A 72,089-nucleotide genomic window follows, 5' to 3' on the forward strand; every position below is an offset into this window, starting at 1 on the left:
GTGGAAATCGACCCAAAAACTCTTCTCACATGCTCAGCCTGCATTGCCAACTGAGCCACAACAGGTTTCCAATTAAATATTTTATCTCTCCTTTCCTTTTTTCTAATAATAATAATAGTAATAATAATAATAATAAATAATGAGAAGGAAGCCTCTTTCATTTTTTTTAAAGCATCAATAACTAATTATTGAGTTTAAAAATTTTTAGTTGTTGAGCAACTTGATGAACATACATTTAAAATATAACCGTAAGGTATGAAATTTTATTTTTTTAAAAAAAAAGGTTTGTAGTTATTGGTTGATGTTGAAATAGATCAACTTAGTACATGAATTTTTGAGATAGAGAAGAAACAAAGAATTATACATTGTCGAGTTGAAAAAAACTAGAGTGGTAACAACTTGACTATTACCTTTTAGTCTACATGTTTGGACATATGTTGAAAATGTTATTTATTTATTAAGGTACGAAAATTTTGAATTTTGGAAATCATTTTTTTCCAATTAAATTTTAATAGAAGAAATGGAATGAATTTTTTCATTCATAAAAATTCAGAATGAAATGGAATAAATCTTTAAATTCTAATAGAAATAAGCTTATTTCATTACATTTCAACCGATTTATACCTTTACCTCTATTTTTATTTTCATTTGCATTCAGAGCTTAATTTTTTTTTTTCCCCTTTTGAATAGATATAAAATGGCCTAATGATAAAAAAAAAGCCTCAGTTTTGACATTTTTATTAATTTTAGCAAGTTCTTTTAATTTTATCAATAATTACCGCGTATTTAGTTTTTTTTATCAATTCCAGCTTTCGTTTGTCTTCCGTCAATTTCATGCTAACGTGACAGTTATCTCTGACAAGTGTGCCCTACAACATCCAATATTAGCGCAAAGTCATATATCCATGTATACTAAAAATAAAAGCCTAAATTTTAACATTTTTATCAAATCAAACCAGTTCTTTTAATTTTATCAATTAATACCATTTAATAATTAATCTCTATCAAATGATTTTATTATATTGATATTTATTCAATTAAATAGTTCATTAATTAACTATGTATATTAAGTGTATAATGAGATTAATAAATTAGAATTTAATTTCACTAAAGAGTCTTTTGAGTTAGGAAAGACCTATCTCATAACTGAAGACATTATTACAGAACTAATATTTAAACTTACTAACTCAATTAGAGATTTTAGGAGTTGATATTTTAAAATTGACATTAAAAAAAAGTAATATTTAATTACAATCACTACTATCACAATTAAACTATAAAATAAAAAATATATATTTCAGTATTAAAATTTAATAAAAAGACTAATATTTATATTAGTAAGGATTAATATTTAAATTTATGCTCATATTTAAATTTAAATTTATTATTTAACATATTAAATCATGAGTATAAATAATAAATACAGTCAGCGTGTTTTCCACGTTATTAAAAACTAGTAATAATAAATGAGAATAAAGCCTCTTTCATTATTTTTAAGTAGCAATAAGTAATTCTCGCGTTTAAAAAAAAATCAAATTATTTAAATAACTAAATCAAATAACCACGATATTATTTCGACTCATTAAGACTTAAATAAATTTTAAAAAAAAAAACCAAATAAAGTAATTATAATGCACAGGCCTATTTCTCCTCTTTGAATGAATTAGGTCAATCCACCCCATTCCACCCACATATATAGTTAAGCCAATGTCACAACTAAATTAAGAGGTGGTTTAGTCCATTTATTTTGGAGAAGCTATATTTATATCATTTCTACTATTATTAATGGAATTGTTCTTAAATTAAAAAAGGAAAAAAAAAAAGAAAAAAGAAAAAGAACGATGGTTCTATATATGATGAGATTACAACAAATTCTCAAACCTAAACTGAATTTAAAAAGATTAATTTTGGATTTAATAATAAATTTAAATTTTGACTTGTGTGCAATATTGATAATTCATTTTAATTTATAAAATTATGCAAATTTAGTATCATATATTATATGAAATTATGAAAATGATTTATACTTGCGCATCCATTAATATTTTATTTTGTAATTAGAACTTTCTTTGCAAGTAAATTTATATTGGAAACTATTAGAGTAAGGCGAAAACTACAAATTACTCAAAGAGTTAAATCTGTTACATGGATGATAAAGATATTTATTTTATCTCATAACTCAAACTAGCACTCTACAGAAACTTCTAATATAATAGTTGATCCAAAATTTTCAATTTGGATGCTAAAGCTAAAACTAAAATTAAACATACATCTTCCCTTCTTTATTTTTCCCCTCAGTTCTTTAGAGGAACATTCATGACAGGCTTTTTCATGCTCCAAGCATTAAGATTTTCCACTGTAATAGTCTGTGATCCATTGTTGAACACAAACAAATGAGCCTTGTCTCTGATAGCAATTGTAGGATAAACCCTAGATGTTATCACTGTTTTACCTCCAGCTCCAAAACTTTCTACCACTGAATGATCAATTAAACTCCTAACTGAAAGCTTCTTGTTCGATAAATCCACATCAACAAATCCAGCAAAAGATGGCTTGTACAATGCAGGCCCCAAGGAAGAGCTGTTCAAAAGATGGCTTGTCACTTAATGCTCTTTTTTTAGATGATAAATGCAAAGAAGACTAAAATTTAAAGAACAAACCTTCTTGCATCAGAGCAAAGGAGAACAACATGTTTTTTTGGTGCTTTGAATACTCTGAAGGAGACAGGAGTAAATTCTTCAAGATGTTCAGATGCTAATGTCAAGAGCCCAAATGGGCCCAATTCCCCTTGACTTTTGGATCCCTTTTGAGCACAAACTTCTTGTGCAGGAATGTTAGCCCATTTAGGGTCAAAAGTTTCAACTTTGTCAAGGCTTGAAAATGAGAAGGTAACATCTACATCAGCCTGTTAATAAATCAACGATTAAAAAATTATTTATAGTTTCAATTTGTTATAATTATTTATCTGGTTATTTCTCAAAATTGTAATAATAATAATGATAATAAGAAGAAAGAAGAAAAGAAGGAAAACAAAAAGCTAAAAAAAAAAAAAAAAAAAACCTGGGCAGCAGTGATGCCTCTGATTTCAAAATATTTTCCTCTTTCCAGTTTTTTATTGGTCCATTGAACCTTATGTCCTCTCAATTTCTCCAATTCTTCAACAGGCCATTGTACCACTTGTTTGCCACTAGCATCTAGCCAAATCTTCCGTGGAATAGTCTAAATTAGACCAATGCAAAATAAAATAAATTTAGTAACCAAATTTTTTTAAAAAAAATCCCAATTTAAAAAATAAAAATCATTAACCAGTATTTACCTGAATGCCAGCCCATCCTTTGCGTGTATCATCCTTAGGCGTATCAGACTCATTAGCCCAACCCCATAAAATCCTCCTATCCTTGCTTGGGTCAAAGAAAGTCTTCGAGGCATAAAAATTCCCATAATCAAATCTAAGCCCAGCCCAACCATCAACTGAACCTTTATCAGGAATATATCTTTCCTTATTCTTCTTATGATAAGTACCAACCGTATAGTATTCGTATCTTTTCGAGTCTAAGCTAACTTTAAATACATGTTTCACATGTTCTCCAGCAACTGAAGCGTCCAACCCGTTTTGACTGGATCTTGAAACGGGAAATAAATCCGGGCACTCCCACATACCCGTTTCGGCAACCGAATGAAGTGGGTGTTTGGCCTGTATCCACGTCTTAAAATCCTTACTCCTATACAAATATACCATGCCTCTATGCTTTCTTCTACTCCCAACCACGATTCTCCAATGCCCATCAGCGAACCAAGCCGTGGTAGGGTCTCGGAAGGCGCTGGCGTTCACGCCCTTGCCCGGATTCACCACCGGATTGTCATCGGGCTTGATCCACTCACGGAGATATGGGTCGGATAAATTTTTGGGTATTGCATAGTTTTGAATTTCACGTTCGTGTGGGTCGATTCCAGTGTAAAGGATTATGGGTTTATTACCCGGTAGGATTGTGGCGGATCCGGACCAACATCCTTTTTTATCAAACCATTTTGAAGGGTAAATTGCAGGCTCAAGGGATTCCCAATTGACCAAATCTTTTGAAACAGAATGTGCCCAAACGATATTGCCCCAAACAGCACCTTTGGGATTATACTGATAGAAGAGATGATATATCCCATTATAGTACATAGGCCCTGTGATCAGATTATCCATTTAACTTGTAAGATTAAATAAAATTGAAACACTATAATCAAATGGGTTTTCCATTTTCATGGTGAAAAGAAAAAAAAAAGACTCACCGTTTGGATCTATTGTAGTTTAAATTTGTCCCGCAAATTTGAGCAACCAAGAAAGGATCACATGCACCACCAAAAGGAAAATCAAAATTAGTGATTCTTTTTCAATTTTATATATTGAACATCAAAACATATTAGGCATTTTGCCATAAATTTAATGTGGGATGTTAATAGGGCAGTGTTGCACTATCAGAACTTGAGCTAGGTTAAGATCCAATTTGTCTAATTTATATTTTTATATTTCTAATTATTAGAATTCTCAATAAAGAATAAAAATATATAATAGCAAAGTCCCTAATTGTTGAGACTATGTTTGGACAGCAAGGAAATATGAAAAGAATTGAAGAAAATAATATTTTTCTTTGTTTGGGGACTGGAAAGAAAATAAGAAGGAACCAGAATAACCTTATTTTCTTTTTCAAATTTTCCCTTTAGATCGAAGAAAAAATTAAAAAAACATAAACAACGAATAACCTTATTTTTTCTTCTTATTTTTCTTTCCTAAATAATCTAAACGTAGAAGAGACTTAATTAGAGTGCTCCATTTGCACGTGCAAACAAGCATTGAGAATTGAAATTAGATAAAATAATAATTTCTAATCATGGTGGGGCGGCATTCAAGATCCTTCTTTGGTTCTTGATTTCTTGAAAAGAAAAAAGTGGATTTCTTGGAAAATTTTTTTTGTTTAAAAAAAAAAAATAAAGTAGAGATCTGGCAGATGTGAAGCACAAAAAGTAATAAAAAGAATCATGAGATCTACTTCAAGAAATGCCTAAACATAACCTTTTCTTTTTCCTTCTCCAAGTATTATTTCATGAAAGTGCGACAGAGGACAACAATCTAGTGGCTCTTTAAAGACAAAAATATTCAAAAATGAATTAGAGGAACTACCAGAACCAAATGCTGACTAGGATATCACCCTCAAGGAGTTTAAGCATGCAAGCTTCAAGTACTCTAGCCAACAGAATGTCATCAATATGGATCACCACAAAATGCCCAAACCCTCTAAAAACATGTGACCTTGTAGAACTTTATTGCCCTTAACAGGCTGATAAGGATCATTTTTACCCTTAACTATTATTTTGTAGGGCTATAAATTATACACCGATATCATGACATTGACAACAAGTACTCTACGTGAAAGGGGTAGAGTAATAGATACTTTCTTTGAACTAAAAAGAATAGTTATTAAATCCTGCCTCACTTAACGGCTAATCTGGCTAATCTGAAAAACCGATGAATTGATTTTAAATTAGATTGATTTTGATTTTGAACCATTTAAGGAAGAGAACCCTATTGAATCGGCTGACACATAGATCTAAACCGATTATACTTATCTAATAACAATGAAAATGATTGTGCACTATTATTTTTTATTTCCAAAATACATGCAAGTTTCCATGAAAGAAAAATTATAATTAACTTTTTTCACCCCTTATTAATTTTTCAATTTAAAAAGATATATTTGTTAATATGTAAGGAAGTACAAGAAAAATATAATGTATAAATATTACTGGGATTGAGACCTTTTATTTCTAAAAACATTAGAAATAAACTGAGTATGATAATAGATACTTATTTCAATCTGAATAAATACTTATCATTCACATAGATATGCGTACATAAACACAATAAAAAAAATACATATTAATATGAACATATGTCTAAAATTAAAATATTAGTGCTTGACTTTGAAATTCAAGAATTAATAGTTCTTCACTTGAAAATTCAATAATTGGGCATTATACTCTCAAAGCATTAAAGCCAAATCAGAAAATGGTCTATAATACTTTTTGTCTCCAAAGAAGATGGGTTAAGTGCATTTCTTTCACATAAAAGTTATAAATTTCTTGTTCCCACCAATTTTTAATTGAGAAAAAGAAAGACAAAACAAAAAGTTCATATGCATGCTCTTTCTTGCTTCTTGTTCCTGTTAAATCTTAGCAACTTTACATTAATTACTTAGGGAACCTGCAAAACCTTATTAATACTTATTAAAGGAAAAAAAAATAATTTAAGAATTGTCCTTTTCTCTTCAAATTTTTTTTTTTAAAAAAAAAAAAGCCCAAAAGAAATTTTCTTTTTATCCTTTTCAAAAAGAAATATGTGATAACAACAAGTATGAAAATAAATGCAAATAAAACAAATCCATAATTTCATCCAATTGATCAATGAGAGCAAATAAACTTCAAAGGTTTCTACTTCTAAAGGGACCCATGGGTTTGGAACATCAAGACACTGCCTGCCATTGTCTCAGGGAATAAGAATTATATATACATATATGACTTTGAAAAGTTTATAAAAAATTGAGAATTTGTCATTACTTGTGACTTAAAAAGTTTATATCCACTTGGCATTTCCCTGTTTAATATTACTTGTGACGCTGATGTGTTTTGGATCTGTAAGGTCTTTTCTTTTTCTATGATAAATATTAAATGTGATTGTATTTCATTGACTTAATTTCACCACCGTTACTCAATTTATCACCATCACACATTTAATCTTTCAGGATCCATGGGTGTAATTCAAACGTTCCACTCCCCAGAAGCAAAAAAATAAATTATAAAAAAAAAAAAAACTGTAATCACAAGAAGATAAAGCTAGTCAGATTGAACTCAAAAGCAATGGAACAGTGAAGGTGGCTATTAGTGAATAAGTTTCACTAAAAGATATTAAAACATCACGAATATATTATTAAGATTCTTGTAAAATTTAAAAAGGAAAATAAAGCCCCTTTCAATGCAATTTATAAAATTAAAACAAACAAACAAACAAACATACAAACACAATTACAGCTAATAGAGTTGCAAACGAAAGGTCAAGACAACAAGAGAAAATGGGTTAGAGTGAAGGAGAAGAAGAAGATACCGTTGATCCAATGCTTAGGAGGCTGAAAGTGGTAGCCAGTTCTATGGGTTTTACTGATCTTAACAGGAAAAAGGCTTTGATACTCTGGATAAATCTTATGAGATCCCTCTACGCCATTGTTGCTTAACACAATAAAAAGAAAAGCCAAGACTGCAATAAACTTCGAAGCAGTCATGACAAAGAAATGTAACCAGAAAGAAAGGATGAAGAAGAAAGAAACCCTTCTTGCTTTGTTTTTCTAAACTCGTTCCTGGAATAGGAATGAGATTGAGGAGGTATAGAGGATCTATATATAAGCATAAAGAAAGATACTGCTTGATATTTTCTTAATTAAAAAAAAAAAAAAGATAAGTCTTTTGGTTTGGTTAATTAAGTGCATAACGATTAATTTGGGAAGTTTTGAAAACTTCTTATCCATTTCAAAAAAAATCCTTATCTGTTTTAATTTTATCTTATTACTTTGTATTATATTATCTCTGCAGAATAATTTGATTACCTATTTTCAAACGAAACAAATTTGTGTCTAATAGTATTAGGATGCAAACGATACATATACATTGTTTTCTCTTTTCTTTTCTTTTCTTTTCTTTTCTTTTCTTTTATAATGGTTGTTAACATTTTTTTTTTTTAACAATTACTGGAGAAAATTAATTGCCTGCTTGGCTACACACCGAGCGTCCCAAATCAATAATTAATTGTCATTATCGGATTTTTATTACTATTTTATCCATTTTTTTCTTAGTAAAATTATAGACTGAAATCTTAGCTTATCCCATGTGTTTTAATTAGACTGGCTAATCTATTGGTAGGTAGTTGTCTCTTATTATTAAATGTGACAACTCAGATGCCAATCAGATGGTCTTTTTACCTATTGTAAAAGACGTAGACACCGCAAATGTTCTATCAATTTGGTGAATGTTATTTAAAAGGTTTTTACTTTTCATCATCCTAAATTGTTATGTTGCTTCCTTTATCAGAAGTGCACAATGTTTAAAATTTACTATTTCTCCTGCCGCTTTCTCAATAAATATATTAGTCAAATTACTATATTACCATTAATTAAATCTTGATATAAACAAAAAATATCAACCTTTAATCTTTCACTTATATATTAGCAAATTGACTTGATTAGTGAATAAATAATTATAGTTTAATTGATTTCAGTAATAATTTAACATGGATCATTTAATGTTAATAGAATACTAATACAAGGATATACTAGAAAAAATAAATAAGTTAGTTTAATTATATAGACAAATTATGTTAATTTGTATACAAGTCAACTAAGACAAAAATTATATGACAGAAGAAGTAGTAATTTTTTTAAAATAGAGGGATAAAAGTATTAATATAAAATATAATTTAGGACCTAAGTATAGTTTACCTTTTTTCTTCCTTTGAAAACTTATTCATAGCCAAATCAGGTAACATTGTGATAATAATGCGTTGGCGAACACATAATTTAATCCTTAGATTCAAATAAAAAAATTTATGGTATTTTAAATTTTAAAGTCGATCTTGTGACACTTTAAAAGAAAACATTTCTACCATGATTATGGGGTGCAAATAATCTATTAACAATATGAATCAACTTAGTTAAACACTTTTGTTCGGAATGCTTAGTGAATTTAGCAAGTTTCTTTTTTAGAAAAATTAATTAATTTCGTAATTTTTGTGTAAAAACCTTACGCAACTTATATTTTGAGCTAGAGAGAGTATATCAAAAGAAAATTATAAAGGGATTAAATAAATAAAAATAAAAATAATAAAAATGTAATAAACTCTTTCTTGAATTTTAAAATGACATTTAAAAAATTTTAAAACAAACAGTTTTAAGAGACTATTATTTTTCAATATTCCTACTAGCTAAGAATTAATTATTTAGAGAACTACTACCTCGAATCTATAATATTTGTCACGTTTGCAATTTCACGTCTCTTAAAAAAAATTAATAAATTTGTCTAAGTTATAATAAATTATTGAGTAAATTGACTATATTATCCTTAATTTAATGTTAATTTTTTAAGAAAAATGTTAAATTGAAATAATAATTATTGGTATATACAAAGGATAAATATAGAAAAAATATTTATTATTCCTTGAAACTATAAATGTAACAAGTATTTTAGAATAAATTATTTTCTCAAGTGCGAAAAGTATTAGTGAAACTTACGTGGTAATAAGATGATAATTTAATTAACTACAACTATTTTTAGCCAAAACTAGAAATGTTGAATGATTTTTTTTTTTTTTTTATATTCTTGTATAATAATTTTGAAAGACACTTGTAATGAGACAAATCGAGTAATAATAATACCTCTAACTGAATTAATAAGCAGTCAGATTCTTTGGAAACAGAAAACAATCATTATAAGTTTTTCTCATTTATTTATCATATTAATTATATGTGGCCTTCTGCTTTACCAGATTCTTCCAAGTAGTTGACAGAAGGTATAAATATTAGGCAGTGGCATTTAGGTTACCAACCGCCCTTGTACTTGCAAAGATAGTATTTCGGTCCGTGTTACAAAATATAAATTCTTTAAGATTTTTATATAAAAATTAAAAATCAAAGAAAATAATTAATTCTTCTAAAATATATTAATAAAAACATAAATAATATGATCAAATTATCTTTTATAATTTGAACCAATAGTTACTTGTGAAAGTATTTATTATATTTAATATAAACAAAAGTAATATTGAAAAAATATTATTTATTACTTCTTAAAATACATAATATTTTGAGACAGGGGAAGTATTAATAAAATAAATAAATCCCAAATCACTAAAAGAGTGATTTTTAGTGCTTATTCGAAGGAGTAATTTTTGATGCACATACCCAATTTTCCTGGTAGTTGATAATTGTTTTGGGAAAAGACAAATATGTGAAAATGGAATGTATGTTTGGTACACATGAATAGTGCATATTCATATCAGAATTGAAAGGTGATTATATAAGGCAACATTATGTTCCCATCACACATTTTGGTGTCTTTGATTATATTATATATAGAGTGATAAATGTGGGCTTAGACTTAAGGTTAGAAATGTATATTTACATTTACCGTAGATATTTTGAAAAAAGTGTCAAATATGAGTTTGTGGGGAAGATATGATAAATGAAAGTTTAATAATATTGTTCTTTTTTTGTTTGATGGCAGAGAAATGTAATGTTAAATATAAATATTACGAAAATACCATTGTCATAGAAGATTTATAAATATAATTGTGGATAATTTTGAAAATTAAATTTTTTAACCACACTTACACCTCAATTCAGAGTGTTAAATACTTGGGGTGTTTAGACGGGTTTTCAATCCCTCAATTAACCTTCAAAAACCCGTACTCTCTCTCAAACTCTCTTCCCCAGCGACTAAACAACCCCTTTCTACATTATTTTACTCTCCAAACTTATCAAATAACTTTCATCCAAACAATCTACTAACTATTTGTTTCATTTATCAATAATTACAATCCAATAAAAAAATTCATATCTAACAATACTAAAAATCAAAATTTGAAGTCCCTCGTATTCTTATGAGGTCAACTTTTATATTGATTGATATCATTTAGGTTAGCTGTTTAAACTAGCTTATAGCAGTTGTTAATAGTGAGTAGCTTGTGGCTGATAGCAATTAATTGATGAATGTTAGTGTTTAGTAAAATTTTGTGAGTATTGCCTTGAGTGGTCGCCATATGTTGTTATTAAAATATAAAATGACAATTAAATATATACTTGTTTTTTATATATAATGGTAAATAGAGTATATTTTCAAATTTTAAGCTAAATATATTGTTTTTTTTATCTTAATGTGTTATATAAATAAAAAAATATTAATTGAATTTTGTAGTATAATATTTAATTAAAAAAATACTTGTTATTTTTAAATTACTATAATAAAATTAATGATAAAAAATATTAATTTGAAAATTATAATTTTATTAGTAAAAAATATTTTTGTATGGTTAATAGAGTTCAAATATCATATAAATATATACGGAGATACTTCTATCAGCTATCAACTGTTGATTAAAATTTTTACCGACATAATTGTTGGTATGAATCAGCTTAACCAAATGCTCTCTAAATAACTAATTTTGTTGAGACTGTACCTTTGGGAAATCATGTTCTAAATAAGTATATTTTAAATGAAGTTGCTTTAGAACTCTCTCCTTGTCTTTTCTCATGATGGTACAACATAAATTTTTTTATCAATTAGACAAGTTAAGGAAAGAGTTACCTTCTGTTGAGTAGTCTGCAGTATTATTTCGATCCATTGAACCTTCGAATAAAGAAGAAATAATTATAAAATATTTGTTCTATAATTTGATCATTGTCATTTTTCAATGGCTAAATATTATTTCAATGTTATCTTCAATTGTGAACACAAAAAACTTAGCTAAATAGCTTTTACAATTTTTTTTTTAAAAAAAAGCCCATTTGGAAGAAAACACATACCTCTTAACAACTAATCACTAATGAATAGTTTTTGCAGCCCTCCCAATAGAAAATACTACAGTGGACTAAATTAGGTGAAACGTTGTACTTGAATCCAAAAATATTAGTAATAACATGGATTTCCAATAGGTTAGGAACTTTACTTAGGATAATAAAAACAAATTTAAAAAGTACTCAATGAAATAGTGAGTGTGATCCTTCATAAAAGGGTAAATGTGATAAGGCCCAGGTGGAAGGTTGGATTCCTTATCATGTATTTTAAAATTTGGGTTTTGGTTTGTTTTTGGCTAACTGTGAATTATGTTGATGCAAAAGCTTCCATAATAATATAACTTTTCAATAGTGTTATTTAGGTGGCTGAGATTGAGAAAGGAGAAGGCATGCGTTAGGTTACTCGCAGCTCCATTAATGGTCGAGTTTAAAGTAGGTCGGTTTTTCAGATTATACTATTACTTTGGAGTTTAGTTTCTTTTCTTTTTTTTTTTAGTCCGCTTTTGTTGCCCACAAATAATCTATTTGAAAATATCTTTATAATCATCGTGGTGAGATTTTATTGTGTTTTTTCTGCTTTTGTGGACTTGTTTTGGTTGTTGAGGAGTTCTTATATTTATTTGTGATTTTTTTTTTATAATTCGAAATATAAAATGAATTGTTAATTACTTTTATTTCGACAACATAGATCTTGAAATTCAAATAATCAATTTGGTGCATAGTCGTGTTCATTTCTTTATTAATTTTGGTATTTTAAGCTCTTCTTCTGCAAGTTTTTTTAGGATAATTCAAATTAGAAATTTCATTAAATGGAATCTATATATAGATATGGGATACAGATTTATACGTTTCTATATTTTTGAATAGAAAGTTTGTAAGTTGCTTATACAAAAATAATAAAAAAAACACAATCTTGATTTAAAGTTTCTGATCGAGTTGACATAGCATAATATTTATGTCATAAATAATCACTTGCTCTACTTGGTGGCTATTCATGGCCAGTGTTCGACTCTATGATCTTTCTATAAGTCCAATCTGATTACTTTTAAATTTCTTCCTTCTATTAAAGATGAAATCTGCACTTCTTTTTGTATAAAAAACGCTAGACAAAATCACTATAATGGTGATAACAATAACTCAAAGCTAAATCTGAGAATAAAATTTTAATATATGGACAACAATAAATCCTAATATTTGGGTGACGATAACTCAGATCTGCTGAGGATTAGTTGCAAAAAACAAATAAAAAAGAAAAATGGGTGACCGCCGGCGAGAACTCATCAGTGGCTGCCCGTGGAAGAAGAAAATAGAGCTTTTAGGTTTTAGGTTATGAGAGAGAAAGCACTACCACAATTAACTCTTCTGCAAATTTCAAGTGTAGTAAGTTTTCAAAAACAAAGTTTTAACTTCAACATTTTCTTTTTTCATCTTATTAAAAAAAACCAATTTTTATTAAAAAATAACATTTTCTACTAATATATCTCTAAACAAAATATTTCAATTGTCTATCAAGTGGTGGTCCAGTTAGTTTTCTTACTTATGTGAGAGGTTGGAGGTCTCGAGTTCGAGTTTTCTCAATTATAATTATATCTCTGTTGTGTAGCATGTAATGTTATTTTTGTCTATAAAAGCGTCCAATAAATTAAAAACAATATATTAATCTCTTAGATATCAATATAAACTTACGTTATATGCATTTTTCTACAAAAAAAAATCATTATATCAATCCATTAAATCACCACAACTGGTCACGATAACTATTGCAAGTTATCATTTTTAATAATAATTTTTTTAAAATGTCAATTAGATGCGGTCTAGTTAGCCTTTTCATTTGCGTGGAGGGCGAAATATCTCAAGTTGAAGTCCTTTCAATATAAGAGATTTCACCATTTTGATGAGTTAAGGGGAACGTTACATCTTTATTGTGTAGTTTGCAATATTCTTTTGGCCCAATAAATTAAAAATATTTCTATAATTCTAAATGCTTTTATATTATGTATAAATTACAATAAATTTTCATTTTTTAATTAATTTTCAATATTGCTATAAAATAATTGAAAATAAATTGTTGGAAAAGTATTTTCAAAAGATGATGTTTTCTTTGAAAATATTTTTCAAAATAAACTATTTTCTTAAAATAAACAAAGTTTATTTGATGCGCATAAAAAATCATATGGTCTAGCCATGTCCATAGATCATCAACAAAGGTAAACCATGTTTTGTACTATCCCAATGTTTAAAAGGATTCAATGTCCAAAACTCAAACTTGAAACTTCTGATTAAGAGAAAAAAATATTTATAATTCCATCTCATCCGTTAGGAGTTATTTTCCCTTCTCTTTACTTCATAAATAATTTGTAATTATAATTCTTGTTTGCTTATGACAAGTTATTTTATTCATAATTTATTTTATATTTGTAACCTATAATTACCCGTTAAACTCAACATTATAAATGAAGTTATATATTATGAATTTTTTTCTAATAAAGTTGTCTATATTTTCTTTATCCTGTGGTATATAGCACGAGTATTTCTCTCGTTGACTTTTGTGATCGAGAGGACTTTAACCAAGACTTTTCATTCCCGTGGTATATATTTTAATCTGCGTTAATTGTTTACTGTGCAACTGATTGCATTACTATTTTTTTTTTTTTTTGATAAATTCATTACAAATCATTTTCATTAGTTATTTTTTTCCGTTAAATGTTGGTTAAGAGTATTTGAATGTTGCAACCAATCATTTGCATAATCTCAAAATAGGTTTATTGAATGCTAATCCATATATTAGGCAGGCAAATGACTTTAAAATAATTAATAAATTATGTTACTAATTGAAAGTCCAAGAGTCGTTTGATACCATTTGAATATTGTTATCATATACTACCAATTAAGACTTATATTGATTTAAAATGTTTGCTATATAAATATTTTAACTTATAAAATTATGCAAGTTTCGTACATTCTATATTAAAATTATTTTAATTTATACTCATCTAAAATTTGATTTGTAATTATAACTTTCTTTGCAAGTATTTTTCTGTTGGCAATTATTAGAGTTAAGGTGAAAACTTCAAATTACTCAAAGACTTAAATCTATCATCAAGATTTATTTATTCTCTCAACTCAAACATGCACCTTGCTTTTTTTATTCTTCTCCTCCTCAGTTTCATGCTTCAAGCATTATTTCTACTCTAAGTCCAACAATAAATCAATGAACTTTTAATATAGAAAGATAAAGGAAAATTTCAAAAATTCTTCAAAAAAAGAAAAGAAAAATAGAATATTAATCAAAAAGAGATGGCCACATTTTAAGTTGAGCCATATTAGACCATTCAATTTATAAAATTATATTTATTTAACACTTTCTTTTATAAAATTGCATCAATTAAATAAAATTTTCATATTTTTTTAATTATTAGATATTGTATTCAGTGATTGGAAGACTATATATATTTCAAATTAAACCTAGATAAAAGCTTTCACATTTAACTATCTTATAAATATTTAATAACTATAAATTTAAAAGTTATAGTGTTTAATAGATGCAATTTTATAGGTTAAAGTATTTAAAAAATATAATTTGCAAGTTCAATGCATAAGTTGCGAGGGTGCTACTAGATTTATTTTTATTTATAAAGTTAATATGTCGATTTATACATCAATCATCATTTCTTTTTATTCCAATTGTAATCTATATATATATATATATATATATATATATATATATATATATATATATATATTTAATATTCTAAATATGTTAACCATAGAAATTTATTATAAATTAATAAAATAGAAATGAATTCCACAGGTTATCTATAATATTAATATAAAAGTGGGAACGGATGGGAGAATATTGAGATCGCTAAAAATGCTTCTACTACGTTTTTCAAAATATAATTGAGGATTTTAATTCAATTGGTTGAAAAAAAAGATAATTTAATTTTGATTGGTCATATATTTCTATGTAAATCTAAAATTATATTGGATAAAATAAAAAATTATATTACGTACTATATAAGGTATATATTAAATATGGTAAGAATATAATATTTTTTATGATTTTAATTTTATTGGTTAAACAATAAAGGTAACTTAATTTAGATTGGTATAGTAATTTTCTATCTAAATCTTAATTCTATTAGATAAAATAAGAAATTACATTATATACTAAATATGGTAAATATTAAATATGGTAAGGATATAATATCTTTACATATTTTAATTTGTTGGTTGAAAAAATAAAGGTAATTCAATTTTGATTGGTTATATTATATCATATAAGGTACATATTAAATATGGTAAGAATATAACATATTAATTATTATTTTAATAAATTTTAATTTAATTTGTTATAATTATTTCTTACAAGTAACTTATTCTATAAAGAAAAAATATAATTTATTATTCTTTATTAAAAAAACATATTATAAAATTTATTGTTTGATATAAACAAATCATATAACAACTTGAAAGAATTTTTCTTTCTAAAAAAAAGCAACCATATAAATATTTTATGCTCATAGACTTTAGCAAAAAGTAAAAAAAATAATATCAAAATTATAAATGATGTTCTAAACAATGATTAATATATTAATTGTCAAAATAGCTTTGATTTCTCACATTTTAATAATATAGACAGTTTATAATTTATATTCTATACGAATAAATTAAATTTAAATTGTTATATAAAATTAAATTGATTGATAAGTAATTTTATTTTTATAAAAATAATTGTCAAATTATAATAATTTTTTATTATAAACATATTATTTTCTTAAGAGTTAAATATTTTCGGTCTTTAGATTATAGTGAAACTAATTTTAGGTCCCTCCTTTTGGAAAATGATTGACCTAAATTATGTGTCGTCCAACTATGAGATCCTCCTATATAAAAAACCTAACCATTTGACAGTAAATATGGGTGAAAAAGACTATAATAACCTTTATTTAACTTTTTTTTTTTCTTTTTGCTTAATTTTTGAAACCATCATGTTTCTCAGCAAAAAAAGCATCAATATAATAAGGGGTTTGAGTTTTGATCAATGGGAGAAGGATCCTTTCTTCTTTGCGGCGGAGGAAGCTCAAAAATCAACGGACATGTACCTCGCTTTAGCTTCGTTTTTTTCTTTCTTTCCTTTTTTTTTTTTTTTTTTTTTTCTTTTTTGAAATTTTTTGAGAATTCATTTTTGCAGTACTGCACGTTTCAAATATCTAAAAGATTCAAGAAACGAGAAATTTGAATTATAACCTCTGAATTATCCAGGTCAATTAGCTGCAAACTATGGATTCTTGAGGAACATAATGCAGCACGATCTTTTCTTTTATTTTTGCTAATTAGGTTTTAAACGGCCATTGTTTCTTCTAGTTGCTGTAATTGTAATTATTTTTTAGGATATTGTGGCAGAGTAGAGTGGTTTATATGTTGCTTGCTTACTTTTCTTATTATCATTTTATTGGAGTGTCCATCCAAAGAATGGTATTAGAAAATTTAAGGCAATGGATGGTCATCGAGAATCTGATAGCACTGCGTTCATCACAATGAGTTCGAAAAAGGAACAAGCCACGTTTATATTTACATTCAAGAAGGGTATAATTCAGCATTTTTTAAATTTCTCTCTCATTTAAAGTTCATTTTTCACACACATTAACGGCTAAATGGTTCGTATTTGGATTTAAGTACCTTATAGTTGGACGGCAGTATAATTTAAATCCTTCAAAATAATTTTTCAAACATTGAAGGACTTAAGTGTTAGTTTTACTATAATTTAAGGATTTAAAAATATTTAACCCTTTTTTTAATAAATTATTAATCATTGAATTTTTTTTTTTTTTTTTGTTATTTCATAAATGTTCTTTTAATTTCTAGTAATATAAAGATTATGTCATTTTAAGTTAAAGATTATGTTAGGATTAATTATTCAATGTTAAAGATTATGTCATTTTAAGTTATATCTATAAATATCTTTCTTTTAGTTTTTCAAGATTGTATAAAGAAGTTTTCTTTATTTAAAATATTATTTAAAAAACTTAGAGGGAAATTTTATTTCACAAATCATATTTTCAAATTTTAAAATTCCTATTTGTGATCTAAAAAGATTTTTGAGAAAAATAAAAATTTCAAATCTTGCATTGGGCTTCTTGGTCTCTTCTCCAAATCTGCCGCCAAACAGCCCATACTCTTCCCCTGGGTTGAATTCTTTGATTGTTTAAATGATTTTCATATGTTCTAAAATCTGGAATTTCATGTTAAAAGATTTGCTTTTGTTGTAATTTTCAAAAAGAACATATAATCTAATTCACCCGTTTGGATGTTGCCTGTCAGAACCTCTAGACATGTTATATTATCAAACCTAACACATCAAAAGAAATTTTTTCTCAACCATAAAATTAATTATATGCTCATAAATTTTAGCAGAAAAAAAAAAAAAAAAAAAACCAAAAGTAGAAACCATACTTTAAAATAATGATTAACATGTTAATTATTATAATAGCTAATATTGATTTTTCACATTTTTAGTAATATAGACAATTTATGTTATATTATTTATGAAAAAATTTAGTTAAATTTAAATTATTATATAAAAATTTAAACTGGTTGATAAATAATTTTATTTTCATAAAAAATTTGGTTATCAAATTTATATTATAGATATGCTCCCTTTTTTTTCTTAACAAGTTTTTTAATTATTAAATTTTTATTTTATTATTTCATAAAATGTTCTTTTTATATTTTGTGAATGCTTTTAAATTTTTAGAATTATAAATTGTTCATAATATTATAATTTATAACAAAAATTAAAAAATTATATATATAAATTAATAGAAAACTCTTTATATAAATTGAAAAAAATATATTTATGTAAATTAATAGAAAATTATTTAGATAAATTATATATTTAGATAAATTTGTACACTAAGAAATCCATCTTTATATACTTCCTTAAACTAAACTGATAATTATTTTATCAAACATGAAAACATCTGGAACCGAAGAGACAACTCCAAGGCCATTGTGCTGTTTTATGCAGTGCCCTTGAGATTTTCTGGAGCATCATAATCATAATCATCTGCAAGAGCTTGCCCATATTCGCCCCTTGAATCTTTCTCCACCTCGTCAAAGTAGTCCTCTCTTGCATTATCAGCGAGCAGAAGGGAAACTAACCAAAAGAGGGCTGAATCAAATGAAACAAAAGCACCACCACCCAGAAGACCAGTCTTAGCGGTGGGGCAATCTGTCTGCAGATTGTGATGAACTTTGCGATTCAAGTGTCGCTGCTCTGTGATTGTTGGCCACAACAGCAATGCAGCTGCTAGTCCTGCACTCAACCTGCAATGAGAACCACACAAATAATGTTCATTCCTGCATTTATTGAACTGACATGAATTAGCGAAAAGAAAAATGCCCATAGAATCTCTCTTTTTCTCGCTCTCTTTCCCCTACTCCTTAAGACTCCTCTTTCCTCTTTACCTCTCATTTTGCTGTCCCATTTCTCTTTTTCCTCCCTCTATCTTCTTTTAATTTTGTTATGTAATAAGGACAAAAGGAACTCAACTTAAGTTTTATCACAAATATAAAATATGAAATTGAATTGAATTCCTTATTTTATGTCATTCTGATCTTCTTGAATCTAATTTCATTTGTTCTAAACAAAGTGCAAGAAGAGATCCACTTGATTTTATAAACAGGGTAAGATGCAACGGATTTAGGGACTAGAGGGACAGAAGGACCAACCAAATGTAATTGAATCCAATGATTCAAGTTTACTATGAACTCAAAGATGAAAAAACAATCTTGCACGAAAAAACAATCTTGCAAAAGAGAAGAAAGCCCTCACAAATCATCTTCATTGATCACAGTATTTTGCTATTGTGAACAAAATGGGTCATCCTAGCCTAACTCAACCTAAAAGCTTATCATTTATTTGAATTCAATCAACAGTGAAGAAGCAATAATAACACAGACCAAAGAGATTATACATACACGGCAATGTTGAAGAATACAACGAAACTGGTACTTCGAAACAAAGCAGACTGAGGAATAGATTTTCCTTTGTAAGGATAAAATAGGGACCAAAACCCTGCCAGGGAAGACAAGACCAGAAATGCGAAAGAGAGATATCCCAAGGCCACTGTTGGATCAGATGGATACTTGCAAATAACAACATCTTTTCCGGGTATAGGAGTTCCAGCTGCAGGCTATATCAGAAAAAAACAATCAAATTGAAAATTATTAGTTATGAAATTGAATTGAATATAAATAGATTAGCAGCTACAAGAATACCTTCTTATTCTCTGCGATTATCCCAAATATGAAGGACAGTGTCCCTAAAGACCCAATGATCAAAGACATGAGCTGAACAGTAACAGCCATCACTTGATGCGTTCGGGACGCCCTGTCTCTATATGCATAAAAAAAAAATCATATTATATGCGCAACCAAACTACAATTTTTCTCGGAAAATCTGAAAATCAACCAATCAATAGATATAATATTGTAATGATTCCAAATCTAAGTCACAAACATGAAATTAAAAGATAAGAATTATTGAAAAAAATTAGGAAAATTACCTGTAAAGACGAAGGAATGTATAGGAGAGGAATCAAATCAATTTAAAAGAATAGGTGCTCTGTGCCAAGTTACCTTAACCTAAATCTCTTTACTAGTCTCAGAATCAGATATGAGGAAGAAGTCTTTGTAACGTATGATTTTTAAGTTCCAGACTGTAACAGGATGCAACTTTCCAAAAATAGCAAATATTATGAAAAAAATATCTGTCAAAACTTAATATTACCAAAAGAAACCTGTCAAAAATCAATATTACCAAAATAAACCAGAAAAAACTTTTTTTTTTGAAACTAATCAATAATCCAAGGTTTTTTTTTAAAAAAAAAAATTAAAATAATAAGTAATTTACAGGAACAGGGAGGTTGTGGACAGATAAACAAATGCTGGCCTAAATACCTGATGGATAAATTCTAAAAAGAAAATAAAATAAAGCAGAAAACCCACCTCCACCTTAAAAAAATCATAATTTTCCCTTTAAAAACATGAAACCAAAAATAGAGTACCAAGCACTGCCACGCATTCTGTGAGTGTAAAAGGAACACATTTTGCCCGTTGTTGCTGACATTGCCAATTAGTCATTAATTGAATTGAATTGAATTGGAAGAATTTAGTGGTTTAAGAAGGGAATGTGAGAGAAGAAATTATTAGCAACAGGTAAGGGGATTTGATTTAAAATTCCAAGTCAAAATCAGAGAAAGATTTCTGATGAACAAATTTTAACCTGTTGGTGGAGTTTAGGAATAACTGGAAATTGGGAAGAATGAAGAACAACAGTTCTGCAGCTTCAAATGTTGCTCAAGTGTTTTTATATGAAAGCAATTTGATCTTAAACTGAAAATTAGGGTTGTTCCTGATTTGATTTGTTCCTTTCGGTTTCAATTTTAATTTTCAAAAAACAATAAAAAAATTTTGATATCATTTCAGTTTGGTTCTCCAATTTTAAAGTTTTAATTCTTAATTCCATATTGAAAATTGTTATACCTTTCACTGAACAATCACAATAAATAAAATAAATGGAATTGATATATTATCGAAACTACTAAACCTGACTCCTTAATGATTGAAAAAATCAATGACGTCTAATAAGCATATTGTTTCATAAATTCACGGGTTAAAATCACATTTTAAAAATACATGTCAAAGTTATTAAATACAAACCAAAAAAGAAATTCCCAGATCTGATATATTGCAATTAAAATGAGATCAGAGTGTGCTAAATGGGGATCAATCATCAGATACTTAAATACCATCAATCATCGAACAATTTTCCATCATATTGTTGCAGTTATTTTATCATCAAATAATTGAAAACTAAAAAAAAAAAAAAAAAAAAAAAAACCACTAAAATCCTAAACCATACACTGATATCCCACTGGCTAGAGACAGAGTTCCTTGGTGTCTAATGAGCTGTATCTTCTAATGGGCTGGTGGTCCAGTAATCCATGATAATAGATTAGTGATTTTTGGATTTGTAGCATACATACATGTGCCAACTAAATGCTTACATGTTAATTAACTCCAATATCTTAACATTTGAGATGTCCAATATCTAACATTTGAAATGTCCCACACAGAAGCATAGTGTGGTGGTGGTAAGTGCATATCCAGTTTGGCAACGGTTTGAATCCGTTCCCCAATACCTAAAAAACCAAGTTGATAAATATTTTACAAATTAGTAGTTGCTTTTGAATATATACCTTAACAGAATGTATACAATATGAAAATATAATAAGTTATATTTGTATATGAAAAAAATGATAAATTTGTTTATTGTAGAAATTATGGTTTGATATTCCACAATCACCTTTTATTTATATAATGTTTCATTGCAACAGGGCGGAGCTCCTTGGAGACCCAAGGGGCCCTAGCCACCCAAAGGAATTTTTTTAAAAAGAAATTTTTAAGAAAAATTATATTTTAATCCTTAAAAATAAAATAAAAAATATTACATTTAATCCCTTAAAAGTTTAAAAATTTTTGTTTGGCTCTCTGGATATAATTTTCCTAGCTCCACAAATGATCGGTGGACGCAAAATCGGTAGAGTTAAAAGCAATTGGTAAACCAACTCCAACTACTTCCCTTAAAAAATGACACACTGTGTGAAGAAATTAAAATAGAAAATAATTTTTATTTAATCCCTCTATTGTAGCAAGAACCAACGTGTATAATAAGACAAATCTCAGAAGGTGTTTTAATTTTATTTACCTTAATTTGTCTACTGTAGACGTGGGTTTTTAGTGAGTAGTTCATACAATAAATGCCCAAATAAGAATTTAAATAAACATAGAAAAAAAATATTTATTATTCCTTAAAATCATAAATATAATAAATATTTTAAAATAAACTATTTTTTCAAATGCGACAAATATTACAGAATGAAAATAGTATTATGTAAAAATTATATATGGTTAAACCAGCCTTTAATAATTATTGTAGCAATAAATGTAGAAAAAACATGCTAGCATAACAAAATTAAAATCAAAATTTTCATTTTCTGCCCCCAGGTAATCAAGAATGTTTATGCCACTACAAAAAGCTAAGAAATTTGATTTTAACATATCCAGTATTCCAAAAATAAAACTTACAATAACCAAGTGTGGAGCTCTGCCTCACTTTACATCCTCCCACTGAGCTTCTAAAATATCAGTAAATCCCAAGATGGGATTAATTTATCAAGAATGTTTATAGCCATTACAATACAAACCTATCACCCTTCCCTTGCATCCTAACATTTTCCAGAAGGAAATAAAAACAATCTACACCATTGGTACAGATACAAATTTTAAGTGGATGAAACATGGCCATCCAATTTCTAGTTCAGTTGTACAAGGGGCGACCGAGGTATTAAGGATGGTTTCAATTCCTTTACCTCAAATGATTCATAAGAATTATTTTCACGGAATTCCTCAAGAAGTGCTTCCATTGGCATTGCTCGAAGCGACTCTATTGTCCCCTTACTTGGAATGTCTAGCTCACATCTCATCGGTGTTGTGCCTGTTGACTCATAATCCTACACATTACCAGAAGATATAGTATAAATGAACATGAAACCTTAAATAGGCATTAAACATATTAAATTTGAACACAAGACAGAATATTTTATTTAAGAATTTCATAATAGCATAGCAAGAAATTTAAAATCTCCGCATGTTTCAGAGGAAAAAGATATTACATATATAACAGGTTTCACACTAAACTTACCGAATAATTCTGCTGGAAGGTTTCCTGTGATTTGCCCTCGATGGCTGTAGCTTGGCTAGAATGATCCTCCCTGAAACTCTCAAGTGTATCTGCATGAGCTTTGACAGCATCCAAGATTCCAGATACAGATCCGCGCTCTTGTTCTGAAACATCTGTAGAAATTTGCAAGTTTTAACGTGTCAATTCCCATAGTTTTTTTTTTTCTGTATAAAGGGGAAAGAAACACATTAACTACAATGTTGATCTTTTATAATACACACTGATATGAAATCTTGCAAATTATTGAAACTTAAAAACAAAGAAAGCCAACTCAAGCGAGTCAAACCTCATAAAAAAAGTTTTCATACTTCTGGATCGAGAACATTAAATTTGTGTTACAAAGGCATCCTTAATGTTTTCCTTGTCTAGAATCATGGTTCTCTTTTTACACCGAATGAACGGAAGGAAAACTAATTTGAAAAGCTAATCTAGGCAGTGCCTGAGCATACTGGTAATTGAATTATCATTAAGCAACACCATCTCCTTAGAATTATCAAACAAATATGAAATGAAACTACAGATTATCCAACAAACTATTTCTCAACCAATTGTAACATATGGATCAATGTAAACTCAAGACATAAGCAGAATGCCCTTTCAAGGAAAAAAGGAGAGATAGAATAAGACTCACTGTCAATATGCTGAAGGAAATCATCACTATTCCTTGCCACGTCTTGCTCAGCTGCAATCCTTGTAGAACCAATCTCAACATCATGCTGCTCTATACTATCAGAAGCATTTCTGTACAAAAGCAATTTTGAGAGCATGCCATTAGAGAAGGTAAATGAATCTACAAAATGAGACTATGAATTTTGAATCACTGGATCATGAGATAAGTCTTAAGACTATTTTGTTCTCCTGTTTATGACCAGAGAGAAATCCAAGTCCCCAAGCTAAACTGATAAAAAGTAGCTTTGATGTGGCAGCAGAAGGGTTTAAAGCAATTAGGTATTAACAATTAGGGAAAGAATATGGTTGAATGTGGTCTGAACAACTGCAGGAGGAAAACTGACTATAATTGCTTAAACTGCAGATGCTCCTGCACCAAGCTGCTTCTACAAAAGAAGCAGCAGTGAGCCAGTGACTAGTTCTATAAAAAGTAGATATCAAAACTAATCATCTTGCAACACTACACCCAAAAAAAAGAAAAAGACAGAAAAAGAGAAATCAAATAAGGTTGCGCATCTAAACAGAAGGATACAATTTCCTACCTGATAAGTGACAGCGAAGATGAAACATGCTTACGGCCTATATCATTCACAGACTCATGAGTAATTTTCCAGTGCTTGAAAGCTGATTCAGCAGTGCTTACACTACATAGAAGAAAAAGGCAACCAAAAAGTCAAATAAAAAATAAGAATAAGCCTTTGGCATAAAATAATTTCAAAATAGAAACTACATATATATCCTTAGTTCCTTGTTTTAGAAGAACTGTATTTATTTTCAATCCCTCTCATGTCTTGCTCAAAATCCTAGCATTCTCATCCACAAAAGCACAGTTCCATTAAAGTTATTGATTCAAACCAGAACCAAACGTAAGGCCCAGCTTACCATTGGTCCAAGAGCTGCTCCATACGACAATGTTTGGCGGCAAAGAAATCTGCAGAATCATTAGCATCTCTCTCTGCTTGAACAGAAGATTCCTCCCATTTTCGTTTTGCATCTCTTGTAATACCCTCAATTGAGGAGATATGTTCATCCAAAATCCCCTTGTTTCCAATTGAAGCTTCTCTTAGATCATTAAACCTTGCATCCACCTATTGGCACAACTTTCAGCCCATCTTCATAGTAGATTGAATGGGAAAATAGAAGGCAGAAAAAAAAAAAAAACAAACCAGCTCTTTTTGACGCAGAATGTGGTTGGAAACCAGATTGCTTATATCAGCAACAAGCTTCTCAGCATCAGATTTTGACTGCTCCTGCATGGGAAAAATTTTCAAGTCAGCAACATTTGAATGGAGCATGTATTTACACATCAGTTGTGACTTTATGTTCAGCATACTTCATAAGCCTTCTGAAAATCATTTAGGCTCTTCAGTTGAATCTCATTAGCTTGTGCTGCACAATTCTGAAGCCCTTGAGATTGTTCCAAAAGCTTGTGTAGAAATCCATTCATGTAGTCAGATACCTCTTTTCTTTGCTCGCTGCTAACTTGGAATTTCTGTTGAATTCCAAGTCATTTAAAATCCAAGCAAAAAAATAACAAACAATTAGAAAGAACAAGAAATTAACTTAGAAACAACAAATGAAAAAATGCTGAATTGGCAAAACAAGAAGAATAAACAATTTGTACAAGAGTAAGCAAGCTTACAACTTCTTCATCAAAGAAAGTGTGAAAACTCAGTTACAGATAAATTTCTTCGGCAAAATATTTCAAGAGAAAGTAGGAAATATATGTAAAGGTACGTGCAAGGTTAAACAAGTAAAAAATTTAATAAGATAAACTTTTCTCAACAAGCCCAACACTAAGCAAGTATGCAACAGAGAAAGCTAGGGATCAAACCTGCCGCAGTTCACCAGCAAAAAAAGCAATTTCATTCCCATGGGTTGAAAGAGTACTCCAAAGATCATCAAATATTGATGCAGCCTGACCAGACTCTGATGCGAGATACTGATTCAAAAAATGAACATTAAGCAGAGACATTGAGGAAATAACTAAGTGGACATAAATAAGAAAGATATTTGCACCTACTTCTTCAATAGATTGTGCATTAGAAGAAATTGAAGATGAAATTTCCTCTAAGCCAGCAATAGAGGTAGCTTTGTGCAACCGCACAACATTTTGCACTGCTTCCATGTGGGAAACATACAACGCTTTTGAAGTTTTTAATTTCTTCTTCAAATCCTTGACCGCCTAGAAGGAAATATTGGATGGCATAGAGTAAATAAACCTTACTTGAAAACAAAACTAAAACTACCATAACAAGGATGCCATTCAAAGTAAAATGAAATGGCTAAAAATGACAACAATTTGGAAAATGGTATTTATAGCTCTTTTTAATACCTTATCATGTGTGTTAAGGAAAGAATGACAAAGTTTCTGAACACACTTTAGATGTTCGTCTTGCTTCAACATCGATGAAGCCACCATTTTCTGAAGAGAACCAATTTGCTGGGAGAGCTCAACTTGGAAATTGCTCACGACTGCTCTATTATCAGCATTCAGCTTATCTTCTCTTCCTATATACAATTGCATTAGATAATAGCTAATTTTCAATGAAATATCTACAAAAATCTGGATTAATAATTAAGCTAGAAACAGCATACCAATTTTTTGGAACAAAGAAGCATTATCTTGAAGAGCTTTTTCCAGATCAGATTGTAAAACACATGCTTGATGAGCCAGAGCATTCTCTGTGTCAAAAATTCAAAAGCTCCAATAAATACACAACCAAAAGAAAACCATGAAGATCAAACAAATGATAATCAAGGATACCTGCTTTTTTATGCTCGGATATGATAAAATCCCTCTCCTTCAAAGCATAATGACACTTCTTCAATTCTTCCTCAGTATGGGTGAGCAACTTGCTGGTTTGATTCAAGTTTTTCTGCACAATTTGCCTGTGTCACTGCGATTTTATTCATAGATAATAACCACTCAAAAAAAATTGGAGGAAAACAAGTTACCTCAGTGACATCAAGTTTTCTGCTCAAATCACAACATTGTTGAACCTGCGCATTATATTTTTCTTGCAACTCCTCAAGTTGCTGTTTCAAATGCACCATAAATATCAAGAAAAATACAAAACAGGTTCTCTCATTTTCAGGCAGTGGTGTTGTGAGTACTAACCTTCAGATGGGTTTCAATCGTGACTCCCATTTGCTCTATCTGATCTGCCATCGCCTATGCACAACAGAAAAACACATGAGCAGAACCAAGTTAAAAAGTGACAATTTTTATTGTGTAAATCTAACAGAATAATAGATGAAAGTGTCCATAATGATTTATTTGTATCCGGTCTGGATTTGAGGACTAAAGCTAAGAAAAAGAAGTCATTTTCTTTCAATTAAGCTATGAAAGAGTAACTACACAAAAATAAATCCTTAAATACAATGACCAAATTATCGTGTCACAGAACGACTAAGGAGAAACATAAATAAAACCAACAAAAGAACTGGTGGTATACCTTTCTTTCACTCTCCTCCTGATAGTATCGCTCCTTTGGGATGTAAACCCCATTTTTTTCCCGTGCAGCATACACCTCTGTGCAAAATGGAAACATTCTTAAAAAGTGAACTAACACATGCACAACATACATATCAAAGTGATTAACATGCATTAAGCCTGCTGATATGAAAGTATCTGCAAATATGATAGTATCTCACCTGCCTTAAGCCTGTCAATCTCTCCATAAAGGTCCTTGATAAGTGTTGATTTCATCATTTTTTGATTAACCTACAAATAAACATGACAAATGCTTGAATTCCTCAAGGGACTACAAACCATAGGACAATGTTCAAATCTGTAACAAATAGTGGAGTACAGCAAGCACACTATAGGATATAGATACAGCATTCAATTTTAGTAGCAAAGTGGTTTAGAATACAGAAAAAAGAAGCATAATCCTCACCATATTTTGAAGAGGAAAATCGCAGATATGCATTGATATTAATTGGTAAGGTCGGTTACGTAAACCATAATGTACTATAATCAAATTTATTTCTAATGTAATTACATTTGTGATCAAATAAATTTAAGATATATTATATTGCTTTCCATGACGGTTTACCAAACATAATCTAAATATACAAATTGCAATGCAAGTTGAGCTCTTAGCACATTTTCTAGAGCAGAAATTTAAAGAAGAGACAAATCCATTGCAGAGCACTCACTCAGAATAATTTGATAATGTGAAGCTATACATTACTTGAATATGAAAACAAAAATAAATTTGCAAATAAAACAAAGAATGATAGTAAAAGTCCTCCTGGGTACCAATGTAAAAAAGATTATGGCAATCCAGAAAATGCCTCTCTCCCTCTACCTTTCATTTCGATCAAATATGGTTTCTAAATTTTCATGTAATGTGTCGCGGGTCAATCTTTGATAAAAATAAAAAATAAAAAATAAAAAAAAGACCATTTAGATAATGAGCTACCAGTATATTATTTCCATCTAATAGGAAGGTTAGATTAGATCATGAATTTCCTTTTAATTTGGTGGAGCTAGACATTTAATTTTGGGGGTCACACATGTATGAATGTCCTTTTAAATTTGTAGTGCACCAACTGATAGCTATTTCGAATCCTGGCAAACTCACTTTCCTTGATTGCTGAATTGCCCTTTCCGAAAGCGTACGGAACGCGATCAATTAGTTATTCATCGAAGGTACTGAGGCGGGAAATAGACATATATGTTGAAATTAATCAACTCTAAAGATTTTCAACTGCTATTTCTACACGAGTAAAAGGAAATATAAATTTGTTCTACTTAATAATAGCAATTAATATTATTTTGATGGAATAGAAATCAAATAATTAATGGATTATTTATTAATAAATTTATAATACAATTCTCTCTTTCTTGATAAGAGGAGTGTAATATATTCATTAATAGCACATAAATGGCTTAAAGGAACAGAGTGGTAAATGTTTGACTTTAATAAAGAAATTAAAAATAGTACAAACAAACCTCAGGCTTATTCTTTATATTCTTGGCCCTGTGGGCATAATCCAGTGTACTCAAGGTCTCCTCTAAACAATGAACAGCCGGTGAAACTGTTGCGATAATGCATGTTTTCGTTCTTCCTCCAAGTGAATCACGAAGTAACCTAGTGAGCTTGCTATCCCTGAATCAATGCAAGTGTGTAAATAGAAGTTTGAAGAACATTAATTACAGGCTATGGAAGAATAACTAAGGAAAGCAGTTTAAACCTGTATGGGATATGCCCAAGATGCTCAACTAGAGCATTAATGACACGGCCCAAAGTCAGTAAACTTTTGTTGATTTCACCAGCTTCTCTTGCACGGCCCTATTCAATAACAAGCATGATTTTAGAAGTTTCCATTAAATGTATTATAGTAAGCTAGCGTTAGAACAGTAAAATATACCTCCCGAGCACCAGAACGAGAGATATTTTCTGAACCAGCTAAATCAACCAAATTCAACTTGCCACATTTGATTAGTTCTTCACCTTCAGGAGTTGCTTCCTTGATATGTATTGTAATGGAAAAAAGAGAATGCGACCGACTAAAATAGAAAACATGATTTTATTACAAGAACCATACGCTAACTTTGGCCTTCAGCATAAAGAACTGCAAGATAACGATTACCTTGACTGCTTGTTTAACAAAGTTTCAGCAGTACGACGTTTCGCTGAACCCCTTTCAAGAAGAGTAAATATCTCACTGGCACTTGTTACAATTTCCTCCTCTAGACCTCTAACAAGAACTCCACCTTTCCCATCCTCCATTAGGGGCAGCTGCTTCTTTTGCTTCTCCTCCAAAACAGCCTTAGAAATTTCATCTGGGGCAAGCAAATCAGTGATCTCCTCATTGTACAATTCTAAGAAAGTAACCTTCACACTATACTCCGCGTTCTGGCTTTCAAGTGTATCAAAAATTTGCTTAACAGCTCTGGGTATGACCCCTGCTTCTGGAGGCAATTCTCCATTAGGCCCACTCTGTGCAACAGTTTTACCGCATTAACAAATCAACAATGTGACCACCACTAAAGATATAACCATCAAACAAATAATAACGGTATGCTATACCTTTGATCTTTTGCATTCCCCTTCCATTGTGTATGTTTTACCTGTACCAGTTTGACCATATGCAAAAATGGTACAATTGAAACCTTCTAGAACTTCATTCACAATTGGCACCACAGCTTGTTCATAAAGATCTTTCTGCTGAGCAGAAGGGCCAAACACCTACATGCACAATAAGCCAAAATCTATGCCACCTATTAAATATTGTAATTGTTTTTCTAAATTCCAATAAAAACTAATAAAAGTCACTTAGAACACCCCAATAGAAAGGTAATCAATGAAATATGACCATGTGAATTTACTGAAGTTAGTGTGGAACACGAATCATTAACAAGTATAGAGCATTTGTTTCCACATGTAAAATTCAATCTGAAAATTCAGATTTTTACAGAACACATAATCAGAGTCTCAAGAGTCGCAAGACAGTAATGACCATTCAGACCTGTTGAATACATTAGCATTCAGAACATCCCAGAAAAAATATCAAAAGTAAATTGGATAGAAGCAACCAAAATCCTTAACCCTCGCATAAATACTGAGATGGAAGAGCTCCAGTTGCCACGATGTCCTTAGGACACTAGAACGAACCTAAAAGTTCATAATTTTCAATATGGCAATATTTAGCTGATTCACTTTTGAACCCATTTACTTAAAATTCTGCATGGACCTCCTACAGACACAATATACAAGCAAATTCTAATCCATTTTACATCCTAAACGGATGCAGAAATTGAAAAAGGCATTTGTTTCTTGGGTTTCTTCTCATCAACAACTGAACCAGCTAATTCCCAGTTATAATTATAGTTTTGCATTACCATTTTCTTATACAAATAGAAAATCAATAGCATCAAAATATCAACAAACTCAATGAACCCACATACAAAATGGAACCATATAAACACCAAACTAAAATCAACCAAGCATCAGCTCACAACAATCAAAAACAGCAAAACAGACAAACTGAAGCTTTTCTGAACTTGAATAAGAAAAAGTAACCTTGTCGAAAGTAAAAACCCTATCTATATGCTTCCCAGCAATACTCTGCGAAACTGCAACCTCTCTTTGGTAATCATTGCAAGTAACAACCTGAGGCGCATTGTTTCTTAACTCCTCGTCGCTGAACGGCCTGATTAATTATCGTTTAAAAATTCATAAATAATTAACTTTCAATTAATCCAAAATTTTCAAATATGAACAAACAGAAGTTAGATTGAAATGAAATGGCCAATTCATAAGACAAACTTTTCAAACATAAAACGAAACCATACCTGCAACGAAGAAGGACCTGGACATTAACGCCTTTCTCTTTCTCATGGCGAGCAGACATCCTTTCGGATCTAAGGTTAGAGAGAGAATCGCACGAGCCTATACTATTAGATCCAAACCTTTTCAAGTTAAAATGTGTCTCTCTCTCTCTCCCTCCCTCCCTCCCTCTCTCTCTTTCTTTGGTTCCCCCTGGCTATAGTGAGATGTGAAAATGAGAGCGGGCTTGAATGAGATTTGAATTTTGAGACCCGCTCGCTTGAAATATATCCAACGGTAAGATTTCGTGGGAGTGTCTGAATCGGATGGTCTAAAATTTGTTCCCGTTCAGGCCTTTAAGGGAAGAGTTTGGAAGCTGGATCGATACGATAGGGTTGAAACATGTGAAATGAGCCTACGATGAAGGCCGAATTGAGTTTATAAAGCCCAGTAATGATTAGAGCACATTGAGCCCAATTATGTTTTCAAATTTGCCTATTCTTTTGCAGGGGCTAAAGCCGTACCAAAAACCTAAAACTTTAGGCATTGTAATACGCTAAAACATTAAAAAGCGGGTAGTTTTAATTGTAATTTAAATCTAATTTTCTTCTCTTAATGTCTTAAATTTTAATTTTAGTTGCAGTAGCATCTTAATTTTAAAATTACACCCAATTTAATAAATAAAGTATTATTTTTATGGGATCCATTTTAACCTTTTCCTACAAATTAGACCTCTTCCCCACCACCACTTATAAACAAATAAATAATATATTTATATGTTTTTATATAAATATTAAAATAAAAAATAATCTATTTATCTTAAAAATAAAAATACTTTTATTTATTTCTATAAATTGACAACAATTAATTATTCTCTAAAAATAAAATGACATCATAATGAGTAAATTTTATTTTTATAAGAAATTCGACCTGAGTATAAACAAAATTACATGCTTAAAAATGGCAATTATAACTAACTTAAAATTATTATTTTACTTAGCTTTTTATGAATTTAAATTTCAAACCAATATTAGTTGGGGGTGTCGTTAAATAGTGAATTTTAGTTAACTTGACCATAAAAGATAGTGTACGTACGACAAAAATAACATTTTTTTTTCATTAAATTGGATACAATTTGAAATTAAGATGCTATTGTAACTAAAATTGAAATTCATATTAATAGGAGAAGAAAGTTGAATTTTAGGGTACAATTAAAACTAGCCGCAAGGTTTCGGATATTTTTAATGATTTAGCCATCGTAATAAATTAAACCTAAATCCTTGGGTATATCAATTTGATACTTTTGGCACAAATTGAGATTTTTACAATTTAGTTCAATTTAGGATGCAATTTTTACACTAGTAAAATTTGGAATTTTTGGAATGGTTTAGCCATTTGGAGATAATGATAAATTTGGTGGATAAACTTTTCAACTTTTACTATTTTCGTGTCTAAATGAAGAATATTTACAAATGGATAGTCCAACTTTTTAAAATGTGAAATCAAGTGTTTATCGGTAAATAGGATGTTGGAAAGTTGATTAACTCATGGCTCAAGACTCAAATAAGTGTGTGTGTGTGTTTGTGTGTGTAAGAGTTGATAAGATTCGACGAACTTTTAAACTGAATATCATTAGACTCGAGTTCGGCTCATTTGCTAAACGAGCAAGGTCAAGCTTGAGTTCGAGATTGATTTGATCCGAATTTTTTCAAAATTTTTTTCAAGCCAACACTAGAACAATTTGCAAGCCGGCTTGGCTCTTTTACACTCATATTCACACCTACTTTAAGCAAAACAGGAAAAAGAGAGAGAGAGAAATAGAATTAAGAAAATTTTATATCATTATTTATACTATACATAAATATGGAAATAAAGAGGAATAATGAAAATTTCGATAGCGTCCTTAATGAAATTTGAATATCGTAAAACAACTTTAATTATGATCAATTAGAAAATTATATTTTATTAGTTAACTGGATATAATTTATTAAAATTATTTTTTAAATAAATACATATAAACATATATGATAATGAGACATTTGAAAATTTTTATATTTTATTTTTCAAATTCATTTTTAAAATATTTGATTATTTGTTATTATAATTTAAAATATTTTATTTATGAGAGATAAAAAAAGACAAAAGGATATTTTTATAATATTCTTTTTTCTTTATGTTTTTATAATTTGTTTAGATATATATTTTTTTTAAAAAATACAATTTCAAATACAACATATATAATTAAGCTTTTCAAATCTTTTAAATTTTTACTTTTAAAACTTATTTTTAAATAAATGAATATATATATATATATATATATATATATATATATATATATATATATATATATATATATATATATATATATATATATATATATATATGGGATGCCGAACAGTTAAAAATTTTAATTTTAAAATATATATAATATTTTATTATTTTACTGTATATTTATATATATTGAAATGTATTTATTAGGTGATATTATAGAATTATATGTATGCAATTATATTGAATTTTAGATAAATAACGGACATAAATTAAACTGAAATTTGTGTATATATACACTACCATTTTATTAATTAACCGTTATAATCACATTAGTTTCATATGAAATTTTGTTTTAACTTTATAAAAATCTAAATAATATAAGACAAAAATTATAATCAATATTAAATATTAAAAAATAAAATGAGTATAAATAATAAATAAAAATGAGCAATGACATAAAAAATTGAATGAGTACGAATAACAAATATAATTAACGTGCAATTCACGTCATAAAAAGACTAGTTAACAAGAAAGGCATGCAATTTAGCATAAAAAAAAGAATGTTGAAAAGATTTTTATCAAAAAATTAAAATTCAAAATATTTATTTTATTTCTAAATAAGTGATGTTTTACGATTTCAAAATTTCATTGAATATTTTTTTCCCGAATTACTCTTCTATCACTAGTAATATAAATAGTTCATGTTAAACTTAAACTCAATCTTAAATTTATTTAAATCATGTAAATTACTATCTTTCCCAAGGCAGTATAGTCCTTTTCACCTCTATTTTTATTAAAATTTAGTATATTTATTATTTTTCTTAATTTCTGTGTGAAAACCTTAAATGACAGATATAAAAAAAAAAATAGTGAATAAAACAGAATTAAAACATAAACACTGTTAAAGCAACTATACAAGCTTCTTACTTTCAACCCCTTGACCAGTAGCAATTTGGAAAATAACTTTAACTTTAGGGGTTGTAACAAATATACTCTAAAATAACTTTAATTCTCTAGATACTTCAATTTCAAACTTTTGTATTAATTAGTTTTTTATGACGTTGATTATGCTCATTATATACTCATTTTTTTACACTCTTTTAATTTTTTATCTGTATAATATTAAAACATAAGTTTTTATTTAGATTAAAATAAATACAATTGGTTAATTTGATTATATTTTGCCGCACAAATTACTTATAATACTACTTCTTATGTACTTAATTTATTTTTATATAATGAAAGTGGTTTCAAAATAAATTTCAACCTCATCCCTAAATCTAATCTTTAGTTCTTAATTTATAAATGTAAATTTTTTTAAAACCTTAATAGGTACCCAAAAAGAAAATCAAGTCATTACTCAATCTCCAACCAATGCATTAGAGAAAGGAATCTATGCATATATATACAAATTCTTGAAACTTCAAAAAGTTATTCAAAACATAAATATATAATTCTAGTTTTTGCCCAGTTTTATAAAAACTATTTTCTTTCAAGTCAAATAAATTTAAAATATAAGAAAAAATATTAAAAAAATAAAAAATACTTAATCATTAAGGGATATATAAATCTCTTACTAAATTAAAGTGATAGTAGTTAAAAGTTAATTCAGTAACGAAAAAGAAAAAATAAAAAATTAATAATAAGAATAAAACTCTTTTTAGAACTCAACATATAATAAGAAACAAATTATATCAAAAAAATTACCAATTTAAATTTCAAAAATCAACCTCTTTTTCAACTAGAAAGACTATAATTTAATGAAATTAAATATTGATGGACAAAGAAAAAAAAAAGATTAAAGCCAAGTCAATAAATAGAAATTACAAAGCAAATCATACTAGAATCCAAGATTGGTTCGTTAATGAATTTATTCCGGTATTAGCGATGTCAACATTTCTTTGTGCAAAAATAAGAAAAATAATGTTAGTGTTATAATTAAACTACAAACAATCCATATAACCATAACCAATTAATGAAATTTGTAATATCCTAAAATATCCTTAGTCATAGCCAATTAGAAAATTACACTTTATTTAGTTAATTAGATATAATTTATAAAAATTATTTTTTAAATAAATACATATAGATAATTAAGAATTTCAAAATTTTAAGTTTTATCTTTTTTGTAAATTTATTTTTTAATCTATATATATATATATAACGAGATATTTGAAATTTTTTATATTTTATTTTTTAAATATTTTGATTTTATTTGGTTATAATTTTAAATATTTTATTTAGGAGATAGATAAAAAAAGAAAAAAGTATTATTTTTCCTTTATATTTGTACAATTTGATTGCATATAGTTTTTTAAAAATAAAATATGGATATTTTTTATGGTATTAATATTCTTCGCATTTTCAGTCAAAAAAAAAAAAAATTCTTCACATAGTGCACAACAATTATGTTTATAGAAGATATTAGTTTTCCTTTTAGAAAAACAAATTCATATAATTAAACGCTATAATTTTCTTAACATCCTCTTAATTGTATCAACATAAAAATTTTGTTGTACTAGCATAAATTGAAATTATAAAAAGGAATATGTACTCTTGCTAATATTATCATATTTAAAAAAATATTAAAATTCTTAACGGTTTTTGATAAAATTTGTTTTTGAACATATTAGGATTTTAGATTTGAATAGGAAATGAAATATTTAATCAAATTAAAGATTTCTTTAAAATATTTTATTTTATTAGCCAATCAAAATAAAAAGCAATTTTTCTTTATTAAAACAAATTGATAGTTTATTCAACGAAGGTCTTTCGTTTCAATTATTAGCGTATTAAATTCAATTAAAGAATGATTCATTTAAAGAATGATTCATTTATTTTTCAACGGCAATCTCAATGTTCCTCTTCCCTAATGTTAATGTTATAATGATTACATGGATTGCTTATAGTTTAATTATAACCTTAACGTTATTTTTCTTATTCTTAATGATATTTTCCTTATGTATTATAATGTAGGTTATAATTACAATACACACTTACAACATAGGTTATAATTAAACTCAATGTTTCGGCCATTTCTTGTTTATATGGTTCTATGGATTATTTTTCTTATTTTGCAATTATAACTACTGATTGTTGCTTGAATTAACTATACAAATAAACAAAATTTATACAATTATTAATTTAATCTGCAACTCTCATAAATTCAAAATTACTTCAATAAACAATTATTTTTATACCAATAGAATTTTCATTAAAATAGGACATAATTTTCGAATAAAAAAAATCTATTAAGAAACGTTTTTAGCAATGAAACTATGGGGTAATTTTATATTTAGATTAACTTTCTAATAGAATTTAGATTCAAATAGGAAATTAATATAACCAATCCAAATTAAATTATCTTTATGTTTTAAGTAATAAATTTAAAGTATAAAATATAATTTTCTAATTGGCTATAACTAAGGTTGTTTTAGCACATTCTAAATTTTATTAAGGGCATTATCAGAAATCTCATTATTTTTCCGTATTCTCACATTTATATATAGTATATTCTAATTTAAAATTTGGGTCTAAAAAATAGTAGACAATAAAAATAATGGGACTCACTCTTGTCACGTGGTTAACTATAACCAAACTCAAGTCAATTAAAAATGCACCGTTTCGTAAAAAGTCCAAAACAATAGGAGAATCTATTTTAAAGCTTGGCTTGGCTTCTCGTTCCGGAATAAAACATATTAAATTAATTAGCCAATATTTTTAAATGCACACTCCACCCATTTTATTTGTATAGTTTGACAAAACACACATATTAAGAATTTAGTCAATAAAAGTTATTTTGTTTTTTTTTAATCCTTAACTAATTAAAATATTAATAAAAGTTTTTCATTTAATGAACAATCATACAAGTTATTATAAAGAAAATAATTATTTACAAATCTAAATTTAGAGACCTTGCAAACATTTTGCGACGTCCAAAAAAGGAATAATAAACAAATAAAATAGGACAGAGGGAGTATATATTTATATGAAATACTTCCTTTATTCTAAAATATAAGTCGTTTTTGGTGTTTTTTTTTTGTCAAATATAAGTTGTTTTGAGTATTTTAAGAAGTAGTAAATGTTGTTTTTCCAATATTACTCCTATTTATATTAGATATAATAAATATTTTTACAAATACTACATCTATTCCATAATACTTGTCACATTTGGAATTTCACGTTCCTTAAGAAAACATTAAATTTGTCTTAGTTACAATAAATTATTGAATAAATTGACTATATTACCCTTAATTTAATACTAATTTTCTAAGAAAACTATAAAATTGAAGTAATAATTACTAGTCATATACAAAGGATAAACATGGAAACAAATATTTATTTCTCTTTGAAACCACAAATGTGACAAGTATTTTGGAATAAACTATTTTCTCAAATGTGACAAGTATTATGGAACGGAGGTAGTATTGATTTTGAGATAAATGATAATTTAGTAAATTTACCCTTGATTTTGTTATGATAAGAATTAATTGTTTTTTTAATCTTTGTGAAAGTGAAAGTCAGATATTCTTAAACAATTCCTTAGGTGTACACTTTTTGAAATTTAATTTACTCATCCATTTCAAGGCCAAAAAATTTAACAAGACTACAATATTCCGTTCTAGTTGCCCATTGAAATCCGCAGAAGCCCAAAATTTTTTCAAATATCCCAAAATTAAAAAGGTCAGTTCTTGACTAAAATGCGAAACCTCAAATTCATATTAAAGCAGAGTAAACTTATGTTGAAGTTGCTTTTCTTTGGATTGGTGGATGGCTTCCAAGTTCCAAGTATGGCTTTTCATTTGCTTTACTTGAAATCCAGGTTGCAACTCAAGGCTTAACTCTATGATTAGGGCTTTAAATGAACCAAACTGTTCGTGAACTATTCAAGGCTTGACTTGATAAGAGTTCGGTTCAGTTCGAGTTCGATATATAAATGAACCAAACTTGAACAAAATTTTAGACTCGTTAAAATAAATGAACCAAACTTTAGCATAGGGGAATCCAGCTCGATAAAGCTCATGAACTGTATCATTTATGAAGCTTGCAAAGAAGCTCGTGAACATGTTCGTTAAACATATTCATGAACAGGCTCGCGAATAGGCTCGTTGAGCATGTTTGCGAACATGTTCATTAACATACTCGTTTAATAAGCTGGTGAACAGGCTCGTTAAACATGTTCATGAGCAGGCTTGCGAACAAGCTCGTCTACTCATTTAATTGGCTTGTGATCAAACTTTTTATAAATTTATCTGCAACTGTAATATATAATTTTTGGTATAAACTTGCAATTAGAACAATATGATATTTTATTTTTACTTACAATTAATTGTAAAATAAATTTACTAGTTCATTTAGATTAATTATATTTTAATTAATATATTTGTTAATAAATTGTTAATTTCATCATAATTATAAACTAATTATTAAATGATATTTTATATGGTTAATTATGTTATTCTTATATTTAAACATTTGATACTACTAATTATATAAAAATTTAAAAAACTCCTTGTTAACGATGATACCATTGTAATATATAGTAATACGATTAAACTTAAATAACCATAAGTAATATTATTATATTATAACGTTTCTTTTGTATGAAGAATAACAACTATTAAACTTAAATAACCATATGCTAGTTTGGAAAGCTAATTTGAGATGTATTGTTGTAAATATAATTATTTATTGTTTGGCATAAATTACATCATTTTAAACTTGGAACTATTTTTGTCTATTATATTATTTTACCATTATTGTTATTATTATTATTGTATTATTAGCAATTGAAACATGCTTGACTAGAAATTATCAAGCTCAAACTCGAGCTTGAAGTCTAACTCAAGCTCTTAACGAGCCTAATTCGAGCTTGATCTCGAGCTTGAATTTGGGCTAATATATACGAGCTATAGACGAGCCGAACTTAAGCTCGACTCGTTTATATCATGAACGAGCTTTAAATGAATCGAGCTCAATTTTCATAATCTCCAATCGAGCTAAACTCGAGCTTCAATATAAAAGTTTGAATTGAACTCGAGCTGAGCTCGAGCTCGCATCAAAATCTCATGAACCAAACCTAAGCAAATCAAAGCTTGGCTTGGCTCGATTTGTTTATAGTCCTATCCATGATGTAACATCGGCCATTTGGCTGAGCTCTCACCAAGTCAACTCACTCGAGTGGACAAATTGTAAAGAAGCAGTGTTAAGGAAGAGAAGATGACGAAAAAGATCGCTAAGCTTCAAAGACAGTGGCTGCAATGGTGGAGTTATCATAGGTGATTGAGAAAAGGTAGTGAATGTGGGTCCCGTATATGTATGGCACAACCCAAGAGGGGGGTGAATTGAGTTTTCTAAAAAATAATAAATTTTAGATTTTAAAACAAAATATAGAATTCTAAATGCAGCGGAAAAATAAAAAACTTGTGAGAATAGATTATGGATTAGAACTTCATCACAATGTTCAATTCATAAAAAATAGAAAGACTATGCAAAGTGCAGCTATTGATTAGAACTGCTTCACAATGTCTTATTCAATATTAGAACTTCTTTATGACGGAAAGCTATTGTATTTAGAACTTCCTCATAAAGTTTAGAAAATCATATAAGACTGTGTGAGAAACAGTTATTGAAATTAGAACAGCTTCACAAAGCTTTAACCAGGTTTAGAAAACTGATTAAAAACCCAAGTAGTGAAATATACTGAAAATAGAAGAACAGTTTAGAACTTGGTATATTCACTTATCAGAATTTCAGAGTTCAAATATTCAGAGAAGATAAGACTTATTTCAGTTTTAGAACATTAAATCCATTAACACTTTTAGCATTTCTAAAATATAAACAGAGGTGTAAGTAAAGCACTATCAAGCAAAACTTCAGAAATTAAAAAGATCAGCATAGTGATTTATAGTGGTTCGGTACTAACTCGCCTACATCCACTCCCCAAGACTCATCTTGAGATCCTCAACTATGTTATCTCTTTTCAAGGGTAAGAGACAAACCAACAGTATAAGGCAATTGATCAATACCTAGATCTTATTAGATAAGATAACAACGTAGACCTATTCAAGCCTACTCTGTTGTATTTAGATGTATACAAGTTCCTTGTTTCAAGGATTAGAAGAGTCTGAATACATGTATTTAACACACACTTGTATGTGAATACAATTACCACTTCTTCCAAACTAACATGGTATCAGAGCTTAACGCTAAAATAGCATTTTTTTTAGATCCTCTCTGTGATTTGTTCAATGACTAATCCACAGGACGAAACCAGTTCAACCACTCCTTCCGTTGTTCAAATGCCAACCCTAAACCCTTCTGATAATCAATTAGTTTCCATTAATGCCTCCGCTCAAGCCCCTCTTAAACTGACTGCCACAAACTACCAATCGTGGCATACTCAGTGGTATTCTTTATTGGTTGGTTATGATTTTCTCAAATTTGTTGAGAACCCTATTGCTCGCGATCTGGCAACCAATTCTTATCTGTTTCGCCAAGATCAGCTCCTTCGAAGTGCTATGATCGCTTCTCTTTCCCCTAATGTTGTTTCTTATGTTGTTGGTGAGAAAACCTCTCACGATCTGTGGGTTACTTTGCAGAAAACCTATAATAAGCCATCTCAAGCACGCATCATGAGCTTGAGAGAGTCTTTATTTATAGCTAAGAAAGGGACATCATCAGTTTCTGAGTTTCTACAGAAAATTAAATCGATCACCACTACACTTGCTGCTGCTGGTGTTGTTATTACGATGAATGAGATTGTTCTTCATGTTCTTCATGGACTGCCTGCTGAGTATAAGGAGGTTTCGGCTGCTATTAGAGCACGCGATTCTGAGATCTCTTTCGATGATCTTCATGACAAATTAACTGATTTTGAAAGTCAATTGCTTCGTGAGTCCCGCATGATAGTTGCTCCCACAACGGTGAACTATACTGCAAAAAACAAAGCTGGATCATCATCTGCTGCTCCTCGATCTTCAGCTCCTGTTCATTTTGGAAATTTTTCCGGTAATTCTGCTTCCTCCTCCACTTACAAAAGCAAGGTTAAATGTCAATTTTGTGACAGGCCTGGGCATGTCACGAAACAATGCTTTAAGCTCAAGAAATTACTTCCATGGTTATTCAACGACAACTCCACCACTGTTGGTTCAAAGTCTCAAGCTCAGGTTAATTGTGTTACTAGCCATCGGCAGACACATGATCCTCGCTGGGTTATGGATTCGGGTGCAAACCAGCATGTTGTGGAGGACTTAAACAATCTGGCCATCCACTCCGAGTATGGGGGCAGTGATAATGTTTTCCTTGGTGATGGTAAATCCTATCCAATTTCTCATACAGGGACTGTTACCTTACATTCTGCCATAAAGCCTTTGTGTTTAAAGAATGTTTTATGTGTACCTGCTCTTGACAAGAATCTTATTTCTGTCTATAAATTGTGCGCTGATAATAATGTTGAGGTGACATTTAATCCCTTTTTGTTTGTTGTGAAGGATTTGAGCACGGGGGCGCTGCTAGCGGAAGGGAAGCCCGCTAATGGCATCTATGAATGGCCGCCCAATCTGTCAAGAGGTTCTTCTTTGAGTATTCATCATACTGTTACTTCTTCACAGCCCCTATGGCATCGACGGCTAGGCCATCCTTCAACACCTATCTTGCGTCTTATTTTGGAGTCCTTTGATTTATCAGTTTCAAACAATTCTTTCTTTTGTGATTCATGTAAGTGCAACAAAATGCACAAGTCTCCATTTTTTGAGTCCACTCTGACAAGCTATGCTCCATTGGAGTTAATTTATAGTGATGTTTGGGGACCATCACCAGTCCCTTCTATTGATGAATTTCGGTACTATCTCATTTTATGGATCATTTTACAAAATTTGTGTGGTTGTTTCCTTTGAAAAGAAAATCTGATGTGTCCTCGATTTTTCCAGTATTTCAGAATCTTGTTGAAAACTACTTCAATAGGAAAATTAAATCCATTTACTCGGATAATGGGGGGGGAATTCATACATTTGACAGCTTACTTGCAAGAAAAAGGAATTTCCCATTTTCTTACTCCGCCCTACACACCAGAACATAACGCTACAGCCGAGCGTCATCATCGACACATCGTTGAAACTGGCCTCACCTTACTGCATCAAGCCAATTTACCACTCATTTTTTGGACTTATGCTTTTCAAACAGCAGTATATCTAATCAATAGAATGCCAACCCCTGTTTTGGACAATAAATCACCTTTCTATTGTCTTCATGGCAAAGAACCCAATTATGATAAATTAAAGGTTTTCGGGTGTCTATGTTATCCTTGGATTCGTCCATTTAATAAACATAAACTTGCCAAACGTTCCGTTCCTTGTGTTTTTATTGGGAATTCTGCTACTCAAAGTGCTTACAAGTGCTATGATCCTCAAACATCCAAAATCTATATCTCTCGACATGTTGACTTCATAGAAACTGAATTTCCTTTTAATTCACTAGCCACTGCTGTAGACAGACCCGATTCTCACACTTTAGATACCTGGTCACCATTGCATTTTGTTTTACCAATGTCTGCAGGTCTTGACAGTATTGGGCAACCAGATTCTGTAAACTCTGATTCCTCGGCTTCTCCTCCGCTAGTCCAGCAGCAATCTGTTCACAGTAATATCTCAGCTTCTGATTCAGGTACTGCCAATTCTACTTCCTCGAATTCATTACCTTCTCAAAGTGATAGTGTGAACGGCTTGCCTTTAGCATCAAATCCCAATCCGAATGTCCATCCAATGGTGACCCGTAGTAAAAATCAAATTCGAAAGCCAATTAATAGACTGTGTCTGTCCACTGAAGTTCAATCAGATTCTCAATTTGTTCCCAAGACTGTTGCCCAGGCACTGAAGGATCCAAAGTGGCGATCTGCCATGGAAGAGGAATATAAAGCTCTCATGCAGCAGAAAACATGGAGTTTGGTTCCTTTGGAAAAAGCGACTAATGTTGTTAGCTGTAAATGGTTGTTTCGCATCAAGCATGATTCCCGAGGAACTCCAGTTCGATATAAGGCACGTTTGGTGGCAAGAGGATTCACTCAAAGACCAGGTCTTGATTTTGATCAGACCTTCTCTCCTGTTGCAAAACATCCCACTGTTCGGGTCATACTATCCATTGCTGTTAGTAAGAATTGGCCTCTCCGACAGGTGGATGTCAATAATGCCTTCCTGCATGGCAAATTAAGTGAAACTGTATTTATGGAGCAGCCACCTGGTTTTGTTCAACATACCAATTCCAAATTTGTGTGTAAATTGGAGAAATCTCTCTATGGACTAAAACAGGCTCCGAGGGTGTGGTACTGTGCTTTAACATCATTTCTGTTAGCTGCTGGTTTTCATCAATCTAAATCCGATTCTTGTCTCTTTATATATCATCGACATGGAACTGTGCTTTACTTGCTCGTTTACGTTGATGATATAATTGTAACTGGGAATAATGCTAAGAGTATTGAAGCATTCATAATTCAATTGGGTAAGGCATTTTCCATTAAAGATTTGGGGAACCTTCACTATTTTCTGGGTGTTGAAGTCAAGAGAACAACTACAGGACTGTTTCTCTCATAACAGAATTATATACGTGATTTATTAGAGAAAGCTTAAATGCATGAGGCGAAATCTGCATCTACCCCAATGTCTTCGACCATGACTCTCAGTTCTACAGACTCTGCTTATTTACAGGATGCTACTGCATATCGAGCGTTAATAGGCAGCCTTCAATACCTATTGCTTACAAGACCGGATGTGGCATATGTTGTTAATAAACTAGCACAGTACACCTCAAAGCCAACTCAACAACATTGGACTGCTCTTAAAAGACTATTGCGGTATTTGGTTGGTACGTTTGATTTTGGGTTGAATCTTCGTAGCCAAACTGATGTTGATTTACATGCCTTCTCTGATGCGGATTGGGCGGGCAATAAGGATGATCGGACATCTACTAGTGCCTATATAATTTTTTTAGGGAAAAACCCAGTAGCCTGGTCGTCAAAGAAGCAGAAAACTGTGGCGAGAAGCTCCACCGAAGCTGAATATAAATCAGTAGCCTCCACAGTAGCTGATTTAGTATGGGTCCGAAGTTTATTAGATGAATTGTATGTTCCAAGACCCACATCTCCGGTGATCTACTGCGACAATTTGGGAGCTACGTATGTTGCAGCAAACCCGGTATTTCACTCCCGCATGAAGCACATTGCAATCGATTACCATTTTGTAAGGCAACAAGTGCAAAATGGAACTCTTCAAGTTACTCATGTCTCAGCTAAAGACCAACTTGCTGATATGTTAACCAAGCCATTATCATTCGCCGCATTCAGCAATTTCAGAACCAAGATTGGTGTTACTGCCGGAACACCATCTTGCGGGGGCGTATTAGATAAGATAACAACGTAGACCTATTCAAGCCTACTCTGTTGTATTTAGATGTATACAAGTTCCTTGTTTCAAGGATTAGAAGAGTCTGAATACATGTATTTAACACACACTTGTATGTGAATACAATTACCACTTCTTCCAAACTAACAGATCTACCCTTTATCCCACTAAATTTTCCAAAGGTTCTAGTTAACCTCAACCCTTTCTGTTTTTGGCAGAGTATAGAAACTCAATTGAAGACATTAGAATCTCTCTCACGGAGAAAGTTGCTTGATAACCTCTTTCACAATAGCTTCTAACCTAAGCTATTAAACAATTGTTTATCAAATAAAAACCTGTCTACTAAAGATTACAGAATCTAAATAGACAGATAGAAATGCACATATAAGCACAGGAAAAACAGTTTTCCATATTAGAAAATCGTTTAGAACACAGAACCGTTTTTCAAAAGAAGTTATAAAAATTCTTTTCTCTTTAAAAATAAAAACATGAAGTGTAAAGATGAAAAGAAAAATGGAGGTAGATAGTAAGTTTTGAGAGATAAAAGATGTGATCAATAGGTGAATATTCTTAAAACAAAAACTCTTTCTTCCACTTAGTTCAAAGCGTGAAAATTCCTTTTTATAGAGAGATTTGTGACTCTTGTTTTTAGAAAGTGGATATTTCATTTTGAAATCAGAATATTTGTTTTCCTTATTTAGAAGATACGAAAATCTTAGTTACCAAAAATTTTTGTTTTATCCTTTTGGTAAGAAAATAAGAGATGATCTTCCTTTCCTTTAAACATAAAGATTTTCGAAAGCATTTTATTTGGAAAATATTTTGCGAAAAGATTTTACTTACTAAAACGGAAAAGAATAAGATCTTCCTTCGTTTTAGGTAAGAGAATAAATTAAATTTCTTTAGATCTTCAAAGAGGATTTCCGAAAAAGAAAGCACATGATTTATTACCAAAATCGTTAGAGATATAATCTCTTTAATTTTAGGTAATTGAATCATTTTGATTTCTTTTAGAGAATTTCGAAAACAATTATGATGAAAAGATTTATTTTGAAGAACCTAATTTTCGAAAAATATTTTTAATGAGAGAAAGATTAGTTTTTGTGCTTATAGATGAATTTTCTCTCTATCTTACAATGTATCCTAAATGCCTTGTTCGTTTTCTTTCCATAAGAATTCTGCATAAAATAATATTAGCACAAATAATATAATTTAAATTTATTTGTTTTGTTTTAATCATCAAAATTCTGAGATTAGAATTTGACCCTTGAGCCAACAGTGAAATGGACATGATAGAGAAATTAGATTTTAGGAATTTTGGGGAGAGGGAGAGATGGATTTTTTAAAGGCGCAAGGGAGAGGTGATTTTAGAATTTTGAGATTTTTTATGAACCGGTGCATTTTTACTCGAGCTGAGTTTTGTTATATTTAACCATGTGTCAAGAGTGGATCCCGTTTTTCCTTTGTTTATTATTTTTTTGACCTAAATTTTAAATTGTGTACAATTATTACAAAGTTAGAAATTGAGGTGTCTACAAGTGTTAAAGTCATTTTAAGATGTAATTGTTATAACCCGTAAAGTTAACGGTATTTTAAATGAATTATTCTTTTGTCAAAACCTAGACATAACTACATTAAGAGAGGCCAGGATTCAGTCAAGCATTTCATCCAACACTCTCAAAGCATGGTTTAGAAAATTAATAGTGTGTTTGGAAACAATTTAGAGAGGAAAGAAAATATGGGAGGAAAATAAAAAAAGAACTTGTCCTCTTGATGTTTGGATATTTGAGAAGAAAATAAAGAAGGAAAATGATTTTATAAATAGTAAAATTATGAGTTTAACTTTTAATTTTTTTTTCAATAAAGTATAATAAATAGGAGTAAAATTGTAATTTTAATCATTTTTCTCCAACTTCAACTTATATAGGCTAGACACACTTAATTATAAATATTTTCCGTTCATACAGTAAAATAGAAAATTTTGCAATTTGAGACAGTAAATTTATAGTCAACCCTTTAAAATACAAGAAATTAGTAACAAGATTAGAAATAGAAAACTTACAAAATGAACTTCATTAATGAACATGCAGAATTTTTTTTTTTTTTTTTCAAAATGAACATCCAAAAAATTTTAATTTGGGATCATTCAACTCAAGTCTGGATGACAGGCCTTCGTGAAATTAATGTGCTTTCTTAATCTGCTTTCTGGTTGCATCTGGAAATCTTTCCAAAATTTTTTGCTAATATATTTTTTATTTAAATTGAATTCTAAAAGAAAACATAGGAGTAAAAAATAAATAAATAAACAATTAATTACCAGTCCAAATTCGCATAATAGCCATCAACAACATGTGAATATTAAATAATGATGTGAGAGTTTCGAGAGGAAGATAAAGAATAAGGTGTAATAAGATCAGTATTGTCTTTCTCATAATAAAAAAAAGTCATGTGCAAATCACATGGGTTGCTTAAACAAGTTTGTGCACTGTTGTCCATTTCAATAAAAGTGGACTCGAATTCACCTAAATCAGTATTTCAGTAAGGATACACTAGATTGCAAGTTTTTTTAATAGTTGAGACACTTGATTGTAAGTTTTTTTTTATTCAGATATTAAAATAGAAAAAAAAATTAGACGCTATATATATAATTAACCCTTTTTTTTATAAAAATAATCAACTGCTCTAATACCATCTTCAATTGGTCAAGAATACTCTCTAAAATGAAAGGAGAAAAATAATCCATCAAAATAATAAAATAATGAAGCCACAGTTTAACTGTGACTAAACTCCGAGCCGAATTAGATGATCCTTGTAATGGGATCCGAACGCTAGTAGATTACAAATAAAAAATCTCTAATACCATAAATAGAATATTTAACTTCTTATAATAATAAATTAATATATTTACAAATTCCCCACAAATTTTATCTTAAGGATATTTATTTTTTAATTGGTTAGTAATAGCATGATAATATTTAGTGCATCGATCACCACCCCGAGGCCAAAAACTGCGAGATTTTTGAAACCAGAAAACCTCCTTCTACTGTAAAATCAAATTATACTGAGGTAGCAAATCCTTCTCTAGATTAAGAAAGAAGGTAGAGACCCGACGCTGCAAAGCTACCTAAACCCCTTTAATACAATGAAGGACCCACTTATTATAATGGATATTACCAAACACATCCCGATTCCAACTATAAGTCTACTCCTGAACAGTAAAAAGAGCACTAGATATAGAAGAATGTGGCTAAGCCCAAGTTGACTCTACCACTGCTCGAAAATCTTCCTAGTAGCCTAAGCAGCTTCAAACTGAAAAGGTTTAACCACAGGGACAGCAGAAAAACTTTTAATAGCCAACAACAAAGGAAAATAATCAGAAACAAGACGAGGCAAAGACATAATAGACGCCTCTGGAAAAGCAAACCGCTAATCTAAATTACATAAAGCCCTATCTAGATGCTCCTGAATGACCCCAACACTGACAATAGAACGAGTCCATGTAAACTGACACCATGAGCAACCTAAATCCATCAAGGAACAACGGTCCAGTTATACACAAAGCGTATATAATTTAAAACAGAAGTAACAACACCACCCCTCTTCTCCACAAAGTTAGCAATATCATTAAAATCATTAAAAAGCAGCCAACGCGCAACCATTTGACCAGCAATATCAAACATTCGAGACCAAAATCAATCCTTATGATAGGCTTTTTCGCAAGTGTACGAGATCATGACAAGTAATAAAGAATGAGTAGATTATTGTCCCAAGAGGATTGTATACCAAATACCAAAATTGTGTTAACCTACTATTATTTAAATGACAGTAAGGAGAATTATTTTAAGAAATTAAATTAAAAGAAATAAAAGAAAATAAAAAGAATCAAGCAAGACAATTTGATGAAAAGAAAATCAAGGTTAAAAACTACTAGGGATTTTGATTTCACTTAATTCTGTTTAATTTATTTTATTAGTTTGATAATCAATTTTAACTAAGGGAAACAACTTTAAAATCACTAACAACCTCTCCCGATGTATTGTTAGCTATTTTAACCCGGTCTAATTACCTATCTTCCAATAACACAATCAAACATGAATTAAATCATTATGTTTTATGGTTTGTTTATGAATTCATAACCTAAGGTTGTTAGCTTATAAAAACCCCCATGAGTCAAACCATATAGCTTTCACATTAAGTTATTATTCTCATATAATTTATTACCTTTTTCATATCAAAATCCTTCTCCCGATATTGATTAATGAAATAAATCAAACCAGGGGAGAAACTCTACCTGAAAGCGTTAAGTTCAATAATAAATTATACTTTAAATAAAGAAGAGCAAATCTAATATTATAAATCAAAATCGAAATTAAGCTACATCAAATCCCTAGTATGAGAGTTTAGTTCGATATAGTAATTAAATAAAACTCAATTAAACTTATAAATAATCCCATAAAGAATGATAAACAAAAAGAGAATTTAGAAGTAAAAACTAGTCAACGATAGGCTTGAATGACCTCTTTGAATCTTGACACCAACTTGAATACTTGAAGTCTTAAAAAGAGAGAAAATTATGTAGAAAATAATAGAACAAGAGATGCATTCTACAATGAGTGAATTCTCTCTTTATATAGACGTTCTAGGGAAACTCCGACTTCGTTTAGGAAATAGAGCCTATATTGAGTAGGAAATCTTTTGGAGATAGGAGACTGTTTAGGCTTTTAATTTAGTCTCAATTAGGACTCTCCCATGCGATTAAATAGGATTTAAACTTGATTGGCACATCAAGAAAGTATCTCATATGGGCCCATGCAAGTGGTAGGGACTGGGTTGGCGTTCTCGGCTCAAAGCGAAACTTGATCTTCAACACGGGCATGCTACGTTACATGGGCTAGGCATGCTGGAGCTTGAGTTCTAAGGAAAATCTGTGGCACAGGCGTGCTGGTTTGCATGGCCAGGGCGTACTAGGCTCTGAGTTACCAGGATGGATGCAGCACGGTCCGTGCTCAGGTGAGCACGCCCTTAAATCGATATCATTCTGTGGCACAGGCGTGCTAGACAGCATGGTTAGGACGTGCTAAGCTCTGAGTCTCCAAGCTGATTTTCCTTGAATCCTGCACGGGCGTGCTAAGTTGCACGGCTAGGGCGTGCTAGCCTCTGAGAGTTTTGCTTTACTTTGCTCTTTTCTGTATCAAAATCCTACAATTATCTTGAAGATCAAGTGAGTAAAGTTTCAATGAAGCTTTGAACAAAAACATAACTAAAACTGAATAAAAACTAATTAAAGTGATTAAAACTACTAAAAATCCTAACAAAAATTATATTAAAATTACTATAAAAATAACACATATCACCTTCTAAGAACGACAGGACTAGTATAAACGACAGTTAAAAACCAAACAACATAACCAAGCACAAATTTAGAATAATGCACAAATTGAGAATTAACTTGTAGCTCCTGAACACTTCAAGAATAATTTTGCCACAAAATCCACACACCACTAGCAAAACCAATAGGATGAGAAAGAATAAAATTCAAAAAACCAAGCTTACGTGCTACAAAAATAGCATGAGCATCAAAGATACGAGGCTCCATAATAATCAGAGTTCAGGAAAGTGCAATTTATGAAACTCCTTAACTGGAATTCTAAAACCCCTGTTAGCCACAACAACACAATTCCACACAATAACTTTTAAATCCATAAAAAAAGAATTAAAAAAAGACACAGGAAAAGCACCTTTCAACGAGACAGCTGAGGGCTACGACTGCGACTATGACTACGAGAGCGACAGCCAGACACACAGTACCTCCAGCTGCAACACCACCAGAAAACTGCTCTTCATTACCGTCACTAGAAGAAGAACTTGATGCCATTATCGTCACTAAAAGAAGAACCTGATGCCACATAGTCAGCACCAACCCCACCAATGCCAACAAACTGCGAGTGCAGAATCGAAGAAAACCTGGCAATGACTAGTGGGTCAGGCAGGTTAAGATCTTTCAACTTGTCAACACATTGCAAAACTCGACTATGAGACCCATCCTTGACAATATTCAAACCCACACCCACAAAATGAGGCGTAGGGAGATTGACCAATGATGATAAAAATTTTATAATAGTTGATTTCTTTTAAAGTATCATACCATAACTATATAATAATACAAATTTTACAACTATATACAATTAAAAATTCATGTTTCTATCGCAAAATTAATCAATCTATTAAATACTACAATTAGGTTGAATACAATGTGCAATTAAGTTAAACAATATAATCTAAAATTAATTTCTTAAACTCCCTAAATTGTAATGCATTAAGAGAAACTAGTAATTATTATACCAAGTCTTAGTCCGCTATGAGACCAATAATTAAAATGGACAAAAATTATAAAATTTAATTAGGATTTTAGCTTTTTTTTTTTTAAGAATAATTACTCAAACGAAACAATATAATTGGATTCTAAGTTATATTCAAATTAAAATTTTTATACTTCTTCTTTCAAAAAAAAAAAAAAAACTTTTATACTTCTATGTTTGAGAAATAATTATAATGTCCTTAATTTATATTTCCGTCTCATAATCAAGTCATTTTCTTCAAAATATGAGTTCTTTAACGTAGTCAGATACACTTTTTGGACAAAATTTGCTCGCTTTTTGGATGAAAAAAATTGTATTTTTTGGACGGAATGATCTTAGAGTGGAATAAAGCACAAGTTAGTGAGATCATAATTATTTTTCAAACGTAAAGGAATTTAGGTGTCAATTTAGACATTTTTTTTTTGAAACCTACAATTTAAACATAATTTAAAGACCCAATTATACTTCACCTTGCTCAAATATTTTTTTATTAATTTCATGGGGCCCATTCCCCGTTGGCCCTAATGTAGCTACATGACTACATCCTAGTTAATATCATTAATAATATGCATACTCCGGTTGGCATGGTGGATAGTCAACGCCAGCTACATTTCAAAGAAAGAAAATAATAATTAATTCAACAATAACAGCTATAAACCTTTATTTCAAATTAATTGGGGTAGCTACGGGAATATGTTTTTTTTTTTTATTCTACCTCTACCTCTATTTCATAATACTTATTACATTTAAAATTTCACATTTCTTAAAAAAAAATATTAAATTTGTCTGAAGTTACAATAAATTATTAAGTAAATTAACTATATTATCTTTAATTTAATATTAATTCTCTAAAAAACCATTAAATTGAAGTAATAATTGTTGGTCCTATACAGAGGGTAAACATGGAAAAATAAATTTATTACTCCTTGAGACCACAAATGTGACAAATATTTTGAAATAAACTATTTTCTCAAATGTAACAAGTATTATGAAAATGAGGTAGTAGTTAACTCTGTCAACATAAATTTAGTAAAATATAACCGACTCCCTAAGTTCGGATAAGAAGAAGGGTTGCAATAGATTGACCGCCTCCTAATATGAATTATTTGAAAAAAAATTAATAAAAAAAAATTCTTTTGGCATTTATAGTTATGTATTTTCTGATGATTTATACTCCATGGTCTCACACTATAAGTAATTTAAGGTTTTTGCACGACGATTAAATAAACAATTAATTCTTCTAAAGTAAACAATTAATTCCTTACACTATAAGTAGCAATAAAATCAAAGGTAATTTGATCAAATTAGTCTTTACCTCAAAACCAAGAATTACTTGTGAAGGTAATTATTGTATCTAATATAAATAAAAGTAACTGTGAAAAAACATCATTTATTATTCCTTGAAAATTTTAAAATAACTTATATTTTAGAATAAAATAATTACCAAAAAAGACTTATATTTTGAGACAAAAAGAGTATTCAACGAGACTGTTTTGGAGCAATCTTAAAAGTGCACTTATTAGTTTGGTACATTCATAAATATTGTTCTTGGAATTCTCTTTAGCAATACGGATTCCATACCCTTATTGATAAGAACGAAGTTCCAAATCTTAGCTATTTTACTATCCATATTGTTCTTTTTTTTTTTTTTTTTTTTTTTTTTTTGAATTCACTATTTCTATAGCATAAATGATTTATGATTTTTTAAATATTTAATGTCATAAGTCTCAATCATCGGATTTACATATATGAAAACAATATCCTGTTCTCATATGAACTTAGTCACATTAACATCATGCAGTTAGGAAAAATTTCCAGTAGCTCTAGCAAAGTGGAATATCTTTATAAGGTTCAGAGCTTATTGTACTCTCTTATACATGTGTCTGCATTCACTCTTTCAAAAGCCAAATGCTTTTCTCTCTCTCTTTTTTCTTTTGTTTTTTTTGGCCATAATTATAAGGATGGGGCGTAAGACGGGGAGTGTGGGACTCTCGGAACCTGACCACTTAACGAGTAGTGGAGTCGTCTTACCACTTGGCTAAAGCTATATCTCCTTTTTCTCGTAGTATTTATTTCCTCGTATGGGCACACAATATATCAAATCAATAACTAACTACCACGTTTTCAAAAAAAAAAAAAAAAAAAAAAAAAAACCACATAAAGAAAACTATTACTCCCTGCATTCTTTTTATATTGAAAAAAATTTTTATATAGGAAAATTTTTTTATCTTTGATGTTCTTTTTATATAGAGAATTTTTGCTTAATAGTATCTTGAGAAATAATACAAATGTGAAATGTGATTTTTAATCAATTTCCATTGAAAAAACAAGTGTTGATATAGGCAATATGAGTGTTGATTAAAGTGGAGTTTGAATAGAAAAATACCACTAAATTTTCAAATTGACCACGTTGAAAGAATATTTACGGACTTTATTGAATACTTTAAAAATTACGTCATATTTAAAGTACGTTTTCAATAACTAAATACAATTTGAAGATTAAATGAGCACAAATTTTCATATTTTTCACACAACTTTTCCAAACAAAGGCAAAAAAGAAATCTTACTTCAAAGGTTAGAGCATAAACTTCATTTTTTGCACCCCTTTGTATTATTTTTATTCCAACAAAGCATTTGCCTTATTTAATGTTGAAACGTAATTAAAGGCATATTTGATATTAAAGGAGAAATTAATGAAATATTAGAGATAAATTAGAAAAAAAAAAGTTAGTTAAAGGCATATTTAATTATTTTTATATAAAAAGAATTTATGGAATATAATAATGGCAATATTTTCTTTTTTTTCCCTGACATAAATACTCTCATTTAAATAAAAAAGATTTATTGAATTGATTTAGTTTATGGGTGACCATATACTTGGAGTGAGTAAATCATTTTTTAGATGTTATTAGAATAGTATTTTTATTTTATTTTAATTTATTTATAAAATTAAAAGTATATTGACGCAGAATTTTAAAATAAAATAAAATAAAAATATAATTATAATTGTAAAATTATTTTTCAATTCATATAATAACTAGGTAAACATCCGCACGTTGTAAAAATAATTTTATTTTATTTAAAAAAATTTTAATCTAATTAAAAATATAATAATATAATAAATGAAAATTTGAAAATTGAGAATTTAAAAGATTTAGAATAAATTACGTTTAAAAAAATTATATAATTATCATTACTAAATATTAATTTTAAAAATTGAGTTTAGTCTATTGATATGGATGGATTTTTACAATATATAAATAGATATATTCATTTGTTAGAGAAAGCAAGGTTATAATTCTTATTGATATTATTAGCTTTTTTAGACCAAGATTCTCTAATAATTGTTATTTAATATTATTAGCATTTTTTAGATCAATATTTTTTTTTTTTGAAATGATCCAATATTATATATTTAAAAAAATGTCTAAAGTGATGTAACATAGAGAGAAACAGAAGAATGTGTATATATAAACATTTTTTCTCAAGAGATATAGATATATAAATACCTATAGATCATATCTCTCTCTCTCTCTCTCTCTCTCTCTCTCTCTCTCTCTCTCTCTCTCTCTCTCTCTCTATATATATATATATATATATATATATATATATATATATATCACTTTTAAAATTTTAAATTTTTTTCTCTTTATATCTATTTATCTATATCTAAGAGTTCATAACACTTCAATTTTTTTTCTTTTTCCTTAAATATTGATTGTCACTATGTCATATTATATTAAATCATATTCAATTCTTGCAAAGACTGTTGAACGATTTTCTTCTATAAATAAAAGAATTGCACAAAATATAGCTCTATTCAGCAAGAATGTTTGAGGAAGTGTTTAGAGTTTTGACTGTGTCAAAACACTATTTTTATAGATTATGGTGTTCGGTGAGGTGGTATATAAAATAATTTTTAGTGAATAAGATAGAGTTTATTAAAAAGTTAATCCAATTAGCGTTTAGCGTTTCTATATTGGTTGAAAAATTTTTTTTTTTCACCTTGCTCTTAATTAACTTATATTAACAATTTAAATCTCAGTTTAAAGTCTTTCTTTCCAATAGTTACTATGAAACTGCAAGTTTGCAATAATTTTAAAAAAACTATATTATTTTTGTCACGACCCGTTTCCATGGACCGGACCGGCACTAGGGCCCAGGTAAGCTTAAGGCCCCCGAGGCCCGTAGTAAGCCTAAATTATCCAATATGTCTACCTATCTTTTCCAATTTCATCAAAACAGTAAACCCATATACAAACATCTGGCCCAAACTCAAATAACACATAATGTATAACCAGGGCCTATTCACAATAAATTATAATCACGTTATGGGCTTACTGGTTCACCTGCAGCTAATTACCTAACATTTAATTTATAGTGTAGTGCTAACAATAAGTCCAATATTAATACACAACCCTATAACTGCGGAGTCTAAAATAATCTGATAACGGAATAATTTATACATCCAAAATTAAATAACATGAATATAAAGTTTACATTTGTAACTCTGCGGAGAAGATTGCAGAGCTTCAGTCGAATCAGCTGCTTCCTAGTACCTGGGAGGTTTGTTGGGGGGTGAGTTTTGCAACTCAGTGAATAATAATAAATAATACACACCACATACAGTCAAGCAAAATGCACCCTAGTATACTGAATGAACACACAACAGTCAATCATATGACATTACATCAGCACCCACAAACAATATCACCTTCAAATAATCACATCACGTGGAAATTAGTCAGTGGCGTCACCTAAACCCCCGACGAGCCGTCCTCTCAAACAGCCCATCCTCTCAAACATGTGCACCCGGGGAGCCAATCCCCCATATCTGGCCGACCGGTCTAATCCTCACTTGACCAGTCCTCTCAATATTTTATTTTACATTCTCTCTTTTCTTTTCCATCTCATCAACATCATTTCATCAATTCATCAGGTGCACACGGGGGCGCCGATCTCCCATTTACCCGGCCGACGGTCCAATTTCATCAGTTCATCAGGATCCATATTTATCGACCGTCCTCACAAACCCAGGGTGACCCACTTCATCCTAACTCCACACAAACAGAGCACAGTATATACACAGCACAAATAATCAAACAATTCATTTATCATAATACACCAATTTCATCCAAATGCACAATTATGCATAAGTATAATTATAGTGATCATAACATAATATATTTGAGAAAATACAATATGTAAATATATAAAAATGTAATGTTATGCAAATGCAGTGTTGACATGCATTATTTATTATTACTCACAGTGATGGAGAGCGAAGTTCTAGCTTTGATTCTGTCCTGGAGGAGCACTAGATGGACCCGGGCGATCTACGCAAAGTTAGAACGACACAAAAGAAAATAATTCTATCAGACAATATTTCTTTACCACTCTAAGAATTTTATTTTATATTCTACATTTTTTTTTTCTACGTAAATAAATCTCGATATTTAATTTCTTTTCTGTACTAAAATTTTTATTTTTCTATCTAACTCTATTTTATTTGTTTTCGTCTGAAATATATTTTATTTCCTATTTTAGTTTCTACCAAGATTTATTTTATTTTTCTACCGAAATTTCGGCAGCATCTCCCCTAAAAATTGGACTATCCACCTGTTAAAATATCAACAATTTATCTAATAACTCCAAACCACACAACCCATCCATCGGGCAATCAATCAATCTAATATTTCCATCCTCCAAACTCAACATCACCACACATTCAAAATTATACATTACAATAACGTTATATCGAAACTACCTTCATTAAATCAACAATAAAATTATAAATCTAGTAACTACTCACAATTACTAAATTAAATTAACTAAATTAATTCACTACAACCAATAAATTTAATTTAATTAACTACTATTACTAACATTAACTTAACTAACTAATTGACTACAAGTAATAAAATTAATTTCATTAACTAATATTACTAAATTAATTAACTTCAAATAATAAAATTAATTTAATTAACTATTATTATTAAAATGAAATTATACCAAATATATATTGTTGCCGGACTTTTTGGTTAACCGGAAATGGAGGTTGGTGGCCGGAGAGGAGGGTGGCGATGGCGGATCGACTGCGACAGCAAGGTGCGGCAGTGACGCACGGTGGCTGGGTGGCGCGATCAGCTGCTGTGTCGCCAGAAATGAAGACGCAGGCGCAGTGAAGGGAAAAAGGAAAGAAAGAAAGAAAAGAAAGAAAGAAAAGAAAGAAGAAGAAGAAGAAGAAGAGAGGGAGGAGGAGGCGCGGTGGCTGTGTTGGTGGAGTGGAGGTGGGGCGCTGGTGAGGGTGAGAAGTAAAGGTGCAGCGCTGGAGATAAAAAGAAAAGAAAGAGATGTTTCTAGATGGTTTGGGTCGAACCGGTTCGATTCGGTTCAATTCGTCCCAAATCTTTGATTTTCAATTGGTTTTCGACTTTTTCAATCGGTTTTCGGTTCGATTTCTCACAGTGTTCGCAATAAAATATTAAAATAAATTTCCAAGCTGTCGGTTTATTAAATTTAATTGGAAAATCTTTGAAAATAAAAATTCGGGTTGTTTCAGTCTTCCCCCCTTTAAAAAAATTCGTCCTCGAATTTTCTAAGTGACAAGAAACAAGGATGCAACAGTTGTTTACGACAATGGTGGCTATACTTCTCACATAATGCTGCAACTGCTAAAAGTTATGACATTCATATTAGGAGAATACTTGTTCTTATGAGCAGTTAGATATCTACCTTATCACCATAGTTAATTTAAACTTGAGTTGTACTATATCTACAAGTCATCAAATCAAGTAAAATATTCATAACCCAAGGCACAGATTTGTCTCTAGTAGCCACCGTTACGCGTAAGAATTTAAGTTCCTCATAACATTTGCTCAAGTAAGAGTTATTCATCTCATTAACCATATATCATGTGACCTCCATTGATGTATCGCCTCATTATTCTCTCACTAGCTATTATAGGCAGTGATCATCACTCAATAAGAAGCTCATACACAACCAAGTATTTACTCTTACTGATACAAGAATCCATATATTCAATCAAATTTTCTACTATCCCAATTTAGAATCCTTATTTCAAAATTCAAAACCTACATGCTGACTCATCCATTTTCCATCAATTTCAAATATTAATATCATTGCTCCAATAATCTTGGAAGAAGTTTATAATTAGATAAGATGGTCGCTGCCAATTCAAGGAGATTTTCGATTATCATCAAGTTCTACCATTAAGTACCATTTGATCATTTCTAATTGAAGAGAACAAATTTATGGCACTACTACAAGCTTATTTTAAACAAAATCATGACATTTCTCTAGCTACTTGCTATCAACTGATAGGAGATCTTGGCTTCTATCCCAAGCACATCACCTATTTAACAACTTAACCATTTTCCAACCAAAGATAGATATACAGTCTCTTTTCAAATCCTACTAATGAGAATCTCGTAAAAACAAGTAGTACAATTATGTAGAGAAAATTCAAATTCATAACCAAGTCTCTATTTTAGTTATTAACTTCTCTATCCCTCTTCCCAAATTATCATATCATACCATATCTTAATTAATTATGACAACAACTTATGCAACTAGCCAAATTAGTTGTTGCCATGCCGGATAATTCTTAATTCATTTTCTAAAATTTGCTAGTACCATTCTATTATACTCAATTCCATAAAGAAGTCCAGCCTAGATATATATATCTATACATTTTTTTTTTTTTTTTACAAGCTTAATCAAAATGTAAAATTCTCCAAATTGTCGTTTATATCCAATTTACTTATTTCTTCTGTCTTTAATCAATCTTTTAAACCTAAGTTTACGTATTAGAAATCACGAATCCTAAACAAGTAGTGCCTTTTGCTCTAGTTAAGTAAGAGATTAAAGATGTTAATCCTATAATCTAACTCTTGATTAAACTATGTCCTTTGTTTTATGTTTATTCTTAATCCCATGAATGTCTATGAATATTCAGATAACAATATCGTTGGGTTATTTCTTTTCTACAAGTCTATCACCTCCAAAATTTGTAAAATTTATACATAATACGATGTAGGAATATTTTCAACCTTAATTATGTTCTCTCTATGTTCTTTACTCCAAATAAGGTTAATACCTCATTGAATTCTTCAAAATGGACCTAACAAATTAAGTAGTCTCTTAAGCCACAAGATATGTCACATCAGCCATTTATAACACAATAATATTCATTCAATCATAATTGCCACCAATTACTAAGAACTTCAGAATAGCTTTACATTGACTCCAATCATATCTTAATGACTCTCATCCTAATTGATATCTCAATAATTCCATGAGCAATTTTCATTTATTAATGATCTGATCGACACCCATGAGCTGGCATTCCAATATAATTAAGAGGAAATCTTAAACCGTCCCGTTATCACATCCATTAATCCTATAGTTTATATTTTCAGTTTTGAAATACTACCATGTATTCTCCTCGCTAAAATTGTTAAACTATCCCAAATTCACCTATTTATTCTTATACCAAGTTTCACTGTTCCAAACAAATAGTAAATTCAAACTTAGCTAGCTTACTAATGAAATAAAATACTTTAATTACATCCATGTTCTACTAAAGACATAAATATAACTAACCTTCTTTATCCAATAAAACAAGTATCTTGCACGAATTGCACTAATAAATAGAAAGTCCTTATGTTTATATGCTTTCCACAAACAAGTTACATGTATTCACATTCATTGTCATCTTAAGCTAAGTCCCATGATCTTTTATCAACTCTTATTCCAAGTTATTACTATTAATAACACTTATCACACTATATTTATAAGCTCAATGTGTGGATTCAATTAATATAACTCATAAAACTATTTTCTAAGCAGATGCCATCAAGTTACAGAAGTGAGAATTTTCTTATCTCTTTCTCTCAAGTAGAAAGTCTTTCTTTCTGAATATAAATACTAAGTTCTTTCGTCATCGAGATTACAATCCTTGAATCATTTATCTATTTGTATATCACCACACATTCAATAGCTTCCTACATTTGATCTCTTTTTAGATTTTGAAGTTACTATTTATGTACCACTAACTTCTCGAAACTCACCTCGCAAAGACCCGATTACTCAACTCATAAGTTTGTTTATATTATTTATTTAATATTCTATTAGAATTATCAACGACAGTGATGACTATTTTAAACCTCAAAGCCATTTCCCTACCTTCAATAGTATACATCTTCCATCTTTCTACTTTTAATAATATTTCACTTCTTTTTGTCTAACTACCTATTCTTAACTACTTATTCTAAAGCATCTTTTAACTTTCTAAATTTTCATAAATCTGAAATTTATTTACAGCATAAAATTACTATTCATGATCATTTAAATTCTTAATATCTACCTAGCTCTATTCTTCAAAAGATATAATAAGACACTGTTCAATTATACAAATATTATTCTCCTCTATTCCTTATATTCCAATTATGTTCAAGCTATAATTTTCCTAATATAATTATCACCTAATATAATAGCATTTCAATCCCAAAATATAGAGGTCTTTATCTTAAATCCGCTGATGTATCATTATTCTTCTTCTTTTTTTTTTTTTTTTTTTTTTCAAATCCTGTTACCCATGAACCCTAATTTGTTAAAACTCTAAATACTGACTATCCTCATTTAAATCATACTAATTTATACTCTTCACGTTTCTGTAATTGATTCTTTTCTTAATATCCATATAATAACAGGACTAGATCCAGTCCTAACTTATCTAATTCATTAGTATAACATCAATTCAATAATTGGACAGTTATCTCTCCATGTCCGATGTCATTCATCAATACACTTAATCATCATAGCCCACTGTTTACATAATTTCCTTATAGAGTCGTTTCTCGGATCATAGAACCTCCTATTAAACAAAAATCATTGTTTGTAATTTATATACCATCGAGTGTGCAACAACTATTTTAAACATCAAAGACTAAATACCATTAGCTTTAATTATTATTTATACCATATTAAACCATAAGATGCCACAATCCACACAATATCCATCACTAAGTACATAAAGATTAGAGTACTTTATCTCTTACTAAGAATCACAATTTACTTTTCTTATAACCACAATAATTTATATTATTCCCTATATGCACACACCAAAAGAAATAGTTGCTGAATACAACAATACACTTTACTCTACCAAGTAGTCATTACTCATAAATAAAACTCACTTCATATAGTAATTCCACCAATATTATTTATTATGAAAAATACTCATCACCAATTATTATAGCAAGTCACACCAAATCCTTCAATATTCAAACCTTATAAAAATCATGTATATCCATTCCATCTAGAAAAATACTCATCTCAATAATTATAAGCAATTCTACTAACCAACATCATGTAAATTTCATCAAATACATATACTAATTCAATACTCTAGTTAAATGGATTCTAATGTCCTCAAATTCGAATCATTTAGTTCTCTTATTAAATAATTAGCAACTCTATTCTCAATTCCGCAGGCACACGTATACAAACTATTCATGCAGTCTTCAATATATATATTCCATATTCAACACGTATTAAATAAAAATAGTATACTTTCATCATTTAACTTATTAATCATATATAACTTATCTTCTTACCTACTTAAATTATATATGAATATTATTTATTCCATAGAAAGATTTTTTGCTTAAACCATCCCTTAGCATCAGTAACTAAATCACATTTCTAAAGAACAAGGATACAAATTTTAATCATTAAACAACTTGACTTTATCCTAGCTGCGAATAACGCTGAATGGGAAAGCAAGGAAAACTATGTCAAGACATGACAGGAATTACTCCGCAGTTACTTCTAAACTTATAAACCTAGGCTCTGATACCACCTTTGTCACGACCCGTTCCATGGGCCGGACCGGCACTAGGGCCCAGGTAAGCTTAAGGCCCCGAGGCCCGTAGTAAGCCTAAATTATCCAATATGCTCTACCTATCTTTTCCAATTCATCAAAACAGTAAACCCATATACAAACATCTGGCCCAAACTCAAATAACACATAATGTATAACCAGGGCCTATTCACAATAAATTATAATCACGTTATGGGCTTACTGGTTCACCTGCAGCTAATTACCTAACATTTAATTTATAGTGTAGTGCTAACAATAAGTCCAATATTAATACACAACCCTATAACTGCGGAGTCTAAAAATAATCTGATAACGGAATAATTTATACATCCAAAATAAATAACATGAATATAAAGTTTACATTTGTAACTCTGCGGAGAAGATTGCAGAGCTTCAGTCGAATCAGCTGCTTCCTAGTACCTGGGAGGTTTGTTGGGGGTGAGTTTTGCAACTCAGTGAATAATAATAAATAATACACACCACATACAGTCAAGCAAAATGCACCCTAGTATACTGAATGAACACACAACAGTCAATCATATGACATTACATCCGCACCCACAAACAATATCACCTTCAATAATCACATCAAGTGGAAATAGTCAGTGGCGTCACCTAAACCCCCGACGAGCCGTCCTCTCAAACAGGCCCATCCTCTCAACATGTGCACCCGGGGAGCCAATCCCCCATATCTGGCCGACGGTCTAATCCTCACTTGACCAGTCCTCTCAATATTTTATTTTACATTCTCTCTTTTCTTTTCCATCTCATCAACATCATTTCATCAATTCATCAGGTGCACACGGGGGCGCCGATCTCCCATTTACCCGGCCGACGGTCCAATTTCATCAGTTCATCAGGATCCATATTTATCGACCGTCCTCACAAACCCAGGGTGACCCACTTCATCCTAACTCCACACAAACAGAGCACAGTATATACACAGCACAAATAATCAAACAATTCATTTATCATAATACACCAATTTCATCCAAATGCACAATTATGCATAAGTATAATTATAGTGATCATAACATAATATATTTGAGAAAATACAATATGTAAATATATAAAAATGTAATGTTATGCAATGCAGTGTTGACATGCATTATTTATTATTACTCACAGTGATGGAGAGCGAAGTTCTAGCTTTGATTTGTCCTGGAGGAGCACTAGATGGACCCGGGCGATCTAAGCAAAGTAAGAATGACACAAAAAGAAATAACTCTATCAGACAAAATATTTCTTTACCCTTCTAATAATTTTATTTGATAGTCTAAATTTTTCTATGTAATTAAATCTCGATATTTAATTTCTTTTCTGTAATAAAGTTTTATTTCTCTATCTAACTCTATTTCATTTATTTCTTCTAAAATCTATTTTATTTCCTACTGAAATCTATTTTATTTTCTACTGATGATTTATTTTATTTTCTACCGAAATTTCGACAGCATCTCCCCTAAAAATTGGACTATCCACTGTTAAAATATCAACAATTATTAATAATTCCAAACCACACAGCCCATCCGTCGGGCAATCAATCAATGCAATTTTTCCGTCCTCCATCCAAATAGTAATATCAAAATACATTCAAACCGAACATCAACCTACAGCCAGAATAAAGAAAAAGTACAGACAATAGAATCTACCCAAGCCAACGGAAGTTCCAAAATTTTATATTACCAAAATTTCCTAATAAATATCTAAATACTGAATTAATTTTAACAAAATTATTTTATAATCAATAAACTATTGAATTCATTTTAAACTAACTAAACAACTAAAATTACTAACTAAAATTTTATTTATCAATAAATTAATACTATTTAAAAATTTAATTAATCAAGTAATTAAACTAATCAGTAGATCTAGCCAAATTAAATTAATTTAACTAATCAAAATTGCTAAATTAAATTAATTACTCAAGATTACTAAAATCAATTACTAAAATCAAGTTAATCAACTAAAATTATTAGAATTAAACTAACTAAAATGACTAAATTTAATTAACTATCATTAATAAAATTAAATTAACGAAAATGTAGTTAAATTAATTTATACCCCAAATATAATTTTTTTTTTTTTTTTTTTGCTAGATCGAAAATTTGCTCGTGTCGGATCGGAGCTACGCACGCCGGAAGTGGTCGAATCCGACTGACAGTGGCAAGGGAAGGCGAAGGTGGCACGATCTGGTGGTGTTTCTGCGACAGGGAGCTGCAGCGGTGGCTGGGTGATCTGGCAGAGGGCCGACTGTGGCGAGCGGAGGAGCTGCGGGACGTGCTGGCGCGCGATGGAGGCGGTGCGACTGCAACTGGCGCGCGGTGGTGATCGGCCGACGTTGCTGGAGCTGCTGGAGTTGCTGGCAGTGACGCAGACACAGTTGCAGGGAAGAAGAAAGGGAAAGAAAGAAGAAAGAAAGAAAGAAAGAAACGAAGAAGAAGAATGAAGAAGAAGAAGAGAGAGGAGGAGGAGGCGCTGCTGTGATGTGAGGAATGAGAGGGCAGCGCTTGGAGATAAAAGAAAAGAAAGAGATGTTTCTAGATGGTTTGGGTCGAACCGGTTCGATTCGGTTCGATTCGACCCAAATCTGTGATTTTTCAATTGGTTTTCGGCTTTTTCAATCGGTCTTCGGTTCGATTCCACAGTGTTCGCAATAAAATATTAAAATAAATTCCAAGCTGTCGGTTTATTAAATTTTAATTGAAATCTTTGAAAATAAAAATTCGGGTTGTTTCAAATACACAGTATAATGAATAGTAATAAACAGTGCGTAAATAGTGTGTGAACAGTGTGTAAATAGTGTGTAAATAGTGTGTGAATAGTGCGATTTCTGGAAAATTAAGAACATTACTGTTCATCGATGAACAGATGCGTATTTATATTTTTTTTGTTTTTAGAATTCATTTTTAAATGATTTTTATATTATTTCTTATTTAAATGTGATTTAAGGACATATAAAATGGCTGAATATGAACAAAATACAATTTAAAGAAGCTTAAATTACTAAAATCACAAAAATATATAAGAAATACAAGAATATAAAAAAATACAAAAATATGTAAAATACAAAATGTTAAGGAAATTACCTGATCCTCAGATTGAAGATTGTGAATGGATCAACTATCTTTTTAGATCTCCAGAAGCTTTATTTCCAAGGATTTAAGTGTGTTTTTCTTATATTTATTTTTTGTTATTTTCTCTCTTTTTATATTTTAATTCACCTAAAATTAATATCTAATGGCAATTTCTCTTCAAATTAATTCATAAGAATTTTTAGAGAGAAATATAACCGCACAATATTCTTTTTTAGAGTTTTTAAATTGAAGAAGTGGAGTGTAGAAGTGAAGAAGTGTAGAGTGTGTAGAAGTGTAGAGTGTAGAGTTTAGAGTATAGAGTGTGTAGTAGTAAAATTGAGAGAAGAGAGAGGGTGTATTTATAGAGGTTTGGGGGTACTGCAGCAGTTGTAGTAACGTACTGTAGCAATGTAGTACAGATTACTGTAGCACGTATACTGTATGCTTCATGCAATGTTATGTCAAGATATCTGTATGGCTCCATAAGGTTATAGTGAAACCGAAAGTGAGTAAGAAAAACTGTATGAAACTGGATGAAACTGTATGCTTGGCTGCTATGGGCCTATATAATCATATCCACTCAACGGCCTGTAGCCGGAGTACCAAACTGTATGGGGCGCAGATCTGCTATTCTATGTTGCGACATAGCCTTATCTACATGGTTTCTACCTAACCTCAATGGAGCATATTAAATGGTATGTCAATAGATAAACAAATGCCACAGTAACTGTGTCATAATTTGCATGCTTGTGTCATGAAATTAACTGCTTCATCATTTCATAAAATTTACTGCTTACCTGTATGCTAATAGCCTCTCCAAGCGGGCAACTTGTGTCATGTTAGTTTCACACCATTTGCATGCTTGCATTTTGTGTTTATACATGTATTCATGTTGTCTTTTTGCTTTAAAATGATTGAAGACATACAAGTTGAGAAAAGGAATACAATTGCATAGCATTCATAACTTCATACACCATAGTGTTTACCTCATTTCACATCATTTGCATGCTTGCATGTTGTTTTGATACATGTTCTAATGTTGTCTTTTGTTTTAAAATGATTGGAGGCATATAAGTTGAGCAAAGGAATACAATTGCATTGAAAATGAAGTCCAAAAGAGCATCAGAACACAATTCGCGAGAGCGTCATGCAAAGTCGCGAGCGCGAGAAGTGCAAATGAGAGTCAGAGAGTTTCCAGACACAATTCGCGAGCGCGCAAATGAAATTCGCGAGCGCGCGACGTGTTTTCCAGCCTGCGCAGTCTGTACTCCTTTGGTCATATCTCTCAATATATAACTCCGATTTGGGTGATTCAAAAACCCATGTAAAGCTAACACATAGAGGAACAAATAACTCTTCTATGACACTTCCTAATTCCATCATTAAATATGGTCAAAATCAAGGTGAAGTTACTGGTAAATTTTCCAGCAAAACCTGTTTAGCATGAACTCAATCTCTACTTCATTTATTCATTTCATCTCATGCTTTTTCACCATTTTCAGTCTTCTCACTCAACATTAAGCAACATATCATCTCATTTTCAACACATCAAACAAATTATCATGTAAGGAAATGAATTAAACTAAAGGAGATAGCACACTTCACTCAACAAGCTTGGAATCTTCTTCTAGCTTCCTTCTACCTTGAGATCACCTCTCCTATACATAAGAATTCTTATGAATCATCTAAAAATATCACCAAATGATTCAAGTATGAAATTCAAGAAGGTTTACTTACTTGGATATAATAGAAGTTGAATTAATGCTTGAATCCCATTAAAATCTTCACTACCATTAAAGTGATGGAGAAAGGAAAGTGGAAGAGGAAAGTAGAGGAAGAAGATGAAGATAAGGATGAAGAAATGAAAATGAAATGGAACTCACGGGTAGTCTCTAGAATATCATTGATTTTTATGTGAAAATTACCAAATGGTACCTCAAGTGTCAAAATGGTACAACTTAATACCTCAACTTTATATTTTAGTGCAAGCAAGTCCTAATCCTTATACTTTGATCTTTTTGTTTCCTTCACGTAAGTCCACTTCTTCTCCTATTTCATTCTAGCCCACTCTAGACTCTAATGGCTCGAACCGGGTTTTAGATCAGCCCGACTCGACTCTAAGCATCAACTCGATTCAATAGAAAATGGGACGTTACATTTGCCCCCAGTCCGGAATGTTGTCCTGAGACCAAAATATTATCTTTTAAGATAACCTTGAAAATTTTATTTTCATTTTCATTTTTTTTTTGTCTCAAATTTTCAGGTATACTTTTCCTGATGTAGTGTTTGAAAGAAAACTTACCTGAGGGTAATTGACGATTTTGATAAATCTGCCCCCTGTGTGCGGGTAGATGGAATTGTTGAAGCATATGAGCCGCACATCGACTCCAAATTGATGATTTTTATTAGATTTTGCTTTATCCTGCACAAAGAAAACAAAGCCACAAAAACAAAATGGAGGCATCCCACCCACATGCAAGAGTGGTCCACCTTATTAATGCAGGCATAAATGCCCATACAAGTCATTCCAAAATTTGACAAAAGGCAATAAAATGACAACTAAGTAAAGTCACAGAAACAAAAATGATTTACACATTTTTTGTTTTTTTTTTTTTTTTTTTGAAAAAGAAGGGATGACCCTTTTATCACCTGCAATGTTCAGAGAGAGATAAGAATATGCAACTTTTCCATGTATGCATGAGCCTATTTAAGGGCTGGAGATTTTTACTCATGGTCTTTTCTCTTCTCTTTTTTTTTTTATTGATCCTTCCAAGGAAACCACCGAGAAAATAGCCTTTGAACTTTTGATCGCTGTCTAGGAGTATCCAATACCCGGGCAGGATTAATAGCCAAAAATCTTCGAAATGAATGAGCCAATACGGACCATATGGGCAGAGGGAAAAATCTTGTAGTCGATGATCATGCCCCAGAAACAAAAGGGAAGGAAGAATTTTGAGAACCAAGCTCTTTATTGCTCTTACTTCTTTCAACATTATGCAGAAGTAAAGAGAAACTATTTTAATGCAATGGTCGTTCATTCTGACTACTCAGTCGCCTATTCTCCTTCAGGTCAGGTTGATGGCATTGAGCAACCGGTCGCAAGTATGTTACGAATGCATGGCATAAATTTCACATTTAAACTAAGCACCATGCCTTAATCTCAAATTTTTTTTTTTTTTTTTTAAACTCTAACTTTTGCCTAGGCCGCCCTTTACGGGTTTTCAACCTAGCGAGCTCATTTCTTGCCTAGGTCGCCCTTTACGGGTTTTCAACCTAGCCCTTTTTTTCTTGTTTTTTTTCTTTTTTTTTTATAATCGAAATCATCATCTCAGATATAGAACTTTTTCACCTGGTCTCGAGTAACGATCCGATTAAAAAGCTTTCCTTCCGAGTGACTAATTCAGCGGCACCCTCATCAACAGTTTCTGAATTCTAAGTGATCCAAGCCATTTGGTCTGAATTTTCCTCCAGGATGACGTCCGCTTGGAAATGAGAACCATTGTCTGTAACTATGTGATGAGGAGCACCATAGCGATAGAAAATGTTCTACTCGACAAATCTAGCCACCTGTTTGGCAGTCGGCGTATAAAATGGACCTTTTTGGAAGATTCATTTTCTTTTTTATTTTTATTTTTTTTTGGAAAACTCACTTTTTTTTTTTTTTTTTTTTTTTTTTATGGAATAACACCCATTCTTGCAGCACTGTCGATCAGAACATTTATAAGGGAAGCCATCTTTAGGCGAGGCTTTGTTTAAACTTCTGTAGTCGACATAGGCTCTTAATTTTCCATCCTTCTTAAGCACAGAGGCTATGTTTGCTAACCACTCAGGGTAGTGCACTACCTTCAAGAAACCTGCATTTAGTTGCTTCGGAACCTTAGCCTTGATCTTATCTTGCCACTCTGTTCTGACCCGTCTGCTTTACTAGCCTGATATTCGGCTTGATGGGGATGAAATGCTCTGCAATTGGCTTGTTGATCCCTGGCATATCAGCATAATTCCAGGCAAAGACTTCTGGATTCTTCTTGAGACATTCTTGGATATCTTTTCTGAGCTTAAATTCTGATCCGATTTTGATTATTTTGAGATCTTCGGTGGTGCTTAGGTTAAATGCAAAATGATGCAATACATTTATGCCAAATATGCGTGTGGTATAATCAACGCCATGAACATAACAATCAGGAGAAGTAAGAAACAAGTAATCAAAATTCACTCCCATTGATTAAAATAGTAAATGAAATCCATCCAGATTGTTCCCAAAGCAATATTCAGAAAAATAAAAACAAAACAGGGTTAAGAGCTTGTTCAATATAGCTACTTCGTCGGCACCGGGAGCATCCTGTCTTTGGAGCAGCTTTTTCTTTCACCTTTGTGCGCTTTGACATTTTCAGCATCTTCCTCTCAGCTTCCTCTGCATCTTCGTTTCAGTCATCCCGAACGCTTAGCACACATCCTCTCTTCCAACCCCGCCTCTGCCAATATCAGCTCTTCAGGCAAATTGCTTCCAACTGCATTAATTGATCCACCTGAAGACTCATGAGGTGGATAGTTATACTGATACTGCGGCAGAGGATTATTCCATGTGCTCGGCTTATTACGCTCATTAGGCTTAGTGATCTTCCCATCTATCAAATCTTGTATAGCGGCCCTGAGCTGGAAGCAATTATCAGTAGAATGGCCTTTGCACTGATGGTATTCACAGTTTTGATCAATAAACCTACCCCGAATAGGTTTAGACGGATTAATTGGTAGCTTAGACAGTACGCCATTCCTGATGCAGGATCTCATGACTGTGCTTAAGGGCTTGCCCAAATCAGTGAATTCCCTTCTCACTTTCTCGTTAACAGCTCCAATTGTATTACTACTCCCCGGCTGGTTTGTAGCTGCATTTCCAGCATTCCTGTCACCATAAGAAGTCCGGTAGTTACCAAACCCTCTATTCTTCTTCTTTTCCTCCTTGTACAACTCCTCTATATTCAAGCCAGCGCTTTGAACTAAGAAAAATCAGTGAGTGGTTGGGTTAACATCCTCTCCTTAAAGAAGGGCAACAGGCTCCTACTGAAGATTCTGATTAACTCTTTATCCTTCGGCCTTGTCTGAACCTTGTACAGCTTTGTTCTCCATCTCCTAGTAGTCAGAAAAGCTTTCATCCTTACCTTGTCTTAAACCCTCTAAATCACGCAAACCAAACTCGTCACTCTCATCGGTCTTGAAATGCTTGAGAAAAACAGTCTGTAATTTGATCCAATTCTTCTGAATCTCCTCATCTACCATCATACCACCTCCGATAGTCCTTATGTAATGTTTGCGGGAATGCTCGCAAAACATCTTCCTCATTGTACCGGTTCATCTGAGAGACTCGGAGAAATTCAGACAGGTGAGAACGGGGATCATTGTCTCCTTCGAATATAGTATGCTTGAATGTTTTGAATGAGGTGGAGCTGGTCGGGTGCAAAACATACTCGGTTATATGAAAATTGGTGACCGGTCTTTTCCTTCACTGCAGCCATTTTGTCAAATCTGTCTTTCAGCTCGGCAAGTTGCTTGAGCACATCATTCTCGACAGGGGTAGCGTTTCCCACAGAAGTCTGATTATCTGACACAGGTTCTGGAATTTGCCTCTCTTCAACCGCAGGTTGGCTGTTTGAAGCGGGAGTAGTTTGGTTTTGGGCCCTATCTTGGGCGAGAGCAGCGGCTACAATCTGAGCAATAGTTCTTATCTGGCTTGAGAGAATCCGGGCTCATCCCCTATATCATCTGCCATTTCTACTGGATCTGAGTCAAAATCTGAATCCGATGAATTCGAATAACTCACTGGACTGACTGGAATAAACTCGGGGATTGGGGACACTCTGACCAAACGTTGACCAGGATGTCGGCGCCAAACTCTCGAAGTGATTTTCTGAGGTGGATCAATTCTGACTAAAAAAAGGACCTGCGTTAAAGGGGGTTCTGTATGTATGCATGAAAAGCATATAGGATGAGGGATGCAATTCTAATGTGCTAATGATCGGTATGGAAATAAGATCTCGATCTCAACGACTGGACCAAAAATTCGGTATGAATAATATGGCAATAACTTATTTTGTATTTAAACATTTTGGCATTATCTGTCGTCGACCGTTCCTTTTGGATTTTACGGTCGACTATTTTCTCTCAAGTCCCTAATTTTTGCCTTGGAATGAAAGAATTTCCAAGCGGGATATTTCTTATTTATTTTTTTTTGTGTATTTTTTTGTATCCTTACTTTTTTCCTTGGAACATATGGTCCCGAGCAGGATCTTATTTTGTTTTGTTTACAAATTTTGTAAACTCTTACTCACTTATTTTCAGATAATACGAGAAATGTGGCAACTCCCTTTTCTTTTGGGTATTGATTCACTATAAGTGATTGCATTATATTATTCAAAACGAATTTGAGGTCTAGTCTCAAAATCAAGGTCAAACGTCCATACTGAAATTAGCCCTTATTAATGTATGGCTGAAAAGAAAAAATGTTACATGGTGCATGGATGTCACATCATATGTACAGTTTATAACATAGAGGGAAACGGGAGTTGGGAAATGCATGCCTTCCAACCTTATTTCTCCCACACGAATTCCGTTGGTATAAATTCCGACATCTGTTTCCTAGGATTTGGTCTAATCTCGACAACCAACAGGGGCTTTTGAGATTGACGATACAAACTCTCGAAAATGAATGGCATAACAACAGCAAACAGAATCGG

General features: G+C 30.7%; 3 protein-coding genes, 1 long non-coding RNA gene and 1 other non-coding gene across 5 annotated transcripts; all 5 read right to left on the reverse strand.

Moving 5' to 3' along the window:
* Positions 1-2,096: 2,096 nt before the first annotated feature.
* LOC105634709 (beta-fructofuranosidase, insoluble isoenzyme 3) lies at positions 2,097-7,401 on the reverse strand. Its single transcript, XM_012217603.4, has 6 exons — positions 7,145-7,401; positions 4,279-4,287; positions 3,317-4,173; positions 3,061-3,219; positions 2,661-2,905; positions 2,097-2,580 (listed from the first exon to the last, which is right to left on the reverse strand). Exons 1-6 carry the CDS (start codon positions 7,317-7,319, stop codon positions 2,295-2,297), a joined length of 1,731 nt encoding a protein of 576 aa, XP_012072993.1. The 5' UTR covers positions 7,320-7,401; the 3' UTR covers positions 2,097-2,294.
* Positions 7,402-18,463: 11,062 nt separating this feature from the next.
* On the reverse strand, positions 18,464-20,306 carry LOC105634708 (uncharacterized). The gene is made up of 4 exons (XM_012217602.4): positions 20,168-20,306; positions 19,881-19,998; positions 19,581-19,795; positions 18,464-18,926 (listed from the first exon to the last, which is right to left on the reverse strand). Exons 2-4 carry the CDS (start codon positions 19,968-19,970, stop codon positions 18,620-18,622), a joined length of 612 nt encoding a protein of 203 aa, XP_012072992.1. The 5' UTR covers positions 19,971-19,998; positions 20,168-20,306; the 3' UTR covers positions 18,464-18,619.
* Positions 20,307-21,391: 1,085 nt separating this feature from the next.
* LOC119370201 (small nucleolar RNA Z199) lies at positions 21,392-21,471 on the reverse strand. Its single transcript, XR_005177766.1, has one exon. It is a non-coding gene; the product is annotated as a small nucleolar RNA Z199 (small nucleolar RNA).
* A 1,200-nt stretch (positions 21,472-22,671) lies between these two features.
* LOC105634707 (P-loop containing nucleoside triphosphate hydrolases superfamily protein) lies at positions 22,672-31,555 on the reverse strand. The gene is made up of 23 exons (XM_012217601.4): positions 31,385-31,555; positions 31,113-31,242; positions 30,120-30,278; positions 29,680-30,029; positions 29,458-29,596; positions 29,281-29,378; positions 29,039-29,195; positions 27,733-27,802; positions 27,534-27,610; positions 27,197-27,250; positions 27,034-27,114; positions 26,843-26,954; positions 26,674-26,760; positions 26,411-26,586; positions 26,099-26,260; positions 25,910-26,017; positions 25,409-25,567; positions 25,242-25,325; positions 24,958-25,163; positions 24,618-24,719; positions 24,038-24,147; positions 23,368-23,519; positions 22,672-23,176 (listed from the first exon to the last, which is right to left on the reverse strand). The coding sequence occupies exons 1-23, from the start codon at positions 31,441-31,443 to the stop codon at positions 22,979-22,981; spliced, it is 3,030 nt and encodes a 1,009-aa protein (XP_012072991.1). The 5' UTR covers positions 31,444-31,555; the 3' UTR covers positions 22,672-22,978.
* Positions 31,556-55,582: 24,027 nt separating this feature from the next.
* Positions 55,583-57,696, reverse strand: LOC149498156 (uncharacterized). The gene is made up of 3 exons (XR_016319447.1): positions 57,394-57,696; positions 56,652-56,717; positions 55,583-55,940 (listed from the first exon to the last, which is right to left on the reverse strand). It is a non-coding gene; the product is annotated as an uncharacterized LOC149498156 (long non-coding RNA).
* Positions 57,697-72,089: the final 14,393 nt, after the last annotated feature.

This window comes from Jatropha curcas, chromosome 2 (genome assembly GCF_041381405.1).
Source record: "Jatropha curcas cultivar XTBG-Jc1 chromosome 2, XTBG_Jcur_1.0, whole genome shotgun sequence".
Taxonomy (NCBI): domain Eukaryota; kingdom Viridiplantae; phylum Streptophyta; class Magnoliopsida; order Malpighiales; family Euphorbiaceae; genus Jatropha; species Jatropha curcas.

Bases quoted from the DNA above. Each gene is read 5' to 3' on its own strand.
- LOC105634709 (XM_012217603.4), bottom strand. From the start codon at position 7,319: ATGACTGCTTCGAAGTTTATTGCAGTCTTGGCTTTTCTTTTTATTGTG. The intron at 2,906-3,060 runs GTTTTTTTTTTT...ATTTATTAACAG, and splicing joins GAGGCATCACTGCTGCCCAG to GCTGATGTAGATGTTACCTT. The intron at 2,581-2,660 runs GTTTGTTCTTTA...TCTTTTGAACAG, and splicing joins CTTTGCTCTGATGCAAGAAG to CTCTTCCTTGGGGCCTGCAT.
- LOC105634708 (XM_012217602.4), bottom strand. From the start codon at position 19,970: ATGGCTGTTACTGTTCAGCTCATGTCTTTGATCATTGGGTCTTTAGGG. The intron at 19,796-19,880 runs GTATTCTTGTAG...TTTCTGATATAG, and splicing joins TAATCGCAGAGAATAAGAAG to CCTGCAGCTGGAACTCCTAT. The intron at 18,927-19,580 runs GTATGTATAATC...TTCTCATTGCAG, and splicing joins GTATTCTTCAACATTGCCGT to GTTGAGTGCAGGACTAGCAG.
- LOC105634707 (XM_012217601.4), bottom strand. From the start codon at position 31,443: ATGTCTGCTCGCCATGAGAAAGAGAAAGGCGTTAATGTCCAGGTCCTT. The intron at 30,279-31,112 runs GTTACTTTTTCT...TTGTGCATGTAG, and splicing joins GGGTTTTTACTTTCGACAAG to GTGTTTGGCCCTTCTGCTCA. The intron at 23,177-23,367 runs GTAAGTTTAGTG...GGTAATGTGTAG, and splicing joins CCTTCCAGCAGAATTATTCG to GATTATGAGTCAACAGGCAC.